This window comes from Triticum urartu, chromosome 5A, assembly GCF_056163025.1.
Source record: "Triticum urartu cultivar PI428250 chromosome 5A, HENAU_Tu73, whole genome shotgun sequence".
Classification (NCBI taxonomy): Eukaryota; Viridiplantae; Streptophyta; class Magnoliopsida; order Poales; family Poaceae; genus Triticum; species Triticum urartu.
In genome coordinates this window covers 570388367-570459034 of record NC_141877.1, presented here as the reverse complement: position 1 = coordinate 570459034, position 70668 = coordinate 570388367, and the positions used below count along the sequence as shown (strand labels likewise).

Genomic DNA, 70668 nt, shown 5'->3' with positions numbered 1-70668 from the left:
GCTGCGTGCTTGAGATCGCACATCAATCGAGGTTTCAGTCCTTTAAGAATTAGGCTGTTTGCTCTTTCTGCTTGCCCATTCGACTGGGGGTGAGCGACCGAAGCATAGTCGACCCGAGTGCCCTGAGAGGCGCAAAAGGTCCTGAATTTGTCGGAATCGAAGTTTGACCCATTGTCCGTGAAGATGCTGTGCGGAACTCCATATCTGAATATCAGCTCTCTAATGAAACTGATAGCGGTGCAAGCATCGAGATTCTTGATAGGCTTGGCTTCAATCCATTTGGTGAACTTGTCGACTGCTACCAGCACATGAGTGAAACCGCTCCTGCCTGTTCTCAGTGGTCCAACCATGTCCAGCCCCCAAACAGCGAAGGGCCAGACGAGTGGAATGGTTTTCAGGGCTGACGCGGGCTTGTGCGGCATATTGGAGTAATACTGACATCCTTCACATTTGTCGACTATCTCTTTTGCCATCTCATTGGCTCTTGGCCAGTAGAACCCCGCTCGGTATGCTTTAGCCACAATGGTCCGAGAGGACGCATGATGACCACAGGTCCCCGAGTGGATATCATTAAGGATCATCTGACCTTCTTCTGGTGTAATACACTTCTGGCCGACCCCAGTCGTGCTTTCTCTATATAACTGGCCCTTTATGACTGTAAAGGCCTTGGATCGACAGACTATCTGCCGAGCCTCTTCTTCGTCTTCTGGGAGTTCTTTCCTTAGGATGTACGCGATGTACGGTTCTGTCCAGACGGGAGTGATAACCAAGACTTCCATGATCAGGTCGACCACAGCTGGAACTTCAACTTCAGTCGGATCCGTGGCGCTTTTTGGCTGCGGGGCCTCTTCAGTGAAGGGATCCTCCTAGACCGATGGTGTGTGGATGTGTTCCAAAAACACATTGCTGGGAATGGCTTCTCTTTTGGAACCTATTTTTGCCAGATCATCAGCTGCTTGATTTTTCAGTCGGGGTATGTGATGAAGCTCTAACCCCTCGAATTTCTTCTCCAGCTTTCTCACTGCATTGCAATAACCAGTCATGGCTGGACTTCTGACGTCCCATTCCTTCATCACTTGATTAACCACCAAATCTGAGTCGCCATAGACCATGAGGCGATGGACGCCGAGTGAATGGCCATGCGTAACCCATATAAAAGTGCTTCGTATTCTGCCTCGTTGTTAGAGGAATCAAAGTGGATTTGAAGAACATATCTGAGTTTATCTCCTCTGGGGGAGACCAACACTAATCCGGCGCCGGAACCATTTAGCATCTTGGAATCGTCGAAGAACATGGTCCAATGCTCCGAGTGAACCTGAGTCGGCAGTTGCTGTTCAATCCACTCGGCGATGAAATCCGCGATTGCCTGGGACTTGATAGCTTTCTTTGCCTCAAACTTGATATCTAGAGGAAGGAGTTCAATCGCCCATTTTGCCACTCGACCAGTTGCGTCCCTGTTATGCAAGATCTCTGACAACGGAGCGTCGCTGACGACTGTAATGGAATGATCAGAGAAGTAGTGGGCAGCTTTCTTTGTGGTCATATAAATCCCATATACGAGCTTCTGATAATGAGGATATCTTTGCTTCGATGGGGTCAAGACTTCAGAAATATAATACACTGGGCGCTGAACTTTGAAGGTTTGCCCTTCTTCTTCCTGCTCGACCGTAAGTACCGTACTGACGACTTGTCCTGTGGCTGCAATGTAAAGCAGCAAAGGCTCCTTGCTGATTGGGGCAGCAAGCACCGGCTGGGTGGAGAGCAGAGCTTTGAGCTCTGCGAACGCTGCGTCAGCTTCAGGAGTCCACTCGAACTTGTCAGACTTCTTCATCAATCGGTAAAGAGGCAATGCCTTTTCACCGAGACGAGATATGAATCGACTTAGGGCGGCCAAGCAACCAGTAAGCTTCTGAACATCGTGCACTCGCACAGGACTTTTCATTCGGAGTATAGTACCGACTTTTTCTGGATTGGCGTCGATTCCCCGTTCGGAAACGAGAAAACCGAGTAACTTTCCGCCAGGAACCCCGAATGTGCATTTTGATGGATTAAGCTTGATATCAAACCTTCTGAGGTTGGCAAAGGTTTCAGCAAGGTCAGTCAGCAGGTCGGAACCCTTCCGTGACTTGACCACAATATCATCCATGTACGCCTCCACATTCCGACTGATTTGGGTGAGCAAATACTTCTGAATCATCCTCATGAATGTGGCTCCGGCATTCTTGAGGCCGAATGGCATGGTAACATAACAGAAGCACCCGAATGGAGTGATGAAAGCTGTTTTGATCTCGTCAGGCCCATACAGACGGATCTGATGGTACCCGGAATAGGCGTCTAAAAAAGACAGTCGCTCACATCCCGCAGTCGAGTCGACTATCTGGTCGATGCGGGGGAGAGGAAAATGATCTTTTGGGCAGGCCCGATTGATATGTTTAAAGTCAATGCACATGCGAAGTGACTTGTCCTTCTTGGGGACCATGACAACATTGGTGAGCCACTCGGAGTGGTAGATTTCTCGGATGAACTCCGCTGCTAAGAGCCGAGCTACCTCTTCGCCAATGGCCTTTCTCTTCTGGACGGCGGACCGTCGGAGATGTTCCTTGACAGGTTTTATTTTTGAGTCGACTCTTAGGCGGTGCTCAGCCAGCTCCCTGGGAACACCTGGCATGTCAGAGGGCTTCCATGCGAAAATGTCCCAGTTCTCACGGAGGAACTGGATGAGTGCTTCTTCCTATTTGGAGTCGAGTGTTGTCGAGATATGAGTTGGAGCAGCACTGGGGTCGGTCGGGTGGATGTGAGCTGTCTTCATATCGCCAGTCGACTGAAAAGCTGACTTTGTAGCGGGCTTCTTGGCTCGCAACAAATCACTCGGGTCTGCAGTCTTCTGGTATTCCTACAACTCCACCACTGCCATATGAGCATTGGCGATCTTCGAACCTTTCTGAAAACATTCTTCCGCTTTCTTCCGATTGCCCGTAATAGTGATCACACCTTTGGGGCCGGCATCTTCAATTTGAGATACACATAACATGGTCGGGCCATGAAGCGTGCACAAGCTGGCCTGCCCAAAATAGCATGGTAGGCACTCTGGAAGTCTACAACTTCAAATGTCAACTTCTCTTTGCGGTAATTCTTGGAATCACCGAAAACCACATCAAGAGCAATCTGGTCGAGTGATTCAGCCTTCTTCCCATGAATGACTCCATGGAAACTCATGTTGCTGGCACTGAGTCTGGACATCGGAATGCCCATCCCTTTCAATGTCTCAGCATACAATATGTTCAAACCACTGCCGCCATCCATCAGGACTTTGGTCAGTCGAGTGCCTTCAACAACTGGGTCGACTACCAAAGCTTGCCTCCCAGGGGTGGCGATGTGCGTTGGGTGGTCGGACTGGTCGAATGTTATGGTAGTCTGAGACCATTTCAGGTAACTAGGCGTCGCCGGAGCGACCATATTCACCTCTCGGTTAATAACTTTCAGTCGACTTTTGCTTTCAACATCGGCAAAAATCATCAGAGTGGAATTGACCTGAGGGTATCCGTCGTCACTGTCTTCTTTGTCCTCGAACTTGTCCGACTCCTTTTCCTTACCTTTGGGCTGCTTGCCCTGGAACTGCTGGATCAAGAGTCGACACTGTCGAGTGGTATGTTTCGGGTAAATGAAATTACCCTCTTCATCTTTCTTTGTGTGGACGAGACATGGTAAGTCCAACACATCATTTCCGTCCTGGTCTTTGACCTTTTTGGGGTTCCAAGGTCCTTTAGGTTTCCCTTTAAACTTTCCTTGGGTCAAAGCCAAGGCTTCCCCGGGAGCCGCTGGCTCGGCTTTCCGCTTCTGTTTCCGATTGGAATTTCCTCCGGTTTCTTGGGCGACTGACTTGAGCTTGCCACTCCTGAGTCGATCCTCATCTTCACCATTAGCGTACTTGGTGGCAATCTCCATCATCCGATTCAGGGACATATCTCCGGTTCGACCGAATTTCAAATTCAGTTCTCTCTACTTGACGCCTTCCTTGAAGGCACAAACTGCTTGGTGGTCAGGCACATTCTCCACCGAGTGATGTAACGTGATCCACCTCTGGATGTAATCCCTCAAAGTTTCATTCGGCTTCTGCACGCAAGACCGCAGTTCCGTCAGCCCTGCCGGTCGCTTGCATGTGCCTTCAAATGTGGTGACGAACACTCGGGAGAGATCTTCCCAAGTGTAAATGCTGCTAGGTGCTAACTGGTTCAGCCACGCTCTGGCCGAACCCTCCAACATGAGAGGCAGGTGCTTCATGGCCACTTCATCATTGACGCCGCCAATCTGGACAGCCACTCGGTAGTCCTCAAGCCAAGTATCAGGCTTGGACTCACCAGTGAACTTACTGACACCAGTCGCCAACCTGAAGTTGGGAGGAATCACAGCGGCCCTGATGGCTCTACTAAAGCACTCTGGCCCCGAAACATGTACTCTGCTGCTGGTAGGCGCATCTCTGTCGTGACCTTCTCGGTGAGCCCTGTTCCTGTCGACCAAACCTTGGACGAGAATGGATCTCGCGTCAAAGCCTGGCCCTCTGGGGTCGACTGGAATCCTTCGCCCACCACTATGAGGGCGCCTGTCATCCTGTTGGCGAGGCACATACGACCCGCTCCTCGGGGAGGCATGGGAACTCGACGTCGACCGTCATGATCGACTCGATGATCATACTGCTCATGGTTCCCATACTAGTCACGCCGGTCTCCACGTCCCTCACGCCTCGGGGGCGATCTCGGGCTGTGAGCCGACTGGACTGTGTCCGCGGCAACGGATCTGCTGTGAATCCTGTTCCACGACTGAGAAAGAGCGGAATTCTGATCTCCTGCTGCCCGGAGTAACGCTCTGATCTGCAGCAAGCCTCTGCCAGCCTCCGACTGGGAAGGCTGAATCGACTCCGCTATACGGGCCGCAGCTGCTAAATTCTGAATCGGAGTTCGATATACCTACGGGGGCGGGAAGAGCTAACGTCGACTGGATTCGGGAACCCATTGTCGCGCACGCTCATCGAGTGCTCACTGGAGTTTCTCCAGTCGAGTGCGCTCGGCCAAGTTTTCCAGGCGCACATCCTCCAAGGCACGAGCCTCGGGGGTTTCTCCAACGATAGGAGTGTGCAGTGCATCCACGTTCCGGCGGCGAAGTTCTTCTCTCTGCAGCGACGTGAGAGGCTCGGGAAGGTACTCCTCATGGAGACGCGACGGGTCGCCTGCACCCGCGCCTCCGTCGGTGCGGGGAAAACCGGGAGGACTGGGTGGTCCATCGGCCATCAGAACCTCCGCCACCGGATCGCTGCTGTCGCACTCAGATGCGGTCTCTACGGAGCCGGTCGAACAGGCTGTAGAGGGATTCATCGGGCTCGATCACCGCGACTTGAGGGGTGGCCGACTGACATGCCACCGCGTGTCTCACCCACCGCTGAAGTCTCGACCAACCGGAGCGCTTGCGCCGGCGGGAAATGGGGAGGGAGGACAACACAGGAGCCGACCGGTAGGGAGTCGACGGTTGCCACAGGAGAACGCCGCGGACGCACGCGCTAAAGTGCGTTGCCCCGCGAGCCGGGAGTGCGTCCACGTCGAGCGGAGCCTCCTGGAGCCAAGCAGAGTCGTCGATGATGAACGTGAGCGCGCCGAGACGGATCTCGCAGCCCTCCACCGAAACTCTGCCGAAAACCATGATGATTCGGGTCGGAAAAGGTCGCAACTCCTCCAACAAACGCTAAAACACCTGCCCCATGGTGGGCGCCAACTATCGTGGTTCTAAGTGTGACAGTAGTGTAGGGGGGTAAGTATGGAGAGGCAAGATCTTAGCTATGGAGAAGTTGTAAGCACGCAAGGTTTATGAGTTCAGGCCCTTCTCAGATGAAGTAATAGCCCTACGTCTCGGAGCCCGGAGGCGGTCGACTATATTATGTGAGTATGAATTACAGAGGTGCGAACCCTTGTCTCAGAGGAGGGGGGTGGCTTATATAGAGTGCGCCAGGACCCCGGCCAGCCCACGTTACAAAGGGTTCAATGTATATTAAGGCAGGGCATTACTGGTAACGCTAGTAATAAAGTGTTATGATGACCATAAAAGCTACTTAATGACCGACCTTTAGCGTGCGGAGTGACTTTAGGTCTCCTGGCCGTCGAGTGGTTGGATCTTGGTCGAGTGATTGCTTCTTGGTCGAGTGTCTTTGAGTCTGTCGAGTGGAACACCTCCAAGTCGATTGAAAGGTGATTTCTTCTAGAGATGTCCTTGGGTAGGGCAGTTAGGACAGGTCCATGACCCTACCCTGGGTACATAGCTTCATCACCCTCTTCCTCCCACACCCACACCACATTTCAATGTCCTCATCCCCTGCTCAAATCTCCATCGTCTCCTCCACCTTCGACCTATGCCGTCATCTGCCCGTGCCTCGTTAATCTAGTCAGGCAACCCACCGATCTCCACCCCCACCCATCATGATTTTGCTTAGATGGCACTTGAGAAACACCCACTTTCCTCCAAATCCCTAACCCCTACTCCAAAGCATCGCCGCCTAAGCGCAACGACATATCACGGGGAGCTCGAGGAGCAGATGGCCAAAAAGGTTTATCGCGCCCTCAATGGTGGACGAGGAGGATGTGGCTGTCGTGTGTCTCAACCTTCTATACTCTGAGGAACACCTCGCCGCCGAGGTCTCCGCGGGCGCTACATATCAGCCAACCATTTTTTCATCTTATGCTTGCCGGCTACAACATCAACAAGCTCATCTATAGTGATGGCTCAGGGCGAGCTTTGGCCCAGATGAAGTGCCCAACTACCAACACCTTAGGCTTTACCATCGTTGATCTTCTTGAGAGCCCCGTCACTGATCTCCTCCTCCATGTGCTCCAACATTTGCCACACGTTGTATCCTCATCAAGCAAGTAAGATCTCATCCTCAACGATGAGGAGAGCACCGACTATGAGTGCTCTTCTAAGGGGAAGGAGCCCACCTATGACAACAGGGAGAGCACCCATGATGTCTTTGCATGTGTCACTTCCAAGGGGGGGAAGAGCCAATGATCATCTCAGATGGCTAGGAGTAGCTTGCTTTAGCTATTTCCCTACTATTCTAGAAACCAGGCCATTCTATTATAGTAGCATATGTTCGAAATATGCCCTAGAGGCAATAATAAATTAGTTATTATTATATTTCCTTGTTCATAATAATCATTTATTATCCATGCTAGAATTGTATTGATAGGAAACTCAGATACATGTGTGGATACATAGACAACACCATGTCCCTAGTAAGCCTCTAGTTGACTAGCTCGTTGATCAATAGATGGTTACGGTTTCCTGGCCATGGACATTGGATGTCGTTGATGACGGGATCACATCATTAGGAGAATGATGTGATGGACAAGACCCAATCCTAAGCCTAGCACAAGATCGTGTAGTTCGTATGCTAAAGCTTTTCTAATGTCAAGTATCATTTCCTTAGACCATGAGATTGTGCAACTCCCGGATACCATAGGAATGCTTTGGGTGTACCAAACGTCACAACGTAACTGGGTGGCCATAAAGGTGCACTGCGGGTATCTCCGAAAGTGTCTATTGGGTTGGCACGAATCGAGACTGGGATTTGTCACTCCGTGTTACGGAGAGGTATCTCTGGGCCCACTCGGTAGGACATCATCATAATGTGCACAATGTGACCAAGGAGTTGATCACGGGATTATGTGTTACGGAACGAGTAAAGAGACTTGCCGGTAACGAGATTGAACGAGGTATCAGGATACCGACGATCGAATCTCGGGCAAGTATCATACCGATAGACAAAGGAAATTGTATACGGGATTGATTAAATCCTCGACATCGTGGTTCATCCGATGAGATCATCGTGGAACATGTGGGAGCCAACATGGGTATCCAGATCCCGCTGTTGGTTATTGACCGGAGAGTCGTCTCGGTCATGTCTGCGTGTCTCCCGAACCCGTAGGGTCTACACACTTAAGGTTCGGTGACGATAGGGTTGTAGAGATATTAGTATGCGGTAACCCGAAAGTTGTTCAGAGTCCCGGATGAGATCCAGACGTCACTAGGAGTCCCGGAATGGTTCGGGGGTGAAGATTTATATATAGGAAGTCCAGTTTCGGCCATCGGGAAAGTTTCGGGGGTAATCGGTATTGTACCGGGACCACCGGAAGGGTCCTGGGGGTCCACCGGGTGGGGCCACCTATCTCGGAGGGGCCCATGGGCTGAAGTGGGAGGGGAACCAGCCCCTGGTGGGCTGGTGCGCCCCCCATGGGCCTCCCCCTACGCCTAGGGTTGGAAACCCTAGGGGTGGGGGGCGCCCCACCTGACTTGGGGGGCAAGTTCCCCCCTTGGCCGCCCCCCCCCCCTTGGAGATTGGATCTCCTAGGGCCGGCGCCCCCCTAGGGGTCCTATATATAGTGGGGGGAGGGCAGCCGCACCCAAGTCCCTGGCGCCTCCCTCTCCCTCCGTGACACCTCTCCCTCTCGTTGGTGCTTGGCGAAGCCCTGCCGAGATCCCGCTGCTTCCACCACCACGCCGTCGTGCTGCTGGATCTCCATCAACCTCTCATCTCCCTTGCTGGATCAAGAAGGAGGAGACGTCTCTCCATTCCGTATGTGTGTTGAACGTGGAGGTGCCGTCCGTTCGGCGCTAGGATCATCGGTGATTTGGATCACGAGGAGTACAACTCCATCAACCCCGTTCTCTTGAACGCTTCCGCTTAGCGATCTTCAAGGGTATGAAGATGCACTCCCTCTCTCTCATTGCTAGTATCTCCTAGATTGATCTTGGTGACACGTAGAATTTTTTTGAATTATTGCTACGTTCCCCAACAGTGGTATCAGAGCTAGGTCTATGCATAGATTATATGCACGAGTAGAACACAAAGAAGTTGTGGGCGATGATTTGTTCAATTTGCTTACCGTTACTAGTCTTATCTTGATCCGGCGGCATTATGGGATGAAGCGGCCCGGACCGACCTTACACGTACGCTTACGTGAGACTGGTTCCACCGACTGACATGCACTTGATGCATAAGGTGGCTGGCAGGTGTCTGTCTCTCCCACTTTAGTCGGATCGGATTCGATGAAAAGGGTCCTTATGAAGGGTAAATAGCAATTGGCATATCACCATTGTGGTTTTGCGTAGGTAAGAAACGTTCTTGCTAAAAACCCATAGCAGCCATGTAAAACATGCAACAACGATTAGTGGACGTCTAACTTGTTTTTGCAGGGTATGCTATGTGATGTGATATGGCCAAAAGGATGTGATGAATGATATATGTGATGTATGAGATTGATCATGTTCTTGTAATAGGAATCACGACTTGCATGTCGATGAGTATGACAACCGGCAGGAGCCATAGGAGTTGTCTTAATTTATTTATGACCTGCGTGTCAATGAAAACGCCATGTAATTACTTTACTTTATTTCTAACCATTAGCCATGGTAGTAGAAGTAATAGTTGGTGAGGCAACTTCATGAAGACACAATGATGGAGATCATGGTGTCATGCCGGTGACGAAGGTGATCATGTCGCGCCTCGAAGATGGAGATCAAAAGGCGCAAGATGATATTGGCCATATCATGTCACTTTATGATTTGCATGTGATGTTTGTCATGTTTACATCTTATTTGCTTAGAACGACGGTAGCATAAATAAGATGATCCCTCGCTGAAATTTCAAGAAAAGTGTTCCCCCTAACTGTGCACCGTTGCGAAGGTTCGTTGTTTCGAAGCACCACATGATGATCGGGTGTGATAGATTCTAACGTTCGCATACAACAGGTGTAAGCCAGATTTACACATGTGAAACACTTAGGTTGACTTAACGAGCCTAGCATGTACAGACATGGCCTCGGAACACGGAAGACCGAAAGGTCGAACATGAGTCGTATAGTGGATACGATCAACATGAAGATGTTCATCGATGATGACTAGTCCGTCTCACGTGATGATCGGACACGGCCTAGTTGACTCGGATCATGTATCACTTAGATGACTAGAGGGATGTCTATCTAAGTGGGAGTTCATTGAATAATTTGATTAGATGAACTTAATTATCATGAACATAGTCAAAAGGTATTTGCAAATTATGTCGTAGCTCACGCTTTGGTTCTACTGTTTTAGATATGTTCCTAGAGAAAATTTAGTTGAGAGTTGACAGTAGCAATTATGCAGACTGGGTCCGTGAACTGAGGATTGTCCTCGTTGCTGCACAGAAGGGCTATGTCCTTAATGCACCGCTCAGTGCGTTGAACCTCGAGCGTCGTCTGTAGATGTTGGGAAACATCTGACATACACGTTTTGATGACTACGTGATAGTTCAGTGCGTAATACTAACGGTTTAGAATTGTGGCACCAAAGACGTTTTTGAAACGTCGCAGAACATATGAGATGTTCCAAAGACTGAAATTGGGATTCAGACTAGTGCCCACGTCAAGAGGTATGAGACCTCTGACAAGTTTCTTAAGCCTGCAAACTAAGGGAGAAAAGCTCAATCGTTGAGCATGTGCTCAGATTGTCTGAGTACTACAATCGCTTGAATTGAGTGGGAGTTAATCTTCCAGATGAAATAGTGATGATTCTCCATAGTCACTGCCACCAAGCTATTGGAGCTTCGTGATGAACTATAACATATCAGGGATAGACATGATGATCCTTGAGCAACTCGCGATGTTTGACACCGCGAAAGTAGAAATCAAGTAGGAGCATCAATTGTTGATGGTTAAACCACTAGTTTCAAGAAGGGTAAGGGAAAGAATGGATACTTCATGAGACGGCAAATCAGTTGCTGCTCTAGTGAAGAAACCCAAGGTTGAACCAAACCCGAGACTAAGTGCTTCTGTAATGAGGGAACGGCCACTGAAGCAGAACTACCCTAGATACTTGGTAGATGAGAAGGCTGGCAAGGTCGACAGAAGTATTTTGGAAATACGTTATATTAATGTGTATTTTACTAGTACTCCTAGCAGCACCAGGGTATTAAAATACCGGTTCAGTTGCTAAGTGTTAGTAACTCGAAATAAAAGGCTATGGAATAAACGGAGACTAGCTGAAGGTGAGATGACGATATGTGTTGGAAGTGTTTCCAAGGTTGATGTGATCAAGCATCGCATGCTCCCTCTACCATCGAGATTGGTGTTAAACCTAAATAATTGTTGTTTGGTGTTTGAGTTGAGCATAGACATGATTGGATTATGTTTATCGCAATACGGTTATTCATTTAAAGAGAATAATGGTTACTATGTTTATTTGAATAATACCTTCAATGGTCTTGCACCTAAAATGAATGGTTTATTGAATCTCGATCGTAGTGATACACATGTTCATGCCAAAAGATATAAGATAGTAATGATCGTACCACATACTTGTGGCACTGCCATTTGAGTCATGTTGGTATAAAACGCATGAAGAAGCTCCATGTTGATGGATCTTTGGACTCACTCGTTTTTGAAAGGATTGAGACATGCGAACCATGTCTATTGGTAGATATGCATGAAGAAACTCCATACAGATGGATCATTTGGACTCACTTGATTTTGAATCACTTGAGACATGCAAATCATACCACATGGGCAAGATGACTGAAAAGCCTCGTTTTCAGTAAGATGGAACAAGAAAGCAACTTGTTGGAAGTAATACATTTTGATGTGTGCAGTCCAATGAGTGCGGAGGCACATAGTGGATATCGTTATGTTCTTACTTCACAGATGATTTGAGTAGATACTGAGTATATTTACTTGATGAAACACAAGTCTGAATTATTGAAAGGTTTAAGTAATTTCAGAGTGAAGTTGAAGATCGTCGTGACAAGATGATAAAATGTCTATGATATGATCATAGAGATGAAAATCTGAGTTACGAGTTTGGCACACAATTAAGACATTGTGGAAATTGTTTCACAACTAATACCGCCTGGACCACCATAGTGTGATGGTGTGTCCGAACATCACAACTGCACCCTATTGGATATGGTGCATACCATGATGTCTCTTATCGAATTTCCACTATCGTTTATGGGTTAGGCATTAGGGACAACCGCACTCACTTTAAATAGGGCACCACACAATTCCGTTGAGACAACACCGTGCGAACTATGGTTTAGAGAAACCTAAGCTGTCGTTTCTTGAAAGTTTGGGGCTGTGATGCTTATGTGAAAAGGTTTCAGGCTGATAAGCTCGAATCCAAAGCGGATAAATGCATCTTCATAGAATACCCAAAACAGTTGGGTATACCTCCTATTTCAGATCCGGAAGCAAAATTGATTGTTTCTAGAAACGGGTCCTTTCTCGGGGAAAAGTTTCTCTCGAAAGAATTGAGTGGGAGGATGGTGGAGACTTGATGAGGTTATTGAACCGTCACTTCAACTAGTGTGTAGCAGGGCACAGAAAGTTGTTCATGTGGCACCTACACCAATTGAAGTGGAAGCTTATGATAGTGATCATGAAACTTCGGATCAAGTCACTACCAAACCTCATAGGTCGACAAGGACGTGTACTACATCAGAGTGGTACGTAATCCTGTCTTGGAAGTCATGTTGCTAGACAACAATGAACCTACGAGCTATGGAGAAGCGATGGTGGGCCTGGATTCCGATGAATGGCTCGAGGCCATAAAATCCGAGAGAGGATCCATGTATAAAACAAAGTATAGACTTTGAAAATAACTACTTGATGGTCGTAAGGCTGTTGGGTGTAGATGGATTTTAAAAGGAAGACGGACAATGATGGTAAGTGTCACCATTAAGAAAGCTCGACTTGTCGTTAAGATGTTTCCCGACAAGTGCAAGGACTTGACTACGATGGAGACTTTCTCACTCGTAGCGATGCTAAGAGTCTGTTGGAATTATGTTAGCAGTTATTGCATTATTTATGAAATCTTGCAGATAGGATGTCAAAACATTGTTTCCTCGACATTTTTCTTGAGGAAAGGTTGTATGTGATACAACCAGAAGGTTTTGTCAATCCTGAAAGATGCTAACAAGTATGCAAAGCTCCAGGAATCCTTCTAAGGACTGGAGTAAGCATCTCGAAATTGGAATGTACGCTTTGATGAGATGATCAAAGATTTTGGGTTTATACAAAGTTTATGAGAAACTTGTATTTCCAAAGAAGTGAGTGGGAGCACTATAGAATTTTTGATGAGTATATGTTGTTAACATATTGTTGATCAAAAATGATGTAGAATTTCTGGAAAGCATACAGGGTTATTTGAAAAGTGGTTTTTAATGGAAAACCTGGATTAAGCTACTTGAACATTGAGCATCAAGATCTATAAGGATAGATCAAAATCATTTAATAGTACTTTCAAATGAACACATACCATGACAAAATTTTGAAGGAGTTCAAAATAGATCGACAAAGAAGGAGTTCTTGGCTGTGTTATAAGGTATGAGTATTGAGTAAAACTCAAGACCTGACCACGGCAGAATAGAGAGAAAGGACGAAGGTTGTCCCCTATGCTTTAGACGTAGGCTCTAAAGTATGCAATGTTGTGTACCGCACCTGAAGCGTGCTAAGCCTTGAGTCAGTCAAGGGGTAAAAGTGTGATCTAGGAATGGATCACATGACAACGGTCAAGGTTATCCTTAGTAACTAGTGGACTAAGGAATTTTCTCGATTATGGAGGTGGTAAAAGAGTTCGTCGTAAAGGGTTACGCCGATGCAATCTTTGACACTAATCTGGATGATTCTGAGTAGTAAACCAGATTCGTATAGTAGAACAGTTATTTGGAATAGCTCAAAAAAGAGCGTGGTAGCTGCATCTACAAGATGACATAGAGATTTGTAAAGCACACACGGATCTGAAAAGGTTCAGACCCGTTGACTATAACATCTCTCACAAGCATAACATGATCAAACCCAGAACTCATTGAGTGTTAATCACATGGTAATGTGAACTAGATTATTGACTCTAGTAAACTCTTTGGGTGTTAGTCTGTAGGATCGAAAATATGTCTAGAGGGGGGTGATTAGACTACTTGACCAAATAAAAATCTAGCCTTTTCCCAATTTTAGTTCTTGGCAGATTTTAGCTATCTTAGCACAAGTCAAGCAATCTCCACACAATTCAAGCAAGCATGCAAAAGAGTATATGAGCAGCGGAAAGTAAAGCATGCAACTTGCAAGAATGTAAAGAGAAGGGTTTGGAGGATTCAAACGCAATTGGAGACACGGATGTTTTTGTCGTGGTTCCGATAGGTGGTGCTATTGTACATCCACGTTGCTGGAGACTTCAACCCACGGAGGGTAACGGTTACGCGAGTCCACGGAGGGCTCCACCCACGAAGGGTCCACGAAGAAGCAACCTTGTCTATTCCATCACGGTCGTCGCCCACGAAGGACTTGCCTCACTAGCGGTAGATCTTCACGAAGTAGGCGATCTCCTTGCCCTTACAAACTCCTTGGTTCAACTCCACAATCTTGTCGGAGGCTCCCAAATGACACCTAGCCAATCTAGGAGACACCACTCTCCAAGAAGTAACAAATGGTGTGTTGATGATGAAGTCCTTGCTCTTGTGCTTCAAATGATAGTCTCCCCAACACTCAACTCTCTCTCACAGGATTTGGATTTGGTGGAAAGAAGATTTGAGTGGAAAGCAACTTGGGGAAGGCTAGAGATCAAGATTCATATGGTTGGAATGGAATATCTTGACCTCAACACAAGTGTAGGTGGTTCTCTCTCAGAAAATGTGTATTGGAAGGGTAGGTATGTTCTGATGGCTCTCTCCACGAATGAAGAGTGGGTGGAGGGGTATATATAGCCTCCACACAAAATCTAACCGTTACACACAATTTGCCAAACTCGGTGGGACCGAATGGTTAAACTCGGTCAGACCGATTCAGCAAACCTAGTGACCGTTAGGATTTTCGGTGGTACTGAGATGCAACTCGGTAGGACCGATATGGTTAGGGTTAGGGCATAACATAATCTCAGTGTGAATGATTACACAAACTCGGTGGGACCGATTTTGGTAATAAGCTAACCAGAGAGTTGGTCAGGTAAACTCGGTGGGACCGATTCGCTCATCTCGGTGAGACTGAAATGTTACAAAAGGGAAATAGAGAGTTTACATTGCAATCTCGGTGGGACCGATCGCTCATCTCGGTAAGACCGAAACGTTACGAAGGGAAACAGAGAGATTACAATCCCATCTCGGTGAGACCGAGATCCCTATCGGTGAGACCGATTTGCCTAGGGTTTGTGGCAGTGGCTATGACATTTGAAACTCGGTGGCACCGGATAGAAAGAATCAGTGGGGCCGAGTTTGACTTTTGGTTTAGGTCATATGTGGATGTGGGAAGGTAGTTGAGGGTTTTGGAGCATATCACTAAGCACTTTGAGCAAGCAAGCCATTAAGCAACACCTCATCCCTCCTTGATAGTATTGGCTTTTCCTATAGACTCAATGTGATCTTGGGTCACTAAAATATAAAATGTAGAGTCTTGATCTTGAAGCTTGAGCCAAACTTTTTGTCCTTAGAATTTTGAGGGATCCACTTTCCTCATCCATGCCATGCCATTCATTGAGCTTTTCCTGAAATATTAATCTTGGAATAATGTTAGCTCAATGAGCTATATGTTGTTAGGAATTACCAAAACCACCCAGAGATAGTTGCACTTTCAATATCCCCCTTTTTGGTAATTGATGACAACATATAGATCAAAGCTTCGACAAATGATAATAAGAGTGAAAGATATTGTCGCTTTGAGAAGTATGTGAAAATCAAGAGCTCCCCCTACATTTGTGCATATCTTAAGATTTTCTTTAGACTACAAATGCACAATGAGTTAGGATCATGGGTTACTCTTCCATGTCACATACATCTTGGTGGAGCGCTCAAAATAATAAAGATTGAATACATGAACTCATCACCAAGCAAAGTGAATGATCATATAAGGATAAGTAAGATAATATCATCTAACAAGCATAAGTGTAGCTTATGATCAACCACATGATCATCAATGTCTCACAGATAATAGCATAGTATCTCAAGCAATCAAAAGACAAACAAAGTTCAACCACCAAAGCAAGAGAGAATAAAGAGCAACGCTCTCTCTCGAAGCCTATGATCTATACATGTTTCTCCCCCTTTGGCAACAAGTTACCAAAAAGTTCATAGAAAATGCATAGCACTAAAAACGTCTCTCAAGCTTGGTCTTCAGGTGGTGGCGTAGAGATGGCTCCTTGGACGAAGACTTCAGTTGATGTGGATGGAGCTTAAGGAGTTGGTGCTGGAGCTGGTTGCGCTGAAGCTGTAGCTGGTGCAGATGAAGTGGCTCTAGTGTCTGGAACAGGCACTGCAGCAGACCTCTGAGCTCTAGGCACTCTGGCAAATGCATCAGTGGTTGTCTTGCCCTTCCTCTCCTGCATATCATCTTGAAGTTGCTCCACAACAGACTGAATCTCAGTTACTTTCACATCCAAGTCATAGAATTTTTGCTCCACGATTCTTTCCAAGCTCTCCTGGTTTTGAGTCAGGGTGGCCAGTCCCTTCTCAATCCTCAGAGTGGATGCAATCAGGTAGCCAAGCTGATCTTGCTTGCTCTTCAGGAGATACTGAGATGCTTCTTCAGTAGTTGGCATCCTTGCAGCCTTTTCAGCTTTTGCCTTCTCCTTCTTGGCTTGTGCGTGCACAGAAGATGGTTCATCCTCATTCATAACCACAATGTTGTCCTTGAAGTCTGGAAAGATAGGCATGTGCTCCTTGTCCAGCAGATATGTACCAGTGCCTATCTTGGAGTTGATTAGCTCCTGGATCTGTGGGGCATACCCACAACTCCTCTTCTGATCTGCAGCTGTCCTCTTGATAGTTTCAACTATTAGGCTCATGACTTTGAACTTCTGTGGGACATCAAAGATGTGAAGCAAGTTAATTGCATGGCCTCTGATCATCTTGTGATCACCTGACTTTGGCAAGAGAGTGTGCCTAAGGATCCAGTTGATGGTTGGCAAGCCTGACAGAAGGTAATGTACAGATCCAAACTTATGTGTCTCAAGAGCAGCATCTGGGATCTCCTTGTACATGTGTGCCATTGTGTTGTGATCCTTCTTCTTGTTGGCATAGACATCCAAGTCATCTTCACTCTCTTTTGGGGCATTGATCAACTTCGCCCATTCAGCAACCGTGGACTGGTACCTCGTACCTTTAGACATCCAGACAATCCTTCCATCTGGGTAGAAATGAGCTGTGGAGTAGAACTGCATGATGAGCTCATTGTCGGTGTCAAAACCGGCGGATCTCGGGTAGTGGGTCCCGAACTGTGCGTCTAGGCCGGATGGTAACAGGAGGCAGGGAACACGATGTTTTACCCAGGTTCGGGCCCTCTTGATGGAGGTAAAACCCTACGTCCTGCTTGATTAATATTGATGATATGGATAGTACAAGAGTAGATCTACCACGAGATCAAGGAGGCTAAACCCTAGAAGCTATCCTATGGTATGATTGTTGTATATATTGTATATCTATCGACTAGCCTGGCCTCGGTTTATATAATGCACCGGAGGCCTAGGATAACAAGAGTCCTAGCCGAATACGCCGGTGGGGAGAAATCCTTGTCTTGATCGCCAAGTCTTGTGGAATCTTCCTTGTATGCGGTAGCCGTCCGAACTGGCCCATGAGTATACGGCCATGGGGGTCCTCGGCCCAATCTAATAGATCGGGAGACGATGTGGTGAGTACCCCCTAGTCCAGGACACCGTCAGTAGCCCCCTGAACCGGTCTTCAAGTTAGGGACGCTCCTCGATTCTTTCGAACTGTTCTTCATCTTCGGTTGCCGGTCTTGAAAACTGGTTCAACAAATCTTCTTTATCTTCGATCTTGAGGATCGCCGAAATGCATTCGACGAGTTTACACGTCGGGTATCCGAGGAGCCCCCTTTAAGTTTCCGGCCTTTATCAATGCCTTGTTTATTTTTATGCCACACCTCGGGTTTGAAGTTGTTCCCGGGAGGCAGGGTCCTCTTGCGTCCGAGCTCCAACGCCGGACTGCATTCGAGGTATCTTTTGCAGCCAAGCACCAACGCCGGACCGCTTCCCAGCTCTAGCACCGGAATGTATCCGAGCTCCAACGCCGGACTATGTATCCGAGCTCCAACGCCGGACTGTATATCCGAGCTCCAACACCGAAATATATCCGAGCTCCAACGCCGGACTGTGTCCAGGCTCCAATGCCGGACTATATCCGAGGTGTCATATCACCTTGGTTCAAAAAAGTTGAAGGAGTTTAGCCGAGCTTAATGCCGGAAATGCCCTCTATGGAGCCAGCCACTAGCGCCCGAGCTTTATGCCGGACTGCTTCCGAGGTGGTGCACCACCCCGACTATGGGCCGATTTTTTGTCAATATTTTTTATTGGTGCAATTTATTCTCTGCCGAGATATATAGCCAGTAGCTCTCAAGGTGTGTATCGGTCTAAAACCCGAGATGCACATGAAGGATGACATAAGACCGCTGATCCCAGTAGCCGCTGAGACTCAGATTGATTTGCAAAATCGGCCTGAGGATCAAGTCCTAGCTCGGCAGAATACTTCGGGACACAAAAGCGGCGTGCTCAGTCCTCAAGACTCAGGTTGGGTGCGGCCAACCAACCTGAGGATCAAAATCTCCTCGGAAACTATATTGCACATAAAATTTTCTACATTGGACAAGTAATGCAGTAGCCCCTGAGACACTGGTCGGGTGGCAACACCAGATCAGGGGATCGATGTGCCCCTTTAATATTTTTAAATAATAAGCCTGAAGCCCAGTAGCCCCCGAGCCTTAATGCGGGCACGGGTGGCCGAATTAAGGATCGATATCCATAGTAAAATCACAAATTATGTGTAATGACTCTATGTACTCAAGTACTTTACGTCATTAATGCTCGGATCCGCATTGTACAAAACTTTGTTGACCGACCATCGGCTTCCACCTCCTTGGCCAGTAGCCGAGGAGTGTTTGTCCTACTTTATAAATCCTTTATGAGGGCAAAGATTTACGACAAACAAGGCAATCTGGCCACACGGTTTTATAAACAAAGGTACGCAGAGAGATATGTTATATTACTGTTTAACAGAAGAAATGTATTCCAAAGAAAATAGTCCCGCTATCGGTTCCTTTCTTTGGGTTGTCATGCTAAGCATGATCATGAAACCTCAGCTCGAATGTAAGAGCAAATTATCGAGGATTTAGTTTGGGAGGCCGGTTAATAGCCCCCGGTAGTGTTCGGTGACAGTCGAGGTCAAGCCGTAAACACTTCGGCCAATGTTATGAATGGCCCGTCATAGTCATCGGATTGCTGACCAGTTTACGCTTATTGTGACAGTCAGTTATTGGCTTTCTCCACTAAGGTGCTTAACCATGTGAGCTAGAAGCACAATCGCAGTGGTTCTCCCTTTGCATGCCTAGCCGAACAAAACGGAACGTAGGAACCAAGTGCAGGAGCCGGGCAACCCAACTATTGACCGAAGACACAATTCGAAACCGATGCATATATAGCAATATCTGAGAATGTTTTTGCCGAATCCCTAAAGGTGTCCGGCGTTGCACTGCGAGACTAATGCTGGAAAAACACAAATAGTTTAAAAGTGCCAAAAAACTTGGAAAACCAAGAAACGTCAGTAAAAACATGACGTCCGAACAAGATCAAGTGTTCGGTGCCAATCCGAAAATTGGTCTTAGAAAAAAGAAGTGCTTCTGTCGTCCTTTAACATGACACATCCTATCTCAAGACTTCGAGCGGGTCAGCCTATGGCTTCAACCTCCTATCCCGAGGGCGGAGTACTTCTCATTAGGCCAGTTTAGCAAACTAAACTCTAGCGGCTTTGAGAGAGAAATTAGGCTCCCCGGCTAGTGACCGCACACTCGCGTCGAAAAAAGGAGTGATAAATAATAATAATAATAATAGAACTTTGCAACGACTGAGAAGAAGAACACTTATTATAAAACGGCTCAAATAAACTTAAGAGCCCCCAAGTGACTTGGGTAGAAGAATGATTGCATGTACCAAAGTACTTATATCATATCTATGCTCAACCGAACTTTAAACGCGTCTTAACCGACCGTCGGCTTCTCCCTCTTCGGTTAAGGACCGAAAAGTGTTATGTACTCCATCGGTCGAGAATATCGACGGTGTTTCCAATAACCAGGCAATCAGGCCATAAGGCTGTAACAGACAGAGCGCGCTCAGGGAACTTATGCTATATTACTGCGAAGAGTAAGAAGCATCTTTGAAGAAAATAGTACCCCCACCGATACCTTTCTTCGGTGCTCATTGTTATTATGAGACTTGTGCAATAGATTTTTTGTACTCATGAGTTCCATTGTGTGCCGACCATCATTGAATAACTATAAGAGCGCTAGCTTTCGGCTTCACCCAGTCTGAGGTCCGGCTCGGGTGACCCGATCGTGACAATCGCAGAGGTGCTCCCTTTACTCCCTAGCCGAACAATCGGGAACGTAGGGGTAAACACAGGAGCGAGGCAACCCAGCTTGCAAATCGCTTAAGTCAATGTGGTGCATATTGTGGCGTAATACACGAACAAGGAACGAAGCCGTACAAGTATAATCATATGCAACAGGAAAAGCTTCATAAAGGAAGCCCCCAAGTAAACGGGGTATTTGAATTTATGCGTCACAAACAAAGTTTGGACAAGGAAATTTTTAGAAGCAACTTTTTTCCAAAAAAAGTATAATGCTTGGTCGAACCGAACGCAAGTTAGAAATTAAAGCTTTGAGCATGAAAGCGACTTAGCTGGTTAATGTGTTCGGTATTGATGACGCGGTCCGAGCTTGATGCAGGGCAAGGTTCCATCCCTCAAGCCGGTCCCGAGGTGGCGGAGCAGAGAGCTTGACACGCCAAAGTGGTGACATAGCACGATCAATGCAGACCGGCAGAGTGACGCCGAAGTCCCTGGATCATTTTCCTGTGCACAAAAAATAGTGCAAACCGGAGATAATAGTAATAATGATAATTAAAAAAAATCATTGCATAATAAATAATTTATGCAAAGTGAGTAATAAAAGAAATATGGCCTGGCGCCGAAGTCAAGTCGATGCAGGGCGTCGGCGTGATGCGGTAAAGGCGTGGCAAAGCTTGAATTCGCAGGTCGGTCCGAGCTCCGAGTGCAGCGTTCGCCGGACTATGTACGGAAACTGACCGAACCACCACGCGACCGTCGTTAATGCGGCCACCATTTGATAGACCTGTGTACATATGACGGACAAACCAGAGTAATAATTCCTTGGGAAAAATGAACCCAAACGAGCAAAAAATACTGGGATTAATAGCACCTGGTTTATTTGTTGTAGCAATCCGAAGGAAGGTGATTCCCAAAATTGGGACTCGCTCTGCACACCCATTGCCTGATAGGCGATAAAATGGCGGCATGGCAATGCTGGTAAAGGTTGACTCGCCGAGGCAAAGCCCTCGGCCCAGCTAACGTGACAGAGCTGGTCGGCTAGTGACGCTGAAGTGTCTGGAGTAGGTTGATGAAGAGATGGCGAAGCCCCCAGTGTCAGCCGATGAGTCGAAGTAGGACGGCGTGATGGACACCGGCTTGAAGAAGCAATAGTGCGGCCCTGTCGATGCAGGTCGTGACGTGGTCGATGCCGGCTTGATGAAGCAACCGTGCGGTGATGTCGGTATGCCCGCTCCGTGTAATCCATAGGGCGGCGATGTTGGTGATGATTTATCCTTCACGATGCCGGACTCTTGTTCGGCTTGCCGAGATGATGATCCGAAGAAGTTGAGCTCGGCTCAACAAAGTGACGCCGTGTCTAGCGCAGGTCGGCAGCCGTGGAGTAATATTGCCGGACTGGTTTGACACCAGCATGATGTTGAAGATCATGTTCAAAAGATCTTACAGTTAGTGGGATGTGTTCGGGAATAAAACACAATACCCCATACAAAACTTTCCTCAAAAGGGATGTCCGAAATCCTGTTCATAAAAAAGGTGAACTCGGGTCGGATTCGTTTTCGCGCAGAAAACAGATCCGAAAAGTGATGCACTAATCGGAAGGTTCCCGAAGTTTGGACGGTCGGATCGAGCCGAAATTTTGAGAGGTGGTAGATATAGGAATTCCGCAGCCGATCAACGGTTGGATCTTTCAAAGGACGTCCGAGCTAGAAGCTGGACACCACGCCCCAAACTCATCCAAATTCCCGTCCAGATTTGACAGGGCTCCGGTATATCGTGGATTGCCAGAGATTCCTCCATCGGAACTCGACGAAATTTTCCAGGTTGTTGTAGACTTGATTCCGCACAATTCCAGGCGGTGGCGGCGGATACGCGTTCGCTGTTTGGAAAAACAGCACGGTCGCTTGAGGGCAATGTTGACGTTGAGCCCCCGAGCTCCATAGATGATTCCTCCGTGATCTTGATAGAGATCGGAGTTGATGTTTGATGAAGGCCCTCGTCCGAACATGGTGATCCAAACACGGGGCGCAATTCTTGGTCGAACCAAGGTGACCAGTCGAGCTGGTGATGAAGATGCCGAAGTCGCAGTTGATCTGTAGGCGAGCCATCGATCCTTTTGTCGATCACACAGCGGAACTCTCAATGAAAGCACCAATGTCGGTGTCAAAACCGGCGGATCTCGGGTAGTGGGTCCCGAACTATGCATCTAGGCCGGATGGTAACAGGAGGCAGGGAACACGATGTTTTACCCAGGTTCGGGCCCTCTTGATGGAGGTAAAACCCTACGTCCTACTTGATTAATATTGATGATATGGGTAGTACAAGAGTAGATCCACCACGAGATCAAGGAGGCTAAACCCTAGAAGCTAGCCTATGGTATGATTGTTGTATATATTGTATATCTATCGACTAGCCTGGCCTCGGTTTATATAATGCACCGGAGGCCTAGGATAACAAGAGTCCTAGCCGAATACGCCGGTGGGGAGAAGTCCTTGTCTTGATCGCCAAGTCTTGTGGAATATTCCTTGTATGCGGTAGCCGTCCGAACTGGCCCATGAGCATACGGCCACGGGGGTCCTCGGCCCAATCTAATATATCGGGAGACGATGTGGTGAGTACCCCCTAGTCCAGGACACCGTCACTCATCATTCCATTTTGTGAGCTTCTGAGCCACAAACTCATCGACTCCACAAGCCTTGAAACTATCATGTACACCTGGATAGTGATCCTCATTCTCCTTGATGTAGTCCCAGTCGACCCATCTCATGTCACACACTATGGGCTTCTTGTCAAGCAACACTGTCTCATAGAAGTCCTGTTGTTCCTTTGTGTGGAACCTGTAATCAACAACAGTCCTTCTCCTGGTGGCATATAGATCTGACTCTCTCCATAGCCTCAGACCTGAGTCCTTCCTTATCTTCATGTTCTCAGCTACTGGATGAGCATCATTGTGATCTGGGATTTTGGGTTTGAGCTTCCTCAGGACTTGTCCTTCATCATCTTCATCAGCAGCAACTTCAGGCACTGGGGCCTTGTTCTTCTCAGCAGCTGGTATACTCCTGGTATTCCTCTTAGGTGCACTCTTGGGCTTGGAGGCTGCTTTGGGTGCTTCTTTGGGCTTTGATGTTGCAGCCCCTGACTTTATAGCATCACCCATCAGCTTTTGTGCCTTGGGTGCTAGTGCAGCAACCTCTTCTTCCTCTTCCTCTTCAGAATCTCTCATGATTGAGGATCACCCAAGCACTCTAGCAGTGGTCTTTTTGATCCTCTCCTTCCTCTTCTTCCCTTCTGTAGCAGCCTCTTTGGGTTCAGATCCCAAAGGGACTTGAGTAGATGCTCTGGCCTTAGACATTAGAATTCTCTTTGCAGGAACCTTTTGCTTCATGCCTGGCTTGGTGGCAGCAGCAGTGCTATATTCCTTCTTAACCACTTTCTTCTTGGAAGTGGCCTCATCCTCAACTGCCACATAGTCTTCATCCTCAGATTCAGAGGTCTTCTTCTTTCTGGCCCTGGTGGTAGCTTTGGGTAAGTTGCTTGGGGTGCTCCTGCTACCATCATCTGAACTGCTAGAGGGACTAGTGCCCTCACTCAGGTGAACCTGCTCCTCTGACCTGTTCTAGCTGTCACTCTGATCAGACATATTGCAAACACTGACAGCAGACCCTGTGAATAGATATAGATGAGATAGAGTGGATGAGCATCACAAAATGCAGAGGTTTTTGCAAAAGAATGAGTCAAAAACTTAGTTTTAGTTTTCCACAGAAAGCATTTCGGATCAACCGATTTGTAAACTCGGTGATACCGAAGCAGCTGTTGGAATCTAAACTAGTGAACTCGGTCAGACCGAGTCACAGTTTGGTGGCACCGAGACTGCTAGGGTTTCACAAAGTCCTGAACTCGGTCACACCGATTTGCAATTCTCAGTCAGACCGAAAATTACATGTGCAATGGCCTGAGCCGAATCGGTGGTACCGAGTTCCACAACTCGGTGGGTCCGAGATGGTTCCGGCGGAAACCTAACCCTAAATTTTCAATTCACGACTAAACTACGGAGTGTTTTGACTGGATAAGAATGATCTCAATCATGGCAAGATACATGGTGAACAAAATGTGCTAGGAATCAGATAGGGATAGCACAATGATCGAGTTCATACCCTAGTTCGGCGATGAACTCGCTACGGCGGCAACGGAGGGGATGATTCCCGTTGACAGCGGCAGAGACCAACGGCAGGAGGCGGCTGGCGACGAGGAAGACGATCCGGAGACCCTTGAGGCAGAGCGGGCTAAGCGCGGGTCGAGGAGGTTCGGAAAGTTTTCCAAAATTTGACCTGTGGGTATATATAGCCCGACCCTATCAGTGTGACCGAGTGGAACAACTCGGTGGCACCGAGATTCATAACTGCAATTAGTTACTGAAACTCGGTGTGACCGAAAGGTTCAAATCGGTTGCACCAAGATTTAAAACCTAGATCGACTTAGTGATCTCGGTATGACCGAAATGGATGAATCGGTCAGACCAAAACGCACAAAGAAGTTTTGGAAGTTTAAGTCTATGACGAATCGGGGACTCCGAGTGCTCCTCACACAGAGTGGTTCGAACCTGACTTGATCAAATTTTGTGATGTAGCATGAATAGAATTTGAGACGAGAAAAGCATAGATAGCTAGAGAGGGTTCTTAGGCATTCTTGTCCATCCACTTGGCAAAAGAAAAGAAAACCAATCAATCAAAACAACAAGTGGATGTCCTCGAATGAGTAAAATATGCAATCAACATGCTCACACAATAAAATGGCAATTGAAATATGTGGCAAAGCATGCACAACCAATTCTAGCATCTATCAAACAATTTGCGATGACTAGGTCATCTATATATGAGTATATTGACTTAGGAGTCAAATGAGAACATTTGATCATAGGTCATACTCATCGTTTAAGCACAAGTGGGGTTACCACTTTTACATAAAGCATTGTTGTGTTCACACCATTAGAGTTGCTTTAGCTCAATTCTTAGAGTAAAGCTCCCCCTAGATGTGAGATCCCCCCTAAGAGGGATGAACTAACCTTGGGTTTTGTCGATGATGACTTCATGTAGATGTTGAAGATGTGGATGCTCAATGTTGATGTAGATCATTTGAAGCTATCCATTGGAGTGAGTTGCACTTTCAACACCTACACGGGTTAGTCCCATAAGGAACAAACAAGGATATCCATAAACATAAAGTGATGCACACACAAGATGATGTCTATGAAAGCTTTTAGGTTACCTTGTCCCTTGTCTTACCAACAAGAGGGTTTGTGACTCCTTGAACTAGTGCAAGATGTGGAAGTTTATTGCACTTGTTCTTGCCAAGATGATAAGAGTGAAGTATGTTGGCAGAGTCACCCTCAAGAACTCTCTAGTTCTTCTTCTTTGGGATCCACACCATCTTGATGGGAATCCTCGGTGTTGTAGTTGTACTTGATGAAGTGGAACTTGAAGTAGTCTTGGGAACCCACTTGACCAAGGCCTTAGGAGCTTCTTCAAATGCATCAATTTCCTCTTGAAGCTTGTCCTTGCCTTTTTGCTTGTGGTCTTGTGGCGTAAGATCATCTTGAGCTTGTGTCCCTTTGAAAGAAGTAGTATCATACTTGTCTTGTTGAGGAACAAACTTCGTCTTGGGGTATTGATCTTCTTCCCACTCAACTCCATTGGCATTGAACTTTCGTTCAAAACCAACACCTTGATTCTTCCGATGCCTTCCTTGCTTGCGTACAATTTCCTTGAATTGCTTACTTTCGGCAAGGCTCTTGTAAACACCTTTCTCTATAATTCCCTTCAATAAGCTATTTTCTTCCTCAAGTGTAACTTGGCTAAGAGAATCATCAGTGGAATCAAGAGAACTAGTAGAAGCAACAATATTGGATTTAGCATGATTATTGTTACTACTAGAGGAAGAATCTTTCTTGTTCTTGTTACTAGACTTGTCTTGAGGCATGTAAGTGGATAAGAGTAAACACTTGGCAATGTAAGAAGAACTTTTCTTACGAAGATCATCATTAATTGCTTTTAAGAACTCATGCTCTTGCTCAAGGTTGAGCTTTTAAAAGCGTAATTTCTCATGAGTCCTTAAAAGTTCTCGATGATCTCCTAAGATAGTTTCATGAGCTAACTTAAGAGTGTTTAGTTCTTTAGTTAGAGACTCAATCTTCTCCTTATCATTGTCATTCATTTTATCTTGATTAGCATGATTAATTGACGTTTCATCACAGTATTCATCACTAGAGTTGTCAACAAGTAAATCATCATCACCTAACAAGTCATCTTCATCACTATTGAAATCAACATACTCGGGGTGTGATACTTTTGGGCCTTTAGCCATGAAGCATGTTCCAACTCCTTCATTTGGTGAGTCAAATATGTCGTAGGAGTTGGTTGTCACAAGTGCTAGACTGGCAACACCTTCATCTTGAGTATATTCGGAGTCGGAGTGATAGCTTCTCTCGGAGTGGTTGTCGGAGTCGGAGCCGGATACCCATTCACCAACATGAGCTTGATGTCTTCGTTTTGTGTAGCTCCTTGATGACTTGTCCTTTCTTTCTGAATCCTTGCTTCTCCGTGAGGGTCTTCGTTCATAACGATCATCTCTACTCCTTCTTTCTCTAGATGGTGATTCTTCTCTTCTACTTCTTCTCTTGGGAGAATCTTCTCTTCTCTTGTAGGGGGCCGTACACTCATTGGAATAGTGTCCGGGCCTTCCACAATTGTAGCAGTTTCACTCTCGACTAGAAGATCTTTTGTCATTGTAGGACCTTGACTTGGAGCTTCTCTCTTTGCTTCTACTCTTGTAGAACTTGTTGAAGTTCTTCACCATTAAGTTCAATTCTTCATTGAAGGTTTGTTTCTCACTCGATGATGTGGGGGCTTCACATGAGGCTTTGTAAGCACCACTTGATTTGTTGTGAAGTTCCTCTTTATCCTTGAGTGACATCTCATGAGCAATAATTCTTCCGATGACTTCCGTTGGCTTGAGATCTTTGTAATTTGGCATCATTTGGATCAATGTGCACACGGTATCATATTTTCCATCCAAGGCTCTTAGGATCTACTTGATGATGAATCTATCGGTCATCTCTTCACTCCCTAAGTCGGCAATCTCATTTGTCATAAGAGCAAGCCTAGAATACATTTCAGCAACACCTTCACCATCCTTCATTTTGAACTTGTCAACTTGACTTTGAAGCACATCCAATTTGGATTCCTTGACGGAGTCGGTACCTTCGTGCATATCAATCAAAGTATCCCAAATTTCCTTTGCATTCTCAAGACAGCTGATTTTGTTGAATTCTTCGGGGCACAATCCGTTGAAGAGGATATCACAAGCTTGAGTATTGTATTGCAGCATTTTCAACTCTTCCGCGGTGGCTTCATGGTTCGGTTCTTTCCTGTCGAAGAATTCACCTTGCAAGCCAATACACACAATAGCCTAAACGGCGGGGTTATGTCCAAGAATATGCATTTTCATCTTATGCTTCCAACTAGCAAAATTAGTGCCATCAAAGTAAGGACCTCTACGGTGATAATTTCCCTCGCTAGACGCCATACTCTCCTAGGTTGTGAAACCAAGGCTATGACCGCCAAAAGCTATGGAAATCAAAGCAAATGGAGACCAAAGCTCTGATACCACTTGTAGGATCGAAAGTATGTCTAGAGGGGGGGTTATTAGACTACTTGACCAAATAAAAATCTAGCCTTTTCCCAATTTTAGTTCTTGGCAGATTTTAGCTATCTTAGCACAAGTCAAGCAATCTCCACACAATTTAAGCAAGCATGCAAAAGAGTATATGAGCAGCGGAAAGTAAAGCATGCAACTTGCAAGAATGTAAAGAGAAGGGTTTGGAGGATTCAAACACAATTGGAGACACGGATGTTTTTGTCGTGGTTCCGATAGGTGGTGCTATCATACATCCACGTTGATGGAGACTTCAACCCACGGAGGGTAACGGTTGCGCGAGTCCACGGAGGGTTCCACCCACGAAGGGTCCACGAAGAAGCAACCTTGTCTATTCCATCATGGTCGTCGCCCACGAAGGACTTGCCTCACTAGCGGTAGATCTTCATGAAGTAGGCAATCTCCTTGCCCTTACAAACTCCTTGGTTCAACTCCACAATCTTGTCGGAGGCTCCCAAGTGACACCTAGCCAATCTAGGAGACACCACTCTCCAAGAAGTAACAAATGGTGTGTTGATGATGAACTCCTTGCTCTTGTGCTTCAAATGATAATCTCCCTAACACTCAACTCTCTCTCACAGGATTTGGATTTGGTGGAAAGAAGATTTGAGTGGAAAGCAACTTGGGGAAGGCTAGAGATCAAGATTCATATGGTTGGAATGGAATATCTTGACCTCAACACAAGTGTAGGTGGTTCTCTCTCAGAAAATGTGTATTGGAAGTGTAGGTATGTTCTGATGGCTCTCTCCACGAATGAAGAGTGGGTGGAGGGGTATATATAGCCTCCACACAAAATCTAACCATTACACACAATTTGCCAAACTCGGTGGGACCGAATGGTTAAACTCGGTCGGACCGATTCAGAAAACATAGTGACCATTAGGATTTTCGGTGGTACTGAGATGCAACTCGGTAGGACCGATATGGTTAAGGTTAGGGCATAACGTAATCTCGGTGTGACCGATTACACAAACTCGGTGGGACCGATTTTGGTAATAAGCTAACCAGAGAGTTGGTGAGGTAAACTCGGTGGGACCGATTCGCTCATCTCGGTGAGACCGAAATGTTACAGAAGGGAAACAGAGAGTTTACATTGCAATATTGGTGGGACCGATCGCTCATCTCGGTAAGACCGAAACGTTACGAAGGGAAACAGAGAGATTACAATCCCATCTCGGTGAGACCGAGATCCCTATCGGTGAGACCAATTTGCCTAGGGTTTGTGGCAGTGGCTATGACATTTGAAACTCGGTGGCGCCGGATAGAAAGAATCGGTGGGGCCGAGTTTGACTTTTGGTTTAGGTCATATGTGGATGTAGGAAGGTAGTTGAGGATTTTGGAGCATATCACTAAGCATTTTGAGCAAGCAAGCCATTAAGCAACACCTCATCCCTCCTTGATAATATTGGCTTTTCCTATAGACTCAATGTGATCTTGGATCACTAAAATATAAAATGTAGAGTCTTGAGCTTCAAGCTTGAGCCAAACTTTTTGTCCTTAGAATTTTGAGGAATCCACTTTCCTCATCCATGCCATGCCATTCATTGAGCTTTTCCTGAAATATTAATCTTGGAATAATGTTAGCTCAATGAGCTATATGTTGTTAGGAATTACCAAAACCACCCAGGGATAGTTGCACTTTCATAGTCACATGGGGATGTGACCTTGAGTGTTAATCACATAGCAATGTGAACTGGATTATTGACTCTAGTGCAAGTGGGAGACTGTTGGAAATATGCCCTAGAGGCAATAATAAATTAGTTATTATTATATTTCCTTGTTCATAATAATCGTTTATTATCCTTGCTAGAATTGTATTGATAGGAAACTCAGATACATGTGTGAATACATAGACAACACCATGTCCCTAGTAAGCCTCTAGTTGACTAGCTCGTTGATCAATAGATGGTTACGGTTTCCTGACCATGGACATTGGATGTCGTTGATGACGGGATCACATCATTAGGAGACTGATGTGATGGACAAGACCTAATCCTAAGCCTAGCACAAGATCGTGTAGTTCGTATGCTAAAGTTTTTCTAATGTCAAGTATCATTTCCTTAGACCATGAGATTGTGCAACTCCCGGATACCGTAGGAATGCTTTGGGTGTACCAAACGTCACAACGTAACTGGGTGGCTATAAAGGTGCACTGCGGGTATCTCCGAAAGTGTCTGTTGGGTTGGCATGAATCGAGACTGGGATTTGTCACTCCGTGTTACGGAGAGGTATCTCTGGGCCCACTCGGTAGGACATCATCATAATGTGCACAATGTGACCAAGGAGTTGATCACGGGATGATGTGTTACGGAACGAGTAAAGAGACTTGCCGGTAACGAGATTGAACGAGGTATCAGGATACCGACGATCGAATCTCGGGCAAGTATCATACCGATAGACAAAGGAAATTGTATACGGGATTGATTAAATCCTCGACATCGTGGTTCATCCGATGAGATCATCGTGGAACATGTGGGAGCCAACATGGGTATCCAGATCCCGCTGTTGGTTATTGACCGGAGAGTCGTCTCGGTCATGTCTGCGTGTCTCCCGAACCCGTAGGGTCTACACACTTAAGGTTCGGTGACGCTAGGGTTGTAGAGATATTATTATGCGGTAACCCGAAAGTTGTTCGGAGTCCCGGGTGATATTCGGACGTCACGAGGAGTTCCGGAATGGTCCATAGGTGAAGATTTATATATAGGAAGTCCAGTTTCGGCCATCGGGAAAGTTTCGGGGGTAATCGATATTGTACCGGGACCACCGGAAGGGTCCCGGGGGTCCACCGGGTGGGGCCACCTATCCCGGAGGGCCCCATGGGCTGAAGTGGGAGGGGAACCAGCCCCTAGTGGGCTGGTGCGCCCCCCATGGGCCTCCCCCTGCGCCTAGGGTTGGAAACCCTAGGGGTGGGGGCGCCCCACCTGACTTGGGGGGCAAGTTCCCCCCTTGGCCGCCGCCCCCCCTTGGAGATTGGATCTCCTAGGGCCGGCGCCCCCCCTAGGGGTCCTATATATAGTGGGGGGAGGGAGGGTAGCCGCACCCAAGTCCCTGGCGCCTCCCTCTCCCTCCGTGACACCTCTCCCTCTCGTTGGTGCTTGGCGAAGCCCTACCGAGATCCCGCTGCTTCCACCACCACGCCGTCGTGCTACTGGATCTCCATCAACCTCTCCTCTCCCCTTGCTGGATCAAGAAGGAGGAGACGTCTCTCCATTTCGTATGTGTGTTGAACGCGGAGGTGTCGTCCGTTCGGCGCTAGGATCATCGGTGATTTGGATCACGACGAGTACAACTCCATCAACCCCGTTCTCTTGAACGCTTCCGCTTAGCGATCTTCAAGGGTATGAAGATGCAATTCCTCTCTCTCGTTGCTAGTATCTCCTAGATTGATCTTGGTGACACGTAGAATTTTTTTGAATTATTGCTACGTTCCCCAACAGCATATGCCTTGTCATGTTTAACTCTGTCGTGTTTAATTTAGTTATACATAATGTGATGTTTAAGTATGAAACCGACATGTTCAATTTCGTCAATACTAATTTCAATGGCTATATTTGGTTGTTAATTTATAGTTAAAATGTGCCTTGTTAATTTCAGCTATGCACAATGTGATGTTCAATTATGCAATATGATGTTCAAGTATGATTTGTCCAGTTCAATTTCACCAATACCAGTTACAATTGCTATATTTGATTGGTGTTAAGCATGTTGTATTAAACACGTCTATCCATTTTTTACTTAGTGACTTTACTACTGTGTTAACTCTTCGCAATGAAGCTATCATTAGGAGATGATGTTGTTTACCATGTCTATATTTGGTGGATGTTAAGTCTATTATAGTTAACATGACTTTCCATCTACTTATGCAGGTCCACAATGGACGATGATGTTATTTACCATCGAGGTTAGTTGCATCCCATGTCTTATATTACATCATTGCGCAATTGCAGTTTAGCTTCTAACATTTAATTGTTGCTTGTAGGCACATATGTTAGAGGTACAGTTCCACGATTCGACCCATTTTGCGTATGGGGCAATGCAGCATTCATGGATCATAATCAAGTGAGGAAACAAAGAAAGATTGTTAGGATAAAGAGATGGGTGATGAGTGAATGCTTTATCCATGATGACCGTGAATTTTAGGATGATAAGAAATATGTTGCCTTATTTTTCCTACCCACAATAAGCTATTAAACACAAATATCTAAATGTTTTCCAATTTTTAGTGGTTTCCAAAGCAGTTTACTCAAGATTACCTCACAAACTACATGATCGGTGCGGAGGCAAGGAAAATTAAAGTATATCACCCAGACTACCATGATGATGGTCTAGAAATATTCTTGAAGCCGGTGAATGGGCGAGCAGTCATCACAAGGGATTGAACTAAAGTTGTATGTGCCTTCGGCATGGACGAGAAAACAATATCGGCATTCCACTTCTTCACCTTCTCCAACAATCCAAATGATTTTTGCCTCACTCTTTACCGCCTCTAATTCTACTGTGGTTTATCATTGTTAATTTCTTGCTTAATTCTTTAATTCTTGAAGATATTGTATTGCGGTTTGATTTATGCATTTGGTTGTTGAACCATTGTAAATAGGGTATGTATGATGGATATGAAATATGTGAATGCTACAATTTATAATTTAAATATGGAAATTTACAGTTCAAATTCTGGAGGATTATAAACTGTAGGGAGTATATTATCAGGAAACAAGCAGTTGTGCAGCTGGTCATTATGGTACACATGGCTAAAATAAAACCATGTGCGATGAAATATATAGCACACATGTTTCATTGACGAATAACGTGTGTGATTATCCATAATAGAACATAGGTTTATGACCTTTAAACATGTGTGTTGATGGATCATCGAACATGATGCACTATCGAAGAGTGTGTGTGTGTGTGTGTGTGCTAGGAACACCTATCACACACACTCATTAAGAGGAAACGTGGGCGATAGTAGTAGATTAAATGTTTGGGATAGACATATTTTTGCACATGCGCCATGTCAAGAAATTGTCTCCGATGTCGTCTGCATTTCACACAATTTTTAGGTAGTTTTGTATATCGCAAACACGTTCTTTAGGCATAGCGTTTGCGATTGGCCTTGTCTTTGCATACAATGCTTTTGCTAGAACGTCTATGTCCTCGAGCCCTATCAAAGATGATTATTGGATCGTGTGCGATGGGCACCCCTGATCGCACACCTTAGCAAGGCGATGGTTCGAACCATGTTAGTGAAAGGGCTTTTACACCATTTGCATAGGACTTAACTGCAGTAGTGTGACATGATATCACACTAGATGAAATTTGAGAAACCTCCTTTGGTACAACAACCATTTTGGTCCATTAAATGCTTTTCGACTTATAGAAGTACCTGGTTTAGCACTAAGCCTGCCATCAATAGCATAAGAACTAAATAGCCCACTGTTATAAGTTGGATGACTCTTTGTAGCATGCTTTTTCAATACCCAACGTTCTATACACCCCGCGTGATGAAGTAACTCATGGTGTCATTATATTGCAGTAAATCAATAAGATCGCAAATCTTTTCTTCTAGCCCTCAAAGAAATGTACCGTGGTCGCCTCGATAGACTCACGTACAGCTGTATGGATCATCCGATTGTTGTCCTGTGAAGAAACTTTCCCCATTTGATCCCACTCCAGTAAATTTCAAAGTTGTTCATGAGGGGGTTGCTCGAGATCACATTCTTCATGGAGGTTGCGAGTGCTTCGATGGCAGACCAGCGACAAGTCCGCGGTGTTACTGCAAAAATCATCCTCCCCCACCATGCAGGTAGTGGGTGTCGGCTGGAGGTAGGGCCCCAATGGTGGGTGGAGGATGTCCTATGATGGTCGCGCAATAGATGGTTGTCGGGGCCGTGGCAAGAACTCGTTCAGCTCCACCGCGTCATAAACTTCCTCGCCCCACTATTGCTACTAAAAATCCAGAACTGACACAGCAGGTACGCGACCCGAGATACATATACATGGTCTAATTTAGTTGTGGAGGTCCAGGTCATTATGTTGATAATTGCATCAAGACGAAATCATGCTTTATCTGTAATCAAGAAGGTCGCAATGTTAACAACTGCTCTGCTTGGACTCAACTTCACCATTGCTACATATTTTTGTAGTTCTGTTCTCGGGTTATGCTTTTATCATACAAATGTTCTAGTGAGAGACGAAACTAAGTGGCTCAATTCCAGAAGCTATGTTGTTATCAATGTTGTCAAAGGTGGGATATCTCAAGAGGATTTACTTACAAATTTGTCTACCATTTTCTACAAGAATAAATAGTGGCCTTGGCAAATTAGAGTTATCGAACCCGAATCTTTTTTGTTAGATTTCCTCATTGGAAAAATTACGAGGATTTGATTGAGTTTCAACTTTTGATCTTCATGACAATGGTGTCTGCGTTAATGTGACTGAATGGACTGACAGTATTGATACTTTTGTTGAGAAAATTGAGGCTTGGGTTAATTAAGGTTGATGGGTTACCCACCAAATGGCATTCTTGGAAAGTCTTGGCTCAAATTATCACCTTTTTGGGTATCCTTGTGGATTGGAATGACCTTATGAAGAGCTTTTATGCTAGTGTGTTAGGATCAACATTGCTTGCAGTGATCCAGCTAAAATCGCTTTTGAGAGGCTTCTTGAAATGAAAAAGAGGTTGTAACCGTTTTCTGTACTATAGAATGTTCTGAACGAATGGGAGGAAATGATCCTAATCATGATCTTGGTCCTGATGATATTGAGGTTGGGAATCTTGAAGCATTGGGTGATGATTCGGTTGACACAGACTTATTGAAAGATGATGATGAACCCATAGATGAACTTGACACAACTAGTAGGAGAGATGACCCAACTGGAAAACAACTTGGGCTGGTGTGGAGTTCCACCCTGCCTTTTTTCTGAAGTTTTTACTTCTCAACATGTTATTGCTAATGTTGGGACGGTTCATGTTATTCCTGAGCTTGTTACACATAGTGTTGTTTTTAACACTATGGCTGAATTGGAATTGGACCATCAGATGTGTGTTGACCCCAACGAGGGTACAAAAACCCCTCTCCAGGTTAAAACCGCTCACAATGTGGTTGATACCCCTGTGTCCATCCAGAAGGTAAACCGCTCTGAGATCCTCAAGCATGTGGGTGATTTTGGGTCTGAAAATGATGAGAATGAAGTTTATTTGGAAGATGGAATGGGAGTATTTGAGGGCCCGTTCTTGATGCTTTGGAAATGATGTCTATTGGAAAATCTGCCCAACCTGCTGCATATGATGTTCTTGGTAGCTGTCTCCTGAAGGAGGTCTTGTTTCAGAAGAAACTTGTGTTAACACTAGCAAGTGGGGTCCAGTGGTTATACAAAGGTCTAATACCATGAACCATGACAGAGAAAATGTCATGGCTAAACTTGCTACCAACAAGATGAAGAAAAATTTGGAGATCCCCCTACTTTTGAAGGTAAGTCATCTACTAAGTTTTCTTGCTCTACTTTGGGTAATCATGCATGTGTTGTTCATATTATTTTATTGTTGGTAAAAACTGCATGATAAAATTAAATCATTAGTAACATGGTCACCTTAGAAAAATTAAGTTGTCTGGATTTTTCTACTCAAAACCCGGAGATATCTTTACCAAATGTGCTTGATGATGATAGTTTTTTTGAGACTGGAGTTTGTACTCTTGTTGTTTGCATTTTTGCTGAATATGGACCGGGGGCACTTTTAATTCTATAGTTTTGCTAGATAATGCAGCTAAGTCATGGCCTTGCAATCTGTCTCACCCCTTTAAGATATCACGATGGGAATGTTTTGAAACATACATGGTTTAGGTCAAGATGGCAAAACACAGCGCCTCACAGATTTAATTACTAAATACAAACTTGATTTTGTTGGATTTTAAGAAACCAAACGTGAAATCACTGCCGATGGTTTCCTTCATAGTATTATTGGTCACATGAATTACTCTTATCACTTATTGCCTTATGTTAGTACTGTAGGAGGCATCTCGCTAGGCCTTGACGGGGATGTCTTTGAGGTTGTTGGTTGTAGCAATAAAACTTATTTCAAAGGAATCTCGGAGGATTCTTATCCTTAGGATTTCTTCTGCCTACATGGGTTGTTTGTTTCGTCTCATTGCAAACCACATGAATTTTTCCTTAGTATTCTTTGTACTAGATCAACAACAATTAGTATAGATCAAAGGGTGTAGCAAATTTTTCATCCACTCCAACTTTTTTGAAAAAAAAATAATCCTTCGTTCCTCTGCACAATCAAACATCCTCACATCCTGTAGTATCGATCATGTCATGCCACTCTATTCCTACTATTCCCGTGTTTGGGAAATCATGTGAATTGAAGAGGCCGTCACCGTTTAGTCGTTGCGGTAAATTTTTTTGGAACTAAGATGTTAAATGTAAACTCCTTTTCCATAATAAAAATTAGACCGTTGGTTCCAATGATGTGTGAAACCATCCTGCTTTAACCCCATCCACATCCCCAAAGAAAATGGGAGCAAGGCAGGCACGACACGGTCAAAACCCAAAAGCATGGGCACCACCGGCAGCCAACAAAACCCATCTTTCCGAGGGCAACACGGTCCAATCCCAAACGATTTTCTTTCTACAAAAATAAAGAAAGGGAGGAAGGAATTATCAGTGGAGGGGCAGCGCGAGGACGGGGGAGGCGACGAGGAAAGTGCAGCGAAGGAAGCAACAGAAGGGGAAGCGGGGGGAGGACCGGCACCAGCACCAGCACTCCAGCAGCACCAACCAAAAAACGGAGTGAGACAACAGACAAGGCGCAGCAAAAATATCGCCCCCGTCCCCCCCGACTTCCCCGATATCGCGCGCGCGCCCGGTCTCTTCTTCTTCCCCATGTGAGCTTGCCTTGCCCCTCCCTCTCCCTCCCTCCCTCCCTCGTCGGTCGTCGCCTCCGCTGCACCAACCACAGCACCCCCGGCCGCCCGTCGCCTTCGGCTGGGCGGAGATGGTGGCCGCTCGCCGGAGCACCGCCGCCGTCCTGCTGCTCCTGCTCCTGCTCGCCGTCTCCGTCTCTTCCTCGCCCCCGTCGCCACGTGGCCGGGAGCGGGACAGATCGGCGCTTCTCCGGCTCAGGGACGCCGTCCCCTCCTCCGGGCTGCTCCGCCGGTGGTCGCCGGGCGCGGACCACTGCTCCTGGCCGGGGGTCGCCTGCGATGCGAGGTCCCGGGTAGTCGCCCTCCACGTGCCCTCCAGCTTCCCGCGCGGGAGCGGGAGCGGGGTCGCCGCCCAGCTGCCCACGTCGGTCGGGCTCCTCACCGAGCTCAAGCACCTCTCCCTGCCCTCCCTCGGCCTTTTCGGCGAGATCCCCGCGGAGATCTGGCGGCTGGAGAAGCTCGAGGGGGTCAACCTCGCCGGGAACTCGCTCCGGGGCGCCCTCCCGCCCGCCTTCCCGCCGCGGCTGAGGGTGCTCAACCTCTCCTCCAACGCGCTCAGCGGCGAGATCCCTGCCTCCCTCTGCAGCTGCACGGAGCTGAAGTTCTTGGATCTTTCCGGCAACCGGCTCAACGGGTCCGTGCCGGCGGTCGTCGGCGGCCTCCCCAGGCTGAGGCAGCTCGACCTGTCCCGGAACCTTCTTGCTGGGAGCATCCCCTCTGCTCTGGGGAGCTGCACGCAGCTCCGCTCGTTGCGCCTCTTCTCCAATATGTTGGACGGTTCCATCCCACCAGAGCTTGGACGGCTGAGCAAGCTGCGGGTTTTGGACGTATCCGGTAACAGATTGAGCGGTCTGGTGCCCAGGGAGCTAGGGAATTGCTCAGGTTTGTCGGTTCTCGTGTTGTCGAGCCAGTTTGATGCAGTGAAATCACATGAGTTCAATCTCTTTGAGGGAGAGATTCCGGAGAGTGTCACAGCTTTGCCAAAGCTTAGGTTGTTATGGGCGCCGAAGGCGGGCCTGAAAGGGAATCTCCCAAGCAATTGGGGAAGCTGTCAAAGTTTGGAGATGGTCAATCTCGCAGGTAATTTACTTGCTGGAGTGATTCCTAGGGAGCTAGGGCAGTGTCGAAACCTCAAGTTTCTCAACCTCAGTTCCAATAGATTGTCCGGTTCGCTTGATAAAAATCTTCATCTGCATTGCATGGATGTGATTGATGTCAGTGGCAACAAACTCTCAGGCTCAATTCCAGCGTCTGCGAACAAAGAGTGTGCGTCACAGCAACCGTTGGATGGCGTGACATCTGGCTATTCTTCACCCTTCATGTCCCGAGCTGTAGCACAACTATCATTGGGTTACTGTGAATCAGGAGAGTGTTCAGTTGTATACCATAATTTCGCAAAGAACAAGTTTGGAGGCCGTCTTACATCCTTGCCTGTTAGCGCACACAGATATGGAAACAGGACCTTGTATGCATTAATTCTTGATCACAATAACTTCACTGGATCATTGGATGCAATTCTGTTGGAACAGTGCAGCAACTTAAATGGTTTGATCGTCAGCTTCCGAGACAACAAGATATCTGGTGAGCTTTCAGAAGAAATCTGCTCAAAATGCAATGCCATCAGAGTTTTGGTTCTAGCCGAGAATCAAATTTCAGGAGTGTTACCTGCTAACATTGGTTTGTTGGGTGCTCTTGTAAAGATGGACATCAGCAAAAACTTTCTGGTTGGTCAAATACCTGCCAGTTTCAAAGACCTCAAGAGCTTGAAATTTCTCTCGTTAGCTGCAAACAATATCACTGGTCAGATACCGTCCTCTTTGGGGCAGTTGAAATCACTGGAGGTTTTAGATCTGTCATCTAATTCTCTCTCTGGGAATATCCCTAGTAATATTGTGACACTGAGAGGCCTCACCACACTTCTGCTGAACAATAATGAGCTCTCTGGAAACATTGCCGATCTTACCCCTTCAGTATCATCACCGTCTGTTTTTAACATTTCATTCAATAACTTGGCTGGGCCGTTGCATTCGAATGTGCGAGCACTCAGTGAGAATGATGGTAGTCCAGAACCTGAGAATACACCCAGCGATGGTGGAGGCTTCACCAAAATAGAGATTGCCTCAATAACCTCAGCATCAGCGATCGTTGCAGTTCTCTTGGCCCTGATCATCCTTTACATTTACACTCGTAAATGTGCATCAAGACCATCAAGGCGTCCTAACAGGAGAAGGGAAGTGACTGTTTTTGTGGATATTGGTGCTCCTTTGACATATGAGACCGTTGTACGCGCTGCTGGCAGTTTTAATGCAAGCAATTGCATTGGAAGTGGTGGCTTTGGAGCAACATACAAAGCTGAGATTGCACCAGGCATTCTGGTGGCAATAAAGAGGCTCGCTATTGGAAGGTTCCAAGGTATTCAGCAGTTCCAAGCAGAGGTGAAAACTCTTGGAAGGTGTCGGCATGACAATCTTGTAACGCTCATAGGGTACCACCTCAGTGATTCAGAGATGTTTCTAATTTACAATTTTCTGCCCGGCGGTAACTTGGAAAGGTTCATACAAGAAAGGACAAAGAGACCAATCGATTGGAGAATGCTTCACAAAATTGCTCTAGATGTTGCACGTGCACTTGCATACCTTCATGATAATTGTGTCCCACGTATTCTGCACCGGGATGTGAAGCCAAGCAACATCTTGCTTGACAATGAGTACACTGCATACCTTTCTGATTTTGGATTAGCAAGACTACTTGGGAATTCAGAAACTCATGCAACCACCGGTGTCGCGGGTACTTTTGGATATGTTGCTCCAGAGTATGCGATGACTTGCCGTGTTTCTGATAAGGCTGATGTGTACAGCTACGGAGTTGTACTGCTTGAACTTATTTCAGACAAAAAAGCACTGGACCCTTCCTTTTCTCCGTATGGAAATGGATTCAACATAGTTGCCTGGGCTTGCATGCTTCTGCAGAAGGGCCGAGCTCGTGAGTTCTTCATAGAAGGGCTGTGGGATGTGGCTCCGCATGATGACTTGGTTGAGATTCTGCACCTCGGTATCAAGTGCACTGTGGACTCTCTTTCTTCTAGGCCCACAATGAAGCAAGTTGTTCGGCGACTAAAGGAACTCAGGCCACCCTCTTACTAGAATTTGCAACTCTAGTATGGCATACGTCTCAAGACTGAGAGTAAGGTAAATTGAGCAAACTTTCCTGGAAGTTCATTTTGTTTAACCTCTCAACCAAAAAATGATGGATATGAATACGTTTTTTTGGTGGTGCAGTATTTATATCGCATGCAACTGTAGTTTAGGAACTGTGAATGCACATAAAAGACAAGTTCTACATAAATCTTCTCATTTGGTATTTTTGCTCAACTGCTCATGTTTGAATGCTGTTAATTTATGTTGTCCGTAGTTTGATGATATTGTTTTCTCTTGTCAACCTATAATATGTCTGCCCCTATTAAATTGTTTGGTCGTGGAGTATCTAGCTTGCTTAATACAATTTTGGAAATAGGCACAATAGCTTTCTGGTAGAAGTATATCATGATTCATAATCCTATGAATTTGATGTGTGAGGCTGTACCATTTGTGAGTTTTTGTGATCTCCATCTTTCATTTGTATTCCGATCATTATTGGTACTTCAACAAACTTAGTGCACTCGAAACTTGAACCTAAAACTGTTGATCACTAGCAACCATAATTAATTCCTTTATGTTAACTATGTAGGCTAGACTGTTCTATGGCCCTTTGTTAAGAAACAATGTTTTTGATGGATACTTGATGAACAAATCTGCGCCTGCAGAAAGCAACCGCAGTATCGGAGGGATGAATTCATTGATCCTGATCAACAGATGATTTGCTGTTAAAGTAAGTCTATATTCCTTCCGCATGGTTCCGTACATAGGCTATATATAATTGCCTGGTTCTTCTAGATGATATTGAAATGTTGATGATACATGCCAATTTTCGGTTGCATTATCCTATAAAATATGGTGCTGTTAGTTATTTGGAATGGAAAACTATGAATGCACGTTTATGATAGGTTTATTTATTTGGCGCACCATGAATCCATGGCATCTTTTCTATTAAGTACTGAAGCTCTGATTTCCTGCATGTAGGCTGTTGGGGATTCTGTTTCACCACAACTGCCAAGGATACTCCTGGGAAATTAGTGGACACGGTATCCACGTCATGTCCTCTGGTCATGTCATGTCCTCCGGTCATGCGGTCGATGACCAGCGCCATGTGCAAAGATTGGATTACTGCACGGCATAGCGGTGCCGCTGAAATGGCCGTCGCTCGAAGGGACTCCGAGGGGAAGTGCTGCTGCGCCTAGCATCGCTGTACGTGACAACCTTCCCCTGAAATGGTATATCCTTGTTTCCTGCCATGACAGCAGTACAGCAGTCCCCTCTAGGGTTGTTGTGCACAGTTGACTTAACATGATGACACCCTTCTCCCCTCTCCCTTTGCAGCGATGCGGCATCATCGACGCCATGAAAACTCGATTGCGCGCCGTGGTTCATCGGCCTTGTTGTAGTTCTGCCGCGATCCTCAAAACACGGAGGAAAGCCTGCCTTGTCCTGCGGCCTCCTCCATGGGTGAGGAGATAGAATGGCTGATCTGAAGAGAAGGGAAACCTCTGTTCTTCAGGTGGAGTGGAGGCCCGGAGCAGCGATTATTGTCGAAAATCGCTTGATTAGCTGACTTGGCCTTTGTAACAGCATATCGTGTCCTTGCTGCTTTCTATTAAATAAAAGCAGGGCCATGTAGCCTTTTTGTTATATATCTAAAAAATAGTGTATCGTTTCCTACACTTACAGCAACTGACGGATAATTGTCAAGATGCGTAATATTTTGGGCAGCAATGGCATGCCTCAAACAGACGATAGATATATTGAGTTGGCTGTCTGTATCACGAAAGTGAAGGATTTTTCTTTTCTTTGTTGAGTTGAGCGAAGGATGGAAGTACTTCCTCCGGTCCTTTTTACTCTGCACATTGGATTTGCTGAAAGTCAAACTTTGCTAAGTTTGACTAAATTTATATTAGAAATTATTAGCATATATAATATCTAATAAATATAATATGAAAATATATTCCAAGATGAATCTAATGATATTGATGTTGTTATGTGAATGTCTATAATTTTTTATATAAACTTGGTTAAAGTTGGATGAGATTGACTTCGAACAAATCTAATATGCAGAGTAAAAAGGATCGAAGAGAGTATTTGCTGATATATATAGCATATATAGAAAAAAAATAAAAGCAGGGCCATGTAGCCTTTTTGTTATATATCTAAAAAATAGTGTATCGTTTCCTACACTTACAGCAACTGACGGATAATTGTCAAGATGCGTAATATTTTGGGCGGCAATGGCATGCCTCAAACAGACGATAGATATATTGAGTTGGCTGTCTGTATCACGAAAGTGAAGGATTTTTCTTTTCTTTGTTGAGTTGAGCGAAGGATGGAAGTACTTCCTCCGGTCCTTTTTACTCTGCACATTGGATTTGCTGAAAGTCAAACTTTGCTAAGTTTGACTAAATTTATATTAGAAATTATTAGCATATATAATATCTAATAAATATAATATGAAAATATATTCCAAGATGAATCTAATGATATTGATGTTGTTATGTGAATGTCTATAATTTTTTATATAAACTTGGTTAAAGTTGGATGAGATTGACTTCGAACAAATCTAATATGCAGAGTAAAAAGGATCGAAGAGAGTATTTGCTGATATATATAGCATATATAGAAAAAAATAAAAGCAGGGCCATGTAGCCTTTTTGTTATATATCTAAAAAATAGTGTATCGTTTCCTACACTTACAGCAACTGACGGATAATTGTCAAGATGCGTAATATTTTGGGCGGCAATGGCATGCCTCAAACAGACGATAGATATATTGAGTTGGCTGTCTGTATCACGAAAGTGAAGGATTTTTCTTTTCTTTGTTGAGTTGAGCGAAGGATGGAAGTACTTCCTCCGGTCCTTTTTACTCTGTACATTGAATTTTCTGAAAGTCAAACTTTGCTAAGTTTGACTAAATTTATATTAGAAATTATTAGCATATATAATATCTAATAAATATAATATGAAAACATATTCTAAGATGAATCTAATGATATTGATGTTGTTATGTGAATGTCTAATTTTTTATATAAACTTGGTCAAAGTTGGATGAGATTGACTTCGAACAAATCTAATATGCAGAGTAAAAAGGATCGAAGAGAGTATTTGCTGACATATATAGCATATATAGAAAAAAAATGATTAAAAAACGACTCCGCTGGGGATCGAACCCAGAATCTCTGGTTTCGTAGACCAGCGCCTTATCCATTGGGCCACGGAGTCCTTGATGCTGCTACCTCACATTCCTCCGTCAACACAAATGGCCAGAAAAGTATGCTCAAGGATCGGTTTGATTTAGACATGTGAGATGCTATTGCTATAAATAAATACGATATATAAATATCGGGTGACGTGGCACGCACGTGCGGTTGAATCCGGAGACAGGTAGGCCATCAGCTTTTGATTAGTCGAGTGAAAGCCTGAGTCACGACTCACGCTCGGCACGGTGGCGGCGCGAGTACCACAACCACGTCCACAAGCAACCTATGGAACGGCACTGTGACGTTTTTGATGTAGCTATATCTCCCACGTGTCGAAGCACGACTTAGATGCATAACCGCATTGAAAGCAATGTCGTAAGTGAGGTAATCTTCACACAACCCATGTAATACATAAGGGAAAAGAATACATAGTTGGCTTACAATTACAATCACCACTTCACACAATATATGAATTAAAGTATTACATCAACCAGATACAATCAAGGTCCGACTACGGAACCCAAAATAAAAAAAGACTACCTCAAAAGCTACACAGATCCCCAATCGACCCCAACTGGGCTCCACTACTGATCAACTAGAACGAAACAACACAAAGGGCAAGATCTTCATCGAGCTCCTCCTTGAGCTTGGTTGCGTCATCTGCACGGTTCAACGGCACCTGCAAGCTGGTTTTGGAAGTATCTGTGAGCCACGGGGACTCAGCAATCTCGCACCCTCGCGATCAAGACTATTTAAGCTTATGGGTAAGACAAATGTATGAGGTGGAGCTGCAGCAAGCGACTAACATATATGGTGGCTAACATACGCAAATGAGAGCGAGAAGAGAAGGCAAAGCACGATCGATAAAAGTATGATCAAGAAGTGATCCTAGAACAACCTACGTCAAGCATAACTCCAACACCGTGTTCACTTCCCGGACTTCGCCGGAAAGAGACCATCACGGTTACACACGCAGTTGATTCATTTTAATTAAGTTAAGGTTCAAGTTATCTACAACCGGACATTAACAAATTCCCATCTGCCCATAACCGCGGGCACGACTTTCGAAAGTTCAAATCCCTGCAGGGGTGTCCCAACTTAGCCCATGACAAGCTCTCACGGTCAACGAAGGAATAGACCTCCTCCCGAGACATTCCGATCAGACTCGGTATCCCGGTTCTACAAGGCATCCTCGACAATGGTAAAACAAGTCCAGCAAGACCGCCCGATGCGCCGACATCCTGATAGGAGCTGCACATATCTCGTTCTCAGGGCAACACCGGATGAACACTACGTACAGCTAAAACCAGCCCTCAAGTTTCCCCGAGGTGGCGCCGCAAGTGGCTCTAGTTTGGACCAACACTTAGACAAGCACTGGCCCGGGGGGTTTAAAATAAAGATGACCCTCAGGATGCGCGACTCCCAAGGGAAAAAGGCTAGGTGGCGAATGGTAAAACCAAGGCTGGGCCTTGCTGGAGGAGTTTTATTCAAAGCGAACTGTCAAGGGGTTCCCATTATTACCCAACCGCGTAAGGAACGCAAAATCCGGGAACATAACACCGATATGACGGAAACTAGGGCGGCAAGAGTGGAACAAAACATCAGGCATAAGGCCGAGCCTTCCACCCTTTACCAAGTATATAGATGCATTAATTAAATAAGATATATTGTGATATCCCAACAAAATATCCATGTTTCAACATGGAACAAGCTCCAATCTTCACCTGCAACTAACAACGCTATAAGAGGGGCTGAGCAAAGCGGTAACATAGCCAATCAACGGTTTGCTAGGACAAGGTGGGTTAGGGGCTTGGTTCAACAATATGGGAGGCATGATAAGCAAGTGGTAGGTATCGCAGCATAGGCATAGCAAAAGAGCGAGCATCTAGCAAGCAAAGATAGAAGTGATATCGAGGGTATGGTCATCTTGCCTGAAATCCCGCAAGGAAGAAGAACGAGTCCATGAAGAAGACAAACGGACGTAGACGAACGAATCCTCAAAACACGACGTTACCGGATACAACTCGAAGAAGCATCACCGGAAAGAAGCAAACAACATCGTAAACAAACATCACATAAACATGGAATGATGCACAACGAAGTATGATGCATGTCCGGTTTAAATATGCATGGCATGGCAAAGTGCACAAACAACACTACAAGTTAAGTGGAGCTCAATATGCAACGGGTTGCATATTGACGGAACACCACATCAATTATTTAGTTCTCTCTCGTTTATGTACCCCAACAATATTAAATGTTCTTAACATGGCAAGAGATGAAGCATAAAGAAACTACACATCTAGACAAGGTTAAATGAGGCCGGAAGCAACGAACAACAAATCCGGAAACTCCTCATGTGCATATATTAGGTTAGGTCCTGTTCTGCCCTAAACCATATTTTAGAGTTGTTTAACATGCAAAACAATGTCACCATGATAAACTAGGCAAAATTCTACCCCATTTACATATAAAGTTTATTAAATTTGGAGCTACGGTTAATTAGTTATGAATTAAAGCATTTTAACATGGCATAGGAGCAAATTTAATCAAACAACATTTTAAACATTTCAAACATAGATGAAAGTTGGATATTATGAATCTAGACAAAATTCTAAGCAAGTTTCATATATAATTTATTTAGATCCGATGCGCGGTTGTGAAGTTATTAAATGCATGAAACTAGGGGGGTTTTCTGTAAAACTGCAATCTCCGGAATACTTAGGAAATTGGCAGAACAGAAAAAAAATAGGTTATGGGTCGAAACTGAAGGGCGCAGCATAGCAGAATAGCACACAGCGAGGAACAGGAGGGCGCTGCTCACCATGGGCTTGGCCCGTTGGTGAAGAGGCCGGGCAGGCTGGCTTGGCGCTGGCTGGGCCCAGATGCGCGAGGCGGGGAGGATACGGGCGCGGCGCCCTCTGTTCGACAGAGAAGCAGAGGAGCAGCGGTGCTGGAGCGGCTTGCAGGCGGGCTTGGCGCTGCAGCTTGCCGGTGGTCTCCGGCGAGGGCACCGGGGACAGGGCCCAGCCGGCGGGATCCGGCCGGAACGGGCAAGACGGCGGAGACACGGATCTGGGCGGTTGATATGTCCTGGCGAGGCGACATGGCAGGGGGTCGAGGCTCTCGTGACCCATGGCGGCGATGAAGCAGAGGATCAAGCGGACACTGCGGTGCTCCGACGAAGTTGGGGAGGTCCGGCGCGCGAGGAACGGCGCGGGGAAGGAAGGCTGGCACGGGTCCATGGCGCGGGGCAGGCGAGGATCTCGTCGAGGCGCTGGTGCGGGCAAAGCTCAGCGAGGCCATGGCGCGGATGCTCCTGTCGACAGAGAAACATGAGAACAGAGAGAGATAAGAGAGGGAGAAACGGGAGGAGCTATGCGCTGTGGAGGGCCTGCGGTTCCGAGCGGCTGGCGCGACCTTGAGCAAGGGCGGCGAGGACCATCTGCTGGTTCGGCGAGGAACAACGGGGTCGGGGCGTCCCTCAGCTGCGGGGTGTGGAAGGAGGGGCTCGTGCTCCTGTTTGCTGCACGGGTAGCCACCCCGATCCCGACTGAAACATGCACTGGGCTGCCTGCGGGAGAGCTCGGGAGGACGGGACTCCGCTGGGGCGACAACAGAGGCGAAGCAGCTTGGGTTGGTACATAACTTCGGTGAGTGTGGCCTTGGCCGTGCTTTCTCGGGCAGGAGGTAGGAGAATGATGGTTGGCTGCTGCGATTTGGGCGGCGCGGTAAACCAGGGAGGTGGTCGGAGGCGGATTGAAGAGGTGGATTTGGGAGGGTCGAGGGGAGAAGGTGGTTGGCCCGGTGGGTTTTTGGATCGGGAGGAGATCCCGAGGTGGGATGGTGAGTGGTGGCGGCGGCATGGAATAGGAGGATGGGACAGGTTAGGACTAGGGTTAGTCTCTTTATATAGCATGTTGGATTAGGATAGGGGGTATTCGGTCCGTACGATTATAATCGGACAACCGAGAAAATATATGTTAGGAAGTCCAATTAACAAAAGGGAGATGTTTTGTAGATATTTGGGGATGTTCTGAGTCCAACGGTGACAACTGATCGGGTCGGGTTCGGGACAGTCTCGGACGCGCACGTGAGGGGTCGGTGCACTGCGCAGGAGGGGTTTTCGGACCGAGCGATCGCATCGGACGGCTCCGGACGCGAGGTTGGAGCTTGTGGGCTGTGCAGAAGGCATCAGGCTGAGAGGAGAGAAGAGAGAGAAGCCCGGCGTCTGTTTCCGGAGACCGAAAACGTCCGACGTTAGACCCGGCTATATTGCCGCTATAGTTTAACGGTTGGGCTATCAAACGAGCTCCGAATGCGATGAAACTTGGCAGGCGACCTACTAACAACATAACAACACCACATGCCAACTTTCATCCCATTCCGAGAACATTTTCTGGCCACTTATAAAATACTATTTCGGACATGCCGCGGGCGCGTGCAAGTGTGGTTGGACTCAGAACGGACAACAGAGAGAACTCGGAGAACCCGGACGAATGCAGGTTTTAAAACATGATGATGCAATGCGGATCATGACATGACATGAAATGCATGACACGCAAGCAAAGACAAGGCAACAACAGCGAATAACTGGAGGACACCTGGCACATCGGTCTCGGAGCGTTACAGGCACCCCTCTGCCTTGGGAGTTTATGGAAGCGACGGCGCCCCACTTGCCTCGTGGTGGTGACTTTGCGTGGCCGGATCTACCGTTGCTTCTTTTGATCGAGTGGCTGAGGCCGAAGCGATGGCGTGTTCCAGTGGGAGAGTTGTGGCCGGTTATGTGTGTGGCGCTCGCACTCTCCGGCGGCTCGACGGAAACATCGCAGACCAGTGTTGCCGGTTTTGCTTCGGGTGCAATCTAGTCTGGAATTAAAGGTCAATCGGACGTTGTTAGAGCATCTACAACCCGCATTGTTGCAATAAAAATGCCCCTTTAGGACACGTTTGGACGCGTTCGTGGAGAGGACCCAGTCGCCCATCATGTGTCATTCGCTGCAACCACATACCTCAAATACCATATCTTAAATCCATACTATACCGTGCAACACAAAAGTTATGTACTACCCCACTACTCATCGTCGATGATGTAGACGACCTCCGTGCCTGTGCCGGATGGACCGGCTTCCTGGTGATTGGTCGTCACACGCAACTCCGGCTCCTCATTGGAGTCCAGCTCCGCCAAGGCTTCCTTCAGCTCCACACCCGCCCGACGGAGGTAGTGGTGGTTTGCCTCCATCTCAAGTTGGCTTGCTCCTCCACTTGGCCGACCTCAAGCTCAACCAATGCGTCGCTCATGCCGAATCCGGTAGCCAAAGGCGCTAGATCTGCCTTGCCTTCCTCCTCTTCTTCCTTCCCTGGCTCCGAGTCCTTCATGTTCGTGTCCAGCTCCTCCTTCTCCTTCGGAGAGTCCGAAGGCAAGCCCACCACAATCTGAGCGCCACATCGTGACTGGATCTCTATTAGGAGCTCCAATTGACGCTTCGGAGCATGGTGTAGGTGGTGATCTGCTAGCGGGTCATGGCTACCGACGGATGGCGAGCTTTGAGCGGATTGGGAGTGGGCAGTGGCGGACCCAGGACCCAGGCCGGGGGGGCCTGGGCCCTGGGCGTGAAGAAGCAAAATTGCATTGAGTACAGCATCATGAACACTGTAGTAGCACTCTAGCCATACTATAGCTAGCCTAGGGCCTGGGGCTTAGCCAAATCCTGTGTCCGCCCCTGGGAGTGGCGGTGGGCTGCGAGGGTGGAAATGGAAATGTCTAGGGTTAAGGGGCCGCCGACCGGCTGAAATAGCCGGATTTGGCCCCTGAAGCGGCCCGCCGGAGCGGCAGCATGAATGCGTCTGACTTGGTTTCGACGTGTGTCCTTGAGGGTCTCGCCCGTTAGTCCGACTCTCCCAAGCATGTCCGGGCCTCGCCATACCACCCTAGATACGGGCTAGATAGAAGGGGTATCAGTCAGTCTGGACATATAGGGCTGGTTGAGTAGCCCGGTTGGATCGCGATTTTGTGAAATCACTGACCGAGCCGTCAGCCCATGCGTATAGGCATTTAAGGAGCCCGGTTGTAGATGCTATACGGTCTAAGAGCAAAGCCAACAACTCCCCTATCTCTAAATTAACAACCGTTTACGGGAAGTTGAGGCAAAAAAAACCCTCTCCAACAGTTCTTGTAAAACGACCATATTAGGAGATCCTGTAAAAATGGCATTTTATTTCAGCAGGATTCTTCGTGTATCTTTTTGGCGGGCTAAAATTTCAGCACCTACCACCACGTGCGCCACACCCCTGCCACCGCCCTGATCCTCCCCCCCCCCCCCCCCCCTGCCAAGCCACCACCTGTCCGCCTCTGCCAGGCCAGGTTCCGCGGCGTGATCCCGGTGTGCCGCCGTCTGCTGCTGCCGCGGCCCGGGAGCGCCACCGTCCCTCGTTGCGCGTCTCCTCCTCTGTTGCCTCGCCTCATCCCCTCCTTCGCTGCCCCGCTCCGGCCTTCGTCTCCAAGTCCTAGTTCAAGAAACCAACGCAACAACGGTATTTGAGGAAATTCTTCACCCAAATATTTGTATGTTTGAAAAAAATTGTTTGACAATGAGGTTGATCATAGTTTTTCTTATTGATTGTAGATGAACGCACTTGTTCAAACTTTTTTCGACGACTCGCCATCGGACAAGGATGAAGAAATCAATCTTGTGATGGCTATGTATGCAGACACGATGGCAAACAAGAAGCCGAACTGGGGAGGTTCAGTGCCTGGTCATCTTGTACTCCGTCGGAACAAGCAAGACGGTCACGCGAAGCTATTGGTGACTACTTTGGTGAGAATCTGGTATATGGTGCAAAGACGTTTAGGAGAAGATTCTGAATGTCAATGAGATTGTTCTTATGCATTCAACAAATAAGAAATGCAACTGGTCAACAAGGTCACAATAGTTTGAAAAAATATTGTGAGGCCGTGAAAATGTTTGCATACAGTTAATTCTATTGATGAATGGCAGAGAGTTTGCATTGACAGCTTATTTAAATTAACGAAGTCCATCATTGAGATATTTGGAGAAGAATATATTCGAGCTTCAAATGAAAGGGCACTGCAAGACTTCTTGAGATGGGTGCATCAAAAGGCTTTACAGGAATACTTGAAAGTATCGATTGCATGCATTGGAAATGAAAGCTTTGCCCTACGATATTACATGGACAATTCAAAGGAAAGGTTAAAGATGCAACTATAATTCTAGAACTTGTGGCGTCAAATGACATAGATTTGACATTCATATTTTGATTGTCAGGAGACAAAGAAGCATGTCGAAAGGATGTCGAAAGCATGGTACGAGAATCCTCACTTTGCTAGGAAACAAAGAAACATGTAGACAAGATGTAGAGCGGGGATTTGAGGTTCTCCAAACTCTTTTGCCATTCATGATCCTGCACACTTTTGGCATAAAAAAGGCTTGAGGCCATACCATGACCGCCTGCGTGATATTGCATAGCATGATATGATGACACACCACCAATTCAGCTAGAATGGGGTAATTCCAGAAATTTTGTTAATGCGTCAACGCATGGAGGGCCACACCGATAATGAGCTAGGGCCACAATGATCATGAACTAGTTGAGCATGGAAACATCAGTTATGTTAATGTTGCCTTCAAATTATTATTAAGTATGAGTTCAATGTATAATTGTTTGAATTATTATGATGAGACATATAAATGTGTCATTATTTCAAAAAATATGGGAAGAAGTTTAAGGCCAGCCCCAAAACTAGATTTTTAAGGTAGCTCCAAGAAATCAAGTACACAAATCTTTATCTTTAATATGTGTGCAGTATCCCGCACAAACAGTAGCTTTACTAGAATTTTCATGCCGCTAATCTGATGAGTGAAAAAGAAAGACATGTACAAAGGCAAACACATTACTTCTAACTTTCCAACGATAGGTCAAAGAGACTGCCATGGCTGTAGTAAAGAGAAACAGCCTCAGCAACATATAATCACCTGATAGACATTCACTAGAATCTCCAAATGCACACATTTGATAAACGAAACAGTTCACCAAGTAGAAAATTTCAAATGAGGGTAGCAGAACTGCATGCATAACAAAGGTTTACCAACCAGGTTGTACTATCACAGAGTTACCAAACTACTCAAAGACAAGAGGACAGAGGTTTCCCAAAACTGATGGCGCACGGAAGCTCTAATCTCTCTTAGTATTTGATCGGGGCTAGGATCTCCAGCTGAGTTCCCAACTTCTCCTCGGCCGCCTTCTCGGCCTTGACGCGGAGCTTCGCCAGTTGCTTTCTCCTGTCGTAGGAGACCTTGGCCTTCTCCTTTCTCTTTTCCTCCAGCTCCTGAATACAGGCCAAAGAGTGATGAGAAACAGGGTATGCACATACATCAGCACATAATGAACAAAGCCTGGCAACAGGGGATGTACTGTAATGATAACATTAGTCTAGAACTAAAGAGCCTCAGAGATCTTGGTGGTTGAGATCATCAAGTGGGATAAACCCATCAAGAGTAGCAAATATTTTGATAACATCACAGGCTCAAAGGAAAATAAACCCCAGCAAAACTGTTGAATGAACTGAAACCCAAAACAGAGCAAAATCCATTAAGAGCACAAGATGGCATGGTCTGTCAGAAGTAGCTGGTTGTGATAATCATGAAGTATCAGTGGGAATCCGAACGATTTTCTTCATCACGCAGAAGCATGCAATTGACCGAATAGAACACAAAGAGCAACAAGGTTGTTAACAAAATAAGGAGTGCATGTACGACCCGTAATAAAGCAGTGCAAAAGTGCAAATGTAAGTGAGGAGAAGCCATGATCCGTCAGAAGTAGCTGGTTACACTAATCATGAAATATCAGTGGGAATCCGAACGATTTTCTTCATCACCCAGAATCATGCAACTCAACACAACAGAACACAAGAGCAACAATGTTTGTAACCACTGTAGGAATGCATGTACAGTCAGTGTGAAGGAGTAAATATGTGCAAATGTAATTCAGGAGATGGCATGATCCGTCAGAAGTAGCTGGTTATAATAATCATGTAATATCAGTGGGAATCCGAACGATTTTATTCGTCACTCAGGTCATGCACTCATCAGCCAGTAGAACATAAAAAAGGAGGATTCAAACTGCATTGCTAAAAGGTTTGCAAAAAACAAAGAAAGGAAACTATGGAATAGTCCTAAGGGAGTACAAATGTGCAAATACAATACAAGAGATGGCACGATCCGTCAGAAGTAGCTGGTTGTAATAATCATGAAAATCAGTGGGAATCCGAACGATTTTCTTCATCACTCAGATCATGCACATCTCAGCCAGCAGAACATCACAAGCAAAATACGTTACACAATGATTGCGAGCATGAGCAAACAAAATTCTTCAAAGTATTATGAAGCATGATCTATGACTGGATTCTTAATGGTGGGGATCAGCATAAACATTTTTAAAATGCAGAACAAATAGTTTATCAGCACAAGAGAGTTTATGACATAAGCTGAACCCATATCTATTAGAGTACCAGAAATCAGGTTGAACTTTCATAGAATGATTAGTACAACTAGACCACTTTAGTTTAGCATGACAGAGAAGACTAATCTTAACCCACTGGGAGCAGTCGAACACTAGCAACTATTGAGTACTGAAGAAACAGCACAATGAAACAGCATACCCTGATGGTGTCGGCGTAGTTCCATCCGACCTCCTTGGAGAGCTGGCCGAGGAGGCAGTACCTGTGCCCAGGCTGCAGCCTCAGAACCCTGCAAAACCACAAGCCACGTCAACATCAAACACACATACAAGACGCACGCCAAGATCTAGAAGGCAGTCGAAGGCCGGCGTACTTGAGCGCGTCGGGGATGACCATGCGCTTGGTCCTGTCGTACGGCGGCGGGACGCCCTCGTACGCCTTGAGCCTGGCGAGCGCGGCCTCGCCCCTCGCGGTCTTGTGCGGAATCATACTGCAGAGCGCCACCAAACACGGCATCATCAGTACACGCAAACCCAAATGGATACGGGGACGGATCTAGGCGGCGGCGGCGTCGCCGGCGACGTACCCGCGGATGGTGCGCCAGAGGATCTTGGCCGGGGCGCGGAAGTGGATGGGGCCGTGGGAGGGCTTGGTGTTCATCCGCTTGCGGAGGAAGCGGAGGTACTTCATCTTCTGGCGGACGAGGCCGCCGGACATGCAGATCTCCTCGCAGCGAACCACCACCACGCGCTGCCCGTTGAGCAGCTCCTTGGCGACGATCGAGGCCAGGCGGCCGAGCATGTGGTGGCGGGCGTCCACCACCACGCGCTTGGCGCACACGCCGGAGCCGGACACCATCTCGCCTCTTACCTGGCGGCGGCGGCGCTACTGCTAGGGTTTGGAGTTCGGGGGTGGAGGCGGAATGGAGAGGAGTGCGCCGCTTAGGGTTTCGTATTTATAGATCTCCGCGTTTAGGATGTCTTGCCTGGGCCAGTTGCTGGGCCTGTCCGGTCCGGGCCGCAGTGTTAAATGGGCTAGGGTTATTTAGATTTAAAAGGCTTTATGAGGTTGGAAAAAGTTATTCTTCGCTGACGGGCTTGCTGAATGATTTTGTCTGATATACGTACGGTTGTGGGTTCCGCTAAAAAAAAAACGTACGGCTGTGGGTTAAAAAAAGAAAGGAAAACGCTTGCGTTGGGCGCGCCGGTCGAACGCTTCGGCCGGTTCCGCCCACGCACGCAGCTCCTAGCGATACAAATTGCGACACGTTAGGTGCGAGGGCCCACCTCAGCATCATCCTCCTCCCTTATCTTCCTTCTCGCGCCCGGCCCAGCTTCTTCTCCGCTGCGGCCCCCTCTCCCAAACACGGTGGCAATCCCACCGGAGATAAACTGCCACCACCGCATGTTGGCGACCTGGCAGCAATCTCGCCCAGACAAGGCATCAAATCTCGCTGCCATCTTCCTTCTCCCTACTGCTTGGGAGGAACAAGCCAAACCTTGGACAAGCCACCACAAGGGACCAGCTGCTTTGGGACCCGGCAGCACGAAGGACCTGCCGACGACGTGACCTGCTGCCGCTCGGGGGAGGTTTGCTTCGAGCTGCCAGTGCTCGGAGGCTACCGCACGACCTAGCTGAACAACGGCATCAATGCTACAACCACGTATCAAAAAGCTACAACCACCCTGCAATGATGCTGCAACGCGTGAACACCGGAGCTACAACCAGCAAGGTGTGTCGACAAAGCTACAACCTTTCACCTAAAAAGCTACAACCACATTCTCTAGAGTTTCTACCCGAGTTCGCCGGAGCTGTAGCCAGGCAACGTCGTCATCAGCGAAAATGCTACAATCATCTGTCGCAGGAGCTACAACCGATCTGTGGAGATGCTACAACCACGCACACTGGAGCTGGAACCGGTGAAGTGTCGCCGACTAATGCTACAACCGTTTACGACAATGATACGCCGACGGTGACGACGATGTGTGTTTTTGCTACAACTGGCGGTTGTGAAAGCTACAATCGGCGTCGCTGGAAGCTACATCCGGCCATGGCGTTTTGTAACCGCCGGTTGCAGCTTTTCGTTTGTCGTCCATGGCTTACAGCTCCATAGTTGAAGCTTTTTTCATTGTCGGATGAAGCATTTTTCGTCGCCAGATGAAGCTTTTTTATCACTGGTTGTAACTTTTCTTTGGTTCTTCATAGTTTTCCGTCGTACGAGTTGAAACTTTTTTCATAGCCGGTTGAAGCTTTTTTCGTCAGCGATTGTAGATTTTTCCGTCGTCGGTTGCAGCACTGGGCATCTCCCCCGGCGCTTGATTTTTTTTGTTGCAAGCGGGGATGAGCACCAGCGAGCACACCGGTGAGCACGCCGGTGAGCTCCTGTCATCGCCACCGGAGCTACAATGGTTGCCACGGAAGCTACAAAACCACCCTGCAATGAAGCTACAACTGCAGGGGTGACCGCAGGGGTTGACGAGGATGGCCGCCGAGGGCTGGGACCGGCGACCATGGCGGCCGGCGAGGGCGCCGAGGGTGGCGACAAGAGACAAGGAGGGCAGGCGAGGGGACGGCGACGAGGGAGAACGCGCACAACCGACGAGACGGGGCTCCTTTTTCTCGCGCTCGCGAGAGGAAGAAGATGAGCTAGGCTAGCACGATTTGGTTGGATAAAGATCCGATGGCTCAGGACAGGCCGATCCGACGGCTGGGGTACGACCAGCCGAAACGATTCGGCCGACGCACCGGCGCCCATCATCGCCCTAAAAAAACATGCCAAATGTTGTAAATGAAGTACTCCCTCTATTCATTTTTATAAGGCCTTAAAGATATTTCAGACAATGTGCAAAATAGCCTATTTTCAGTTGTCTGAAATGATTTATAAAAGTGAACGGAGGGAGTACTAAAAATACTCCAAATATTAGTTATGAGTATGTTCTAGCAGAATGAAAATGATGACCTTCAAAAGGACAATGTCATCTGAAATGAAAAACAAATGTGTCGACGGAGGAATTATTTGTACAAAGCTTTTGTCCATAGTTTAAATGGCTAATAATATTAGGAGAAACAAACAGGCTGGTTCAATTTTCTAAACTAAATTATTATTATTTTCTATCATAGATGATAATTTAATTTAATTAAGTTTAAGTTTATGATAGTTGGATTGCGCTATTCTCGTTTGCGTGAACATAGCTTTGCGAGCTTTGATTTCATGTTTGGCAAATTATGTTATGATCTGACTAACTCCTAAAACACACATAGAAACATTGCACGTGTCACAACGATGAATCCATACATGTTTTGTAGATCATAACAAAAAAAAAACATGTAAAAAAGCAGTTCAAACACATGGGACGGTCGTACTCCGCAGCAATACTACTTTTTTAGAAGTGGTGTAGATGTTATCTAGTACTAGATTTTTTTAAGCAATTCAAAACAAATGGGATAAACACTGGAGTAGTACCATTAAGGCTAGCAAGAAAATGGGTACAAGAAATAAAAGAACAACACAGACCCACAGCAATGCCCTGTTAGGAAAAAAACCATAAAAAACTGGAAGAAAAACTGAACAAATACAAGGCGGTGACAAACAATTTTAAGAACTTAAGCCACCGTCTCAAAATTCATTCATATTCACTTGAGATCATCCGTACAAGTTATAACTGTTGGTACCCAAAATCCAATCTTCGATGCACCAACTTTTTCCATAACCCACGGTAAAATTAGTTTGGAGGTCAGGTATACAACAAACATGCTATAACTTCCCCTCATGTCTGAAGAATCAACACAAGATCAGTCTACTAGTCCGCCTCACTACATATTGGGAAGTTCAGGCACAAGTTAATGCGCCATACTCTTTACCAGCTATTTCAGCATAGAAGTCCCAATGTGGATCACTCTGTGTAATAAAAGGTTGACCAAATGGATTATTGCGAACGTAGCACTCAACATCATCTGCAAAAGCGAGTTTCTCCAGATACATGCGAAGATCTCCACCAGGACCTGCTTATCAGGAATTGTAATTTATATGCATCAATAGGCTGTAGCAGTGTAACAGGTCACTAGGTAAGTACATCGACATGAAATGGTGAATGCATACCCAATGAATTGTCGTTCCGGTTAAGATAGCTGAACGGCTGAGGAAAAATGGCAGTATGTGGCTGCATAACATAGGCATGAAAATATGCATTATTCAAATATGGAGATGAAACAGTTAAACAAGACACTGGTATATGAAAACAGCTGAGAAAATACCGGATTACGCAGAGCCTTGTAAGGAGAATCGTCCACAAGTAATGTATTGGAAGGTGAAAATTCCCCCTCCTTCCATGGAAGACCAGGTTCTTCCTTATTCCATAGTTTCTTCAATTCCTTCAGTACTATTGGTTTGTGCACGTTCTCCAGTGTGTTCCGTCCAGTCATTGTGCATTTATCCCTGGCCTGCCCATATGAAGGTCGCAAAACATATTAGGACCAAAATAACATACAATTGAGCATGCCCACCTACCACAGGTTCGTTTATGTTACATACCCAAGAAAACAGTAGGTATGGTTTGAAATCTCTCATAAGGATGTCAACAACAGAATCAACATTTTTCCTAGAAAAATTATAAACCCCACATTAGTAAACATGGAGCAATGAGGATTAATATAAATCCCACGTAAGTAAGCATGGAGCAATGAGGATAAAGTAAAACAAATTAGGATAATAAATCGTACCGTTTCCTTGAGGACCATACACCTAGCTCGAAATTTTTTATGCAGAAGTTGAGAAAATCATCACAGTGAGGCCTTCGGAAGACTGGTAGAAAGGTGTAGTGCTATATTAATATCATCTGTCACAGTTCTATATCTGCATTTTCACAAATAATAATTACGGACAATTGTACAAGTAACTTTACCTAGTTTCCTTCGAACCTTTGCATCAGCCATGTGAGCATTGTGGAAATCTTCATTGATATCCGCAAGAAGGCCATTGAGATCTAGAATAAGAAGCTTTTTCTTCCGAAACCCTGTCAAGGAATCTCTTGGAGGGAAGGACATTCTAAGCTTTTCGCTATATGCCTGAGCTAAATTTGAAGGGCTTATCTGGTCATTGTTGTGATTTGTTGATAAGCAAGTTCGTTCTTTCTCCTGCATTTCATTCTTTACGGTACTGGTATGATCCAAATAGCTTCTTCCAAATCCATGCTCTGAATTCCTCCTGGCGTCTGATCCATACATGTTCATACTGTGATGAACACCTTCCCTAAAGTTAGGGTCTGGTCTTCCTGGCTGAAAGAAGTTTGCACCTTCATTGAATAAATACGACTGGTTCCTCTGAAATCCATGCTCTGAACTCCCCATGGCGCCTGATCCATAGATGTTCATACTGTGATGAACACCTGCCCTAAAGTTAGGGTCTGGCCTTCCTAGCTGAAAGAAGTTTGCACCTTCATCGAATGGATACGACTGGTTCCTCTGAAATCCATGTTCTGAATTCCCCATGGCGCCTGATCCATAGATGTTCCTATTGTGATGAACACCTGCCCTAAAGTTAGGGTCTGGCCTTCCTAGCTGAGAGAAGTTTTCACCTTCATAGAATGGATACGACTGGTTCCTCTGAAATCCATCCTCTGAGTTCCCCATGGTGCCTGATCCATAGATATTCATATTGTGACGAACACCTGCCCTGAAGTTAGGGTCTGGCCTTCCTAGCTGAAAGAAGTTTGCACCTTCATCAAATGGATAAGACCGGTTCCTCTGAAATCCATGCTCCGAATTCTCCATGGCGCCTGATCCATAGATGTTCATACTGTGATGAACACCTACCCTAAAGTTAGGGTCAGCCCTTCTTAGCTGAAAGAAGTCTGCACCTTCATTGAATGAATACGACCGGTTCCTCTGCAACCCATACTCTGAATTCCCCATGCCTCCTGATCCATACATGTCCATACTGTGATGAACACCTGCCCTTAAGTTAGGGTCTTCCCTTCCTAGCGGAAAGAAGTTTCTACCTTCACTGAATGGATGTGACTGGTTCCTCTGAAATTCATACTCTGAATTCCCCATGCCTCCTGATCCATAGATGTTCCTACGGTGATGAACATCTGCCCTAAAGTTACGGTCTGCGTTTCCTCTCTGAAAGAAGTTTGCGCCTTCATTGAATGGATACGACTGGTTCTTCTGATTTTCAGATGGTAAGACCTTTTCTATTCCAGCACTATTAACTGATGTATGAAGAATAGCTTCTCTGATATGTTTACCGGACCCGAAATTCTTGTGCTCTTCTGCGATGTTAGGCTGGGAAACATGATCAGAAGGTTTGGTAACATCTTCACTAACTGCACTCCGATAAACTTTTTCTTCAGTTGATGAATGTAGGCAGTTGGTCTTCACATCTGCATCAACTATAACACCTTGAAGTGGCATCAGAGACACATTACTGCTTGCCAGTTGGCTGGAGTGAAGCACGGATGAATCCAAGGATGTTGCAACATTCTCAGTTTCTTTCTCTTTAAGTGAACCAGGCAGAACTTCATCAAAGTTCTTTTGAATGGTACTGTCTACATTCAAATTTCCCCCATCCGTGGTCTCTGCGTTAAGTACTGTGAATGAGTTTGTCAGGGATACATCATCTGGATTTTTCTTTAGCCTCAAACCCATGCATTTAGGAGCTTCTGCATTGTTCTCAGTAACCATCGACGTCAAACAAGAGGTACCAGCGCTAGTTGGCAAAGAAATATCATGTGAAGTGCTTGTGTTATGAACATGATTGCTATTCTCTTTTCCTCTGCTTCTATTCTTTTGCTTCTTCTCATCCTTCAAGCTGCTAGAGTTAAGAGAAGATCTGTTATTGTTTTCCTTCAATTCTTCTGAGATCCCTGCCAAATCGGCATTCTTCCTGTCTTCACATGCTGGATCCTCGTTCTGAAATCGATATTAACATTAGCGTTTCAAAGGGGATATTAACACTAGTACTTCCCACTTCCTGGTATGCTGCAATAATTACGAAAGCAACTTACATCAGATTTCTTCAAGAACTTGCTCCTTGCATCTTTAGTTTCCACCACAGAGATGTCACGTGCGTGAGATTTGCTGCCGGCACTAGGAGCATGTACTGCCTCTTTATTTCCAGGCTGAAAATTCCTCTTCCTTGTCCCATCTGAGTTTGCTGCCTGCTTGGAGGTAGTCTGCACTAAACTTTCACCCAAATGTTCTTCCGAAATCCAGGGTGAATGTGAATCTCCTCGAGTCGAAGTGGAGGTGTCATTGTTATTCTCCGGATTGCTAATAGCTGTGTCATGTAGTCCTCCTTGAGCATCAGCTTGTGTACTGTCAGTAGTGTCTGCAAATTAAGAGCAATTGAATGATGAGCCTGTCCTTATTCAACTATTATTAAATCTGAAATTCCCCAACCCAAGGTTGAAGGTCAGGTAAAAAAAGTACTATCACAACACAAGTAAACAACCGACATGCCCCTTTTTTTGTCCTGTGTCGTTTTGTACTCCCTAACGCTCTTATATTTCTTTACGGAGGGAGTATTAGATATTAGAAGATGTTAAGCTGGATCAAAATAAAAGTTCTCGCCTCATGTCTTACCACTTCCGTTTTACAGCACGCGCGTTAATCGGGGGTACCGCTGCTCCCGGGATCATTGATCCTAGCTAACATCTGCGAAGTCGTGTAACGTTGTTAAGTTTCTGTATTTCTGTCAGTAGGTTCTCTGGTTGTGGCTGATAACTGAAGGAGATGTTTAGCTGATCGCCAACTATAACGCAACAGAAAGAAAAAAACAGAGCAATAGCAAAAACAGAAAGGCTATCCTACGAAACAAGAAAGGGAAACAGGAAAAAGCAAGACCGTACACTCGTCCCACTTCAGTAGCTTACACGGCTTCACAAAATGTTGGCTGACTTGTTCGAACCGATCGAATTACTCGTCTATCTAGGACAACTATGAGACCGGGAGCAGCAATACCGCAGACAGATTAACGCGGCGTCCTGTGAAACGGAAACGAAACTTTTTCTGCGATTATCGCGACGGCAATGGTCGGAGGCAAGCACAAAACCCTCCTCCTGTCGGCCGCGCGGAGTCGTACCTGTGACGGGAGCGGCGCTGGCGGTGGCGGTGGCGGTGGCAGGGGCGCCCGGCTCCTCCGATGCGTCCGGGGGCCTCGACGGCGGGCTCGCCGCGGGCGGGGGCGGATCCATCCGGATCTGACGTCGGAGCGGAATGGAGAAGCGGGACAGAGATGCGAGGGGACGGGAGGGACGAGGAGGCCCAAAAAGCGCGTGCTGGCAGAGGCGGTCAGGAGGAGGCAAGAGGAGTGACGACGACGCCTCTTTTGGTGTGCAGCCTTGGCCTCGTGCTCTACCAAAGTCGTACCAATGGCGGAGCCGGAGCAGGTGTGTCGCCACCGGTTTGAATTGACCGCTCTGGTCTCTGGGTCCGGGCTGACCGAGGCTCCCGTGGGGCCGACTCGGGTGTAGTACGAACCGTTCTCGTGCCAGGAATTTCAGAAAAAAGGGACATGTTTTTTAGGTTTTTTGTTGGTTGTTGGTTTTGCAATAAAAATACGAGATGCCCACTTGGTTCGCACGGTAGAGGAGTTGTGTGGTGCACATCTCATGCCAAATAGCTAAATGGTACACGCCAACCCAAGATATACGAGATACGATCTGATTCATTGTCATAAAAATACAATTAAGGTATGCCATTTTTAAAAAAAAAAATTCTCAACGAGCTGCCACGGGTTTAAATTGTAGGCATGCATCATGAAGATGAAAATACGATAAAAGCTTTAGCGGGGAAAGAGTTAGAGTGATAATTGAAGGGTGCACAAAGCGGTCGATGGATCCTATGTATGCACGATATATAGTTGAGTCTGAATTAATATAGTGTAAGGGTATCTTCAACGCGGCACTCAAACCGCTCGTAACCGTCCGGACAAAGCGGTCCTCACGGTACCCCATCGGTTCATGACCGGTTTGCATGTCCGTTTTTTCACAAACCGGAAGCAAATTAGGTGGGGCTTTACGGGGTATCCGGATCGCAGCTACGCAGGACTCCAACATCTCCGGCCCACCCAAAACCCCGCCCCGACACTGCGTCTCCATCCTTTCCTCTTTCTCCGCATCCGCTTCCTCCCTTGTTGCCGCCATCGTTGTACCACCCCGCCCGCCCGCCAAGCCCTCCTAGACCTCCATCGCTACATGCGGTCGCCATGCCGCTTGTCCTCCGCCGTCAGTCCAAATCTCTCGTCCGTCTGCCCCGCATGTACCATCCGCTCTATGGGGGTCACCACACACGACAAGTATTTGGTGAAATGCCAGTGCTATTTTTTTTGTCCTTTCTTTGAAGCAATGGATTCGTATATGGAGTACAGATATGAGCACTGCGTGAGTCGCCCGACGAGGAGGATTATGCCGATGAAAGGACGATGGTGTAGGGGGTCCTTGCAAATGCGGAGCTTGCGAAAGAGCATGTTCTCAACTTCAAGGGATCGATCAAGGGTCATCGAGTGCTGAAAGTGCAACTATCCCTTGGTGGTTTTGGTAATTCGTAACAACATATAGCTCATTGAGCTAATACTATTTTAAGATAAATATTTCAGGAAAGCTGAATGATTGGCATGGCATAGATTAGAAATGTGGACCCTTCAAGATGCTAAGGACAAAGAATTGGCTCAAGCTCAAAAGCTCAAGACTCTGCATTTTACTTTTAGTGATCCAAGATCACATTGAGTCCATAGGAAAGCCAATACTATTAAAAGGGGATGAGGTGTTGCTTAATGGCTTACTTGCTCAAAGTGCTTAGTGATATGCTCCAAAGCCCTCAACCACTTTCTCATATCCACCTATGTCCCAAACCAAAAGTCAAATTCGGCCCCACCAAAATTTTCCATCCGGCGCCACCGAGTTCTCTAGATATAGTCATTGCCACAAACCCTAATCAATTCGGTCACACCGATGGGATCTCGGTCTCACCGAGAGGGGATTGCAAACTCTCTATTTCCCTTCGTAACGTTTCGGTCTAACCGAGATGAGCGATCGGTCCCACTGAGTTCGCAATGCAAACTCTCTGTTTCCCCTTCGTAACGTTCCGGTCCAACCGAAATGAGCGAATCGGTCCCACCGAGTTTGCCTGACCAACTCTCTGTTTGCTTATTACCAAAATCGGTCCCACTGAGTTTATATAATCGGTCTCACCGAGATTAGGTTATGCCCTAACCCTAATGAAATCGGTCTCACCGAGTTGACATGTCAGTCCCACCGAAAGTCCTAACGTTCACATTTAACTGAATCGGTCTGACCGAGTTTTCTGATTCGGTCTCACCGAGTTTGGTAAATTGTGTGTAACGGTTAGATTTTGTGTGGAGGCTATATATACCCCTCCACCCACTCTTCATTTAGGGAGAGAGCCATCAGAACATGCCTACACTTTCATCATACATTTTCTAAGAGAGAACCACCTACACTTGTGTTGAGGTCAAGATATTCCATTCCAACCACATAAATCTTGATCTCTAGCCTTTCCCAAGTTGCTTTCCACTCAAATCATCTTTCCACCAAATCCAATCCTATGAGAGAGAGTTGAGTGTTGGGGAGACTATCTTTTGAAGCACAAGAGTAAGGAGTTCATCATCAACACACCATCTATTACCTTTTGGAGAGTGGTGTCTCCTAGATTGGTTAGGTGTCACTTGGGAGCCTCCGTCAAGATTGTGGAGTTGAACGAAGGAGTTTGTACGGGCAAGGAGATCGCCTACTTCGTGAAGATCTACCCTAGTGAGGCAAGTCCTTCATGGGCGATGGCCATGGTGGGATAGACAAGGTTGCTTCTTCGTGGACCCTTCATGGGTGGAGCCCTCCGTGGAATCGCGTAACCATTACCCTTCGTGGGTTGAAGTCTCCATCAATGTGGATGTACGATAGCACCACCTATCGGAACCACACCAAAAATCTCCGTGTCTACATTGCGTTTGCTCCCTCCAAACTCCTCCATTTACCTTCATGTGCAATGTTTTACATTCCGCTGCTATACTCTTAGACTTGCATGTGTAGGTTGTTTACTTGACTAGTGCTAAGTTGCTAAAATCTGCCAAGACTTAAAATTGGGAAAATGCTAAATTTTTATTTTATCAAGTAGTCTAATCACCCCCCCTCTAGACATACTTTCCATCCTACAAATGGTATCAGAGCTTTGGTCTCCATTTGCCTTGATTTCCATAGCTTTTGGTGATCATAGCCTTGGTTTCACAACCTAGGAGAGTATGGCGTCTAGCGAGGGAAATTACCACCGTAGAGGTCCTTACTTTGATGGTACAAATTTTGCTAGTTGGAAGCATAAGATGAAAATGCATATTCTTGGACATAACCCCGCCGTTTGGGCTATTGTGTGTATTGGCTTGCAAGGTGAATTCTTTGATGGGAGAGAACCGAACCATGAAGCTAGCGCGGAAGAGTTGAAGATGCTACAATATAATGCTCAAGCTTGTGATATTCTCTTCAACGGATTGTGCCCCAAAGAATTCAACAAAATCAGCGTCTTGAGAACGCAAAGGAAATTTGGGATACTTTCATTGATATGCACAAAGGTACCAACTCCGTCAAGGAATCCAAATTGGATGTGCTTCGAATTCAACTTGACAATTTCAAAATGAAGAATGGTGAAGGTGTCGCTGAAATGTACTCTAGGCTTGCTCTCATCACAAATGAGATTGCCGGCTTAGGAAGTGAAGAGATGACCGATAGATTCATCATCAAGAAGATCCCAAGAGCCTTGGATGGAAAATATGATACAATGTGCACATTGATCCAAATGATGCCCAATTACAAAGATCTCAAGCCAACGGAAGTCCTTGGAAGAATTGTTGCTCATGAGATGTCACTCAAGGATAAGGAAGAGTTTCACAACAAGTCAAGTGGTGCTTACAAAGCCTCATGTGATGCTCCCACATAATCAAGTGAGAAACAAGCCTTCAATGAAGAATTGAGCCTAATGGTGAAGAATTTCAACAAGTTATACAAGAGTAGAAGCAAGGAAAGAAGTTCCAAGTCAAGGTCCTACAATGACAAAAGATCTTCAAGTCGTGAACGTAATTGCTACAATTGTGGAAGACTCAAACACTACTCAAATGAGTGCATGGCTCCCTACAAAAGAAGAGAAGATTCTCCCAAAAGAAGAAGTAGAAGAGAAGAATCACCACCAAGAGAGAGGAGTAGAGATGACCATTGTGAACGAAGAACATCACGGAAGAGCAAGGATTCGGAAAGGAAGGACAAATCATCAAGGATCTACACAAAACGAAGACATCAAGCTCATGTTGGTGAATGGGTATCTGGCTTCGACCCGACAATCACTCCGAGAGAAGTTATCACTCCGACTCCGAATATACTCAAGATGAAGGTGTTGCCGGTCTAACACTTGTGTCAACCAACTCCTAAGACATATTTGAGTCACCAAATGAAGGAATTGGAAGGTGCTTCATGGCTAAAGGCCCAAAGGTATCACACCCCGAGTATGTTGATTTCAATAGTGATGAAGATGACTTGCTAGGTGATGATGATTTACTTGTTGACAATTCTAGTGATGAAAACTATGATGAATGTGCTATTAATCATGCTAATCAAGATAAAACGAATGACGATGATAAGAAGGAGATTGAGCGTCTAACTAAAGAACTAAACACTCTTAAGTTAGCTCATGAAACTACCTTGGAAAATCATCGAGAGCTTTTAAAGACTCATGAGAAGTTACGCTTCGAAAAGCTCAACCTTGAGCAAGAGCATGGGTTCTTAAAAGTGATCAATGATGATCTTTGCAAGAAAAGTTCTTACATTGCCAAGCGTTTAATCTTGTCTACTTACATGCCACAAGTTAAATCTAACAACAAGAGTAAGAAAGATTCTTCTTCTAGTAGTAACAATAATCATGCCAAAATCAATGATGTTGCTTCTAGTAGTTCTCTTGATTCCACTAATGATTCTCTTAGCCAAGTTACACTTGAGCAAGAAAATATCTTATTGAAGGGAATTATAGACAAATGTGTTTACAAGAGCCTTGCCGGAAGTAAGAAATTTGAGGAAATTGTACGTAAGCAAGGAAGACACCGGAAGAATCAAGGTGTTGGTTTTGAACGAAAGTTCAATGCCAATGGAGTTGAGTGGGAAGAAGATCAATACCCCAAGACGAAGTTTGTTCCTCAACAAGAGAAGTATGATCCTACTTCTTTCCAAGGAACACAAGCTCAAGATGATCTTCCACCACAAGACCACAAGCAAAAAGGCAAGGACAAGCTTCAAGAGAAGATTGATGCATTTGAGGAAGCTCCCAAAGCCTTGGTCAAGTGGGTTCCCAATACTACATCAAGTTTTACTTCATCAAGTACGACTACAACCCCAAGGATTCCCATCAAGATGGTGTGGATCCCGAAGAAAAAGAACTAGATAGTTCTTGAGGGTGACTCCGCCAACATACTTCACTCATATCATTTTGGCAAGGACAAGTGCAAACAACTTCCATATCTTGCACTAGTTCAAGGAGTCACAAACCCTCTTGTTGGTAAGACAAGGGACAAGGTAGCCTAATGCTTTCATGGACATCATCCTATGTGAACATCACTCTATGTCTATGGATATCCTTGTTTGTTCCTTGTGGGACTAACCTGTGTAGGTATTGAAAGTGCAACTCACTCCAATGGATTGCTCCAAATGATCTACATCAACATTGAGCATCTACATCCTCAACACCTACATGAAGTCATCATCGACAAAACCCAAGGTTAGTTCATCCCTCTTAGGGGGGATATCACATCTAGGGGGAGCTTTACTCTAATCAATTGAGCTAAAGCAGCTCTAACAATGTGAACACAACAATGCTTTATGTAAAAGTGGTAACCCAACTTGTGCTTAAACGATGAGTATGACCTATGATCAAATGTTCTCATTTGACTCCTAAGTCAATATACTCATATATAGATGACCTAGTCATCACCAAATTGCTTGATAGATGCTAGAGTGTTTGTGCATGCTCTGCCACATATTTCATTTGCCATTTTATTGTGTGAGCATGTTGGTTGCATATTTTACTCATTTGAGGACATCCACTTGTTGTTTTGATTGTTTGGCATTTTCTCTTTTGCCAAGTAGATGAACAAGAATGCCTAAGAACCTCCTCTAGCTATCTATGCTTTTCTCGTCTCAAACTCTATTCATGCTACATCACAAAGTTTGATCAAGTCAGATTCGAACCACTTTGTGTGAGGAGCACTCGGAGTCCCCGATTCATCATAGACTTAAACTTCCAAAACCTCTTTGTGCATTTCGGTATGACCGAGTTATCCACTTCGGTCACACCGAGTTCACTAAGTTGATCTAGGTGCAACCGATTTGAATTTTTCGGTCACACCGAGTTGCAGTAACCGCTCGCGGTTCTGCATCTCGGTGCCACCGAGTTGTTCCACTCGGTCACACCGACAGGGTCGGGATATCCCTGCTGAAAGAGAGAGTTGCAAAATTTCTGCACTTTGTGATGCTCATCCACTCTACCTCATCTACATCTATTCACATGGTCTGATGTCAGTAAGTTTGCAAAGATGCCTGATCAGAGTGACAGTCAGAACAGGTCTGAGGAACATGTGCAGCTGAGTGAGGGTTCAGATCCCTCAAGCACTTCTGATGATGGCAGTAGGAGCACTGTGAAGGAAATATGCCCTAGAGGCAATAATAAAGTTATTATTTATTTCCTTATATCATGATAAATGTTTATTATTCATGCTAGAATTGTATTACCGGAAACATAATACATGTGTGAATACATAGACAAACAGAGTGTCACTAGTATGCCTCTATTTGACTAGCTCATTGATCAAAGATGGTTATGTTTCCTAACCATAGGCATGAGTTGTCATTTGATTAACGGGATCACATCATTAGGAGGATGATGTGATTGACTTGACCCATTCTGTTAGCATAGCACTTGATCATTTAGTTTGTTGCTATTGCTTTCTTCATGACTTATACATGTTCCTATGACTATGAGATTATGCAACTCCCGTTTACCGGAGGAACACTTTGTGTGCCACCAAACGTCACAACGTAACTGGGTGATTATAAAGGTGCTCTACAGGTGTCTCCAAAAGTACTTGTTGGGTTGGCGTATTTCGAGATTAGGATTTGTCACTCCGATTGTCGGAGAGGTATCTCTGGGCCCACTCGGTAATGCACATCACTATAAGCCTTGCAAGCATTGCAACTAATGAGTTAGTTGCGGGATGATGTATTACGGAACGAGTAAAGAGACTTGCCGGTAACGAGATTGAACTAGGTATTGAGATACCGACGATTGAATCTCGGGCAAGTAACATACCGATGACAAAAGGGAACAACGTATGTTGTTATGCGGTCTGACCGATAAAGATCTTCGTAGAATATGTAGGAGCCAATATGGGCATCCAGGTCCAGCTATTGGTTATTGACAAGAGAGGTGTCTCGGTCATGTCTACATAGTTCTCGAACCCGTAGGGTCCGCATGCTTAACGTTCGTTGATGATATAGCACTATGAGTTATGTATGTTGGTGACCGAATGTTGTTTGGAGTTTTGGATGAGATCACGGATATGACGAGGAACTCCGGAATGGTCCGGAAGTAAAGATTGATATGTGGATAGTAGTGTTTGATCTCCGGAAGGGTTTCGGAATTCACCGGAAGGGGTTCCGGATGTTTCCCGAAATGTTTGGGCACGAGAACACTTTATCTGGGCCAAAGGGGAAAGCCCACGAGGCTTTTGGAAAGTGCAAAAGGAAGTTTTGCGGAGACCAGAGGCTAGACGCCAGGAACCCTGGCGTCTAGGGGGTAGACGCCGGGAACCCTGGCGTCTAGCCCTGGAGTCCGAGAAGGACTCTTGCCTTTCGGGTGAAACCGACTTTGAGGAGGCTTTTACTCCAAGTTTCGACCCCAGGGCTCAACATATAAATAGAGGGGTAGGGCTAGCACCAAAGATAGATGAAGAAACACCAAGCCGTGTGTCGGCAACCCCGTCCCCTCTAGTTTATCCTCCGTCATAGTTTTCGTAGTGCTTAGGCGAAGCCCTGCGAAGATTGTTCTTCACCAACACCGTCACCACGCCGTCGTGCTGCCGGAACTCATCTACTACTTCGCCCCTCTTGCTGGATCGAGAAGGCGAGGACGTCACCGAGCCGAACGTGTGCAGAACTCGGAGGTGTCGTGCTTTCGGTGCTTGGATCGGTCGGATCGTGAAGACATACAACTACATCAACTGCGTTGATATAACGCTTCCGGTAACGGTCTACGAGTGTACGTAGACAACACTCTCCCCTCTCGTTGCTATGCATCACCATGATCTTGCGTGTGCGCAGATTTTTTTTTTTTGAAATTACTACGTTCCCCAACAGTGGCATCCGAGCCTAGGTTTTATGCGTTGATGTTGTGCACGAGTAGAACACAAGTGAGTTGTGGGTGATATAAGTCATACTGCTTACTAGCATGTCATACTTTGGTTCGGCGGTATTGTTGGATGAAGCGGCCCGGACCGACATTACGCGTACGCTTACGCGAGACTGGTTCTACCGATGTGCTTTGCACACAGGTGGCTGGCGGGTGTCAGTTTCTCCAACTTTAGTTGAACCGAGTGTGGCTACGCCCGGTCCTTGCGAAGGTTAAAACAACACCAACTTGACGAACTATCGTTGTGGTTTTGATGCGTAGGTAAGAACGGTTCTTGCTAAGCCCAGTAGCAGCCACGTAAAACTTGCAACAACAAAGTAGAGGACGTCTAACTTGTTTTTGCAGGGCATGTTGTGATGTGATATGGTCAAGACATGATGCTAAATTTTATTGTATGAGATGATCATGTTTTGTAACCGAGTTATCGGCAACTGGCAGGAGCCATATGGTTGTCGCTTTATTGTATGCAATGCAATCACCCTGTAATGCTTTACTTTATCACTAAGCGGTAGCGATAGTCGTGGAAGCATAAGATTGGCGAGACGACAACGATGCTACGATGGAGATCAAGGTGTCGCACCGGTGACGATGGTGATCATGAAGGTGCTTCGGAGATGGAGATCACAAGCACAAGATGATGATGGCCATATCATATCACTTATATTGATTGCATGTGATGTTTATCTTTTATGCATCTTATATTGCTTTGATTGACGGTAGAATTATAAGATGATCTCTCACTAAATTTCAAGATAAAAGTGTTCTCCCTGAGTATGCACCATTGCCAAAGTTCGTCGTGCCCAGACACCACGTGATGATCGGGTGTGATAAGCTCTATGTCCATCTACAACGGGTGCAAGCCAGTTTTTGCACACGCAGAATACTCAGGTTAAACTTGACGAGCCTAGCATATGCAGATATGGCCTCAAAACACTGAGACCGAAAGGTCGAGCGTGAATCATATAGTAGATATGATCAACATATTGATGTTCACCATTGAAAGCTACTCCATTTCACGTGATGATCGGTTATGGTTTAGTTGATTTGGATCACGTGATCACTTAGATGATTAGAGGGATGTCTATCTAAGTGGGAGTTCTTAAGTAATATGATTAATTGAACTTTAATTTATCATGAACTTATTCCTGATAGTATTTGCATATCTATGTTGTAGATCAATAGCTCGCGCTATTGCTTCCCTATGTTTCGATATGTTCCTAGAGAAAACTAAGTTGAAAGATATTAGTAGCAATGATGCGGATTGGATCCGTGATCTGAGGTTTATCCTCATTGCTGCACAGAAGAATTATGTCCTTGATGCACCGCTAGGTGACAAACCTATTGCAGGAGCAGATGCAGATGT

The 70668-nt window shown here is 45.9% G+C and overlaps 3 protein-coding genes, 1 long non-coding RNA gene, 2 other non-coding genes and 4 pseudogenes across 9 annotated transcripts; 2 read left to right on the top strand and 8 right to left on the bottom strand.

Moving 5' to 3' along the window:
• The first annotated feature begins 36798 nt into the window (after window positions 1-36798).
• Window positions 36799-41985, top strand: LOC147972954 (LRR receptor-like serine/threonine-protein kinase RPK2). 3 transcript variants are annotated; one of them, XM_087521772.1, is made up of 4 exons: window positions 36799-40223; window positions 40762-40902; window positions 41154-41404; window positions 41511-41985. In XM_087521772.1, the coding sequence occupies exon 1, from the start codon at window positions 37107-37109 to the stop codon at window positions 40176-40178; it is 3072 nt and encodes a 1023-aa protein (XP_087377898.1). In that variant the 5' UTR covers window positions 36799-37106; the 3' UTR covers window positions 40179-40223; window positions 40762-40902; window positions 41154-41404; window positions 41511-41985. The 3 variants fall into 3 exon arrangements, with proteins under 3 accessions (XP_087377898.1, XP_087377897.1, XP_087377896.1); XM_087521771.1 differs by having other exon boundaries at window positions 36802-40223; window positions 40838-40902; window positions 41154-41378; XM_087521770.1 differs by having other exon boundaries at window positions 36802-40223; window positions 40838-40902.
• A 1342-nt stretch (window positions 41986-43327) lies between these two features.
• TRNAR-ACG (transfer RNA arginine (anticodon ACG)) lies at window positions 43328-43400 on the bottom strand. The gene has a single exon. It is a non-coding gene; the product is annotated as a tRNA-Arg (tRNA).
• Window positions 43401-51387: 7987 nt separating this feature from the next.
• LOC125530499 (large ribosomal subunit protein uL13w) lies at window positions 51388-53800 on the bottom strand. Its single transcript, XM_048694891.2, has 4 exons — window positions 53443-53800; window positions 53230-53346; window positions 53058-53145; window positions 51388-51725 (listed from the first exon to the last, which is right to left on the bottom strand). Exons 1-4 carry the CDS (start codon window positions 53712-53714, stop codon window positions 51582-51584), a joined length of 621 nt encoding a protein of 206 aa, XP_048550848.1. The 5' UTR covers window positions 53715-53800; the 3' UTR covers window positions 51388-51581.
• LOC125530502 (small nucleolar RNA SNORD24) lies at window positions 51842-51924 on the bottom strand. Its single transcript, XR_007292949.1, has one exon. It is a non-coding gene; the product is annotated as a small nucleolar RNA SNORD24 (small nucleolar RNA).
• LOC125530506 (small nucleolar RNA R12) lies at window positions 52010-52085 on the bottom strand (annotated as a pseudogene).
• On the bottom strand, window positions 52205-52280 carry LOC125530504 (small nucleolar RNA R12; annotated as a pseudogene).
• Window positions 52399-52474, bottom strand: LOC125530505 (small nucleolar RNA R12; annotated as a pseudogene).
• On the bottom strand, window positions 52616-52690 carry LOC125530503 (small nucleolar RNA R12; annotated as a pseudogene).
• Window positions 53801-53916: 116 nt separating the features above from the next.
• LOC125530501 (uncharacterized) lies at window positions 53917-55104 on the top strand. Its single transcript, XR_007292948.2, has 2 exons — window positions 53917-54588; window positions 54721-55104. It is a non-coding gene; the product is annotated as an uncharacterized LOC125530501 (long non-coding RNA).
• Window positions 55105-56421: 1317 nt separating this feature from the next.
• On the bottom strand, window positions 56422-61249 carry LOC125530500 (uncharacterized). 2 transcript variants are annotated; one of them, XM_048694892.2, is made up of 8 exons: window positions 60937-61245; window positions 59861-60183; window positions 57758-59765; window positions 57576-57657; window positions 57388-57454; window positions 57111-57296; window positions 56956-57016; window positions 56422-56858 (listed from the first exon to the last, which is right to left on the bottom strand). In XM_048694892.2, exons 1-8 carry the CDS (start codon window positions 61046-61048, stop codon window positions 56686-56688), a joined length of 3012 nt encoding a protein of 1003 aa, XP_048550849.2. In that variant the 5' UTR covers window positions 61049-61245; the 3' UTR covers window positions 56422-56685. The 2 variants fall into 2 exon arrangements, 1 of the variants encoding a protein (XP_048550849.2); XR_007292947.2 differs by lacking the exon at window positions 57388-57454 and having other exon boundaries at window positions 60937-61249.
• Window positions 61250-70668: the final 9419 nt, after the last annotated feature.

What these genes read in the sequence shown, in the direction of transcription:
- LOC147972954 (XM_087521772.1), top strand. Translation starts at nt 37,107, where the DNA reads ATGGTGGCCGCTCGCCGGAGCACCGCCGCCGTCCTGCTGCTCCTGCTC.
- LOC125530500 (XM_048694892.2), bottom strand. Translation starts at nt 61,048, where the DNA reads ATGGATCCGCCCCCGCCCGCGGCGAGCCCGCCGTCGAGGCCCCCGGAC. An exon ending in CAGCGCCGCTCCCGTCACAG is followed by an intron (nt 60,184 to 60,936) that starts GTACGACTCCGC and finishes CTTAATTTGCAG; the next exon opens with ACACTACTGACAGTACACAA. An exon ending in AAAGGTTCGAAGGAAACTAG is followed by an intron (nt 57,658 to 57,757) that starts GTAAAGTTACTT and finishes CCTTTCTACCAG; the next exon opens with TCTTCCGAAGGCCTCACTGT.
- LOC125530499 (XM_048694891.2), bottom strand. Translation starts at nt 53,714, where the DNA reads ATGGTGTCCGGCTCCGGCGTGTGCGCCAAGCGCGTGGTGGTGGACGCC. An exon ending in CTCTGGCGCACCATCCGCGG is followed by an intron (nt 53,347 to 53,442) that starts GTACGTCGCCGG and finishes GGCGCTCTGCAG; the next exon opens with TATGATTCCGCACAAGACCG. An exon ending in ACTACGCCGACACCATCAGG is followed by an intron (nt 51,726 to 53,057) that starts GTATGCTGTTTC and finishes GCCTGTATTCAG; the next exon opens with GAGCTGGAGGAAAAGAGAAA.